The 51,779-nt window shown below is 46.2% G+C and overlaps 4 protein-coding genes and 1 pseudogene across 7 annotated transcripts; 2 read left to right on the top strand and 3 right to left on the bottom strand.

Annotated features, from left to right (window-relative positions):
* Positions 1–7,049: 7,049 nt before the first annotated feature.
* On the bottom strand, positions 7,050–13,406 carry Eif2b4 (eukaryotic translation initiation factor 2B subunit delta). 2 transcript variants are annotated; one of them, XM_090337271.1, is made up of 13 exons: positions 13,265–13,406; positions 12,850–12,893; positions 12,400–12,535; positions 12,028–12,234; positions 11,685–11,767; positions 11,407–11,498; positions 9,596–9,710; positions 9,325–9,401; positions 9,058–9,160; positions 8,691–8,818; positions 8,383–8,560; positions 7,377–7,557; positions 7,050–7,291 (listed from the first exon to the last, which is right to left on the bottom strand). In XM_090337271.1, the coding sequence occupies exons 1-13, from the start codon at positions 13,293–13,295 to the stop codon at positions 7,092–7,094; spliced, it is 1,575 nt and encodes a 524-aa protein (XP_090193397.1). In that variant the 5' UTR covers positions 13,296–13,406; the 3' UTR covers positions 7,050–7,091. The 2 variants fall into 2 exon arrangements, with proteins under 2 accessions (XP_090193397.1, XP_090193396.1); XM_090337270.1 differs by lacking the exon at positions 13,265–13,406 and having other exon boundaries at positions 12,850–13,018.
* Positions 13,407–13,500: 94 nt separating this feature from the next.
* On the top strand, positions 13,501–19,605 carry Snx17 (sorting nexin 17). Its single transcript, XM_090337275.1, has 15 exons — positions 13,501–13,774; positions 14,211–14,285; positions 15,429–15,546; positions 16,036–16,100; positions 16,707–16,817; positions 16,914–17,004; positions 17,162–17,249; positions 17,479–17,548; positions 17,812–17,904; positions 17,994–18,197; positions 18,325–18,450; positions 18,577–18,654; positions 18,787–18,861; positions 18,944–18,985; positions 19,089–19,605. Exons 1-15 carry the CDS (start codon positions 13,712–13,714, stop codon positions 19,200–19,202), a joined length of 1,413 nt encoding a protein of 470 aa, XP_090193401.1. The 5' UTR covers positions 13,501–13,711; the 3' UTR covers positions 19,203–19,605.
* Positions 19,606–19,698: 93 nt separating this feature from the next.
* Znf513 (zinc finger protein 513) lies at positions 19,699–23,486 on the bottom strand. 3 transcript variants are annotated; one of them, XM_090337274.1, is made up of 4 exons: positions 23,438–23,486; positions 22,730–22,894; positions 20,968–21,558; positions 19,699–20,871 (listed from the first exon to the last, which is right to left on the bottom strand). In XM_090337274.1, the coding sequence occupies exons 2-4, from the start codon at positions 22,752–22,754 to the stop codon at positions 20,045–20,047; spliced, it is 1,443 nt and encodes a 480-aa protein (XP_090193400.1). In that variant the 5' UTR covers positions 22,755–22,894; positions 23,438–23,486; the 3' UTR covers positions 19,699–20,044. The 3 variants fall into 3 exon arrangements, with proteins under 3 accessions (XP_090193400.1, XP_090193399.1, XP_090193398.1); XM_090337273.1 differs by lacking the exon at positions 23,438–23,486 and adding an exon at positions 23,147–23,398 and having other exon boundaries at positions 20,968–21,555; XM_090337272.1 differs by lacking the exon at positions 23,438–23,486 and adding an exon at positions 23,147–23,397.
* A 356-nt stretch (positions 23,487–23,842) lies between these two features.
* Positions 23,843–44,530, bottom strand: Ppm1g (protein phosphatase, Mg2+/Mn2+ dependent 1G). The gene is made up of 10 exons (XM_090337269.1): positions 44,244–44,530; positions 29,137–29,206; positions 28,692–28,777; positions 28,244–28,376; positions 27,206–27,621; positions 26,484–26,642; positions 25,830–26,064; positions 25,042–25,171; positions 24,744–24,846; positions 23,843–24,451 (listed from the first exon to the last, which is right to left on the bottom strand). Exons 1-10 carry the CDS (start codon positions 44,361–44,363, stop codon positions 24,248–24,250), a joined length of 1,656 nt encoding a protein of 551 aa, XP_090193395.1. The 5' UTR covers positions 44,364–44,530; the 3' UTR covers positions 23,843–24,247.
* On the top strand, positions 38,336–41,844 carry LOC150060963 (NADH dehydrogenase [ubiquinone] 1 beta subcomplex subunit 8, mitochondrial-like; annotated as a pseudogene).
* Positions 44,531–51,779: the final 7,249 nt, after the last annotated feature.

Below are 51,779 nucleotides of genomic sequence, written 5' to 3'. Positions count from 1 at the left end.
AGCACTAAAGATCAGGAGACTCTTATGTCCAGTTAATCACTAGAAAACAGAAAGTGGGGGCTGTGGCTCAAGGGGTAGGGCGGTAGCCTTGAGATGAACAGCTCGGGGACAGCACCCAGGTACAGAGCTCAAGCCTCATAACGAACAAAAAATAAATAAAATTAATCTCTTTAATGACTGCATTTATTTTTGTAAGGAGACATTCATATGTCTCAAAATTCTAAAGACACAAGAACATAAAGTGAAGACCTTCTTGAAACTATCAGCCATGCAGGCAATTAATTCACTTCTTGTTATTGGCCCAGCATATTTTAATTATTTATACTTACCTTTTCTCTTTCAATTCATTTTTTTTTTTTTTTTGCCTGTCCTGGGCTTGAGCTCAGGGCCTGAGCACTGTCCTTGGACTCTCTCAAGGCTAGAGCTCTACCACTTGAGCCTCAGCACCACTTCCAGCTTTTTTTTTTTTTTTGCTATGTATGTGGTACCGAGGAATCGAACCCGGGTCTTCGTGCATGGTAGGCAAGCACTTTAACCAGTAGGCCAAACTCCTGGCCCCTTTCTCTTTCAATTCAAACAGTAACAATGTGCATTCCTGTACCTTAAGATTCGAGATTGTAGCCGGGCATGGTGGCTCAAGTCTGTAATCCTAGCTACTCAGGAAGCTGAGATCTGAGGATAACTGTTCAAAGCCAGCCTGGCACAAGAAAGTCCATAAGACTTTTTTTTTTTTAATGGGTCATGGGGCTTGAACTCAAGAGTGGGTGAGCTCTTCAGCTTAGGCTGCCCTACCCTTGAGCCAAGCCCCCACTTTCATTTTCTAGAGGTTAATTGGAGATAAGAGTCTCAGGTCCTTTTGTGCCCGGGCTGGCTTTGAACCTTACTCCTCAGATCTCAGCCTCCTGAGTAGCTAGGATTACAGGTGTGAGCCACCACGCCCAGCTAAGACCTTGAGACTCTTATCTCCAATTAATTACTAGAAAAGGGGGAAGTGAGGCTGTGTGGCTCAGGAGTAGTGCCGTAGCCATGAGCCGAAGAGCTGTGGAACAGTGCCCAGGTCATCAGGACAAGCCCCATGACCCACAAAATAGATAGATAGATAGATAGATAGATAGATAGATAGATAGATAGATAGATAGATAGATAGAGATATATTGTTCCATTTGTGTGTTTAAAGGTTTCCTTAGGAGCCGGGAGTTTGGCCTAGTGGTAGAGTGCTTGCCTAGCATGCACGAATACCCGGGTTCGATTCCTCGGTACCACATACATAGAAAAAAACCGGAAGTGGTGCTGAGGCTCAAGTGGTAGAGCTCTAGCCTTGAGAAAGTCCAAGGACAGTGCTCAAGCCATGAGCCCAAGCCCAAGACTGGCAAAAAATAAAAAAATAAATAAAAACAAAGGCTTCCTGTCACTTTACTATTGTAGTAATGTAGTTTAATTAGTGCCTTACTGATATCAATGGCCATTAGTGCTTTCCAGTCTTTTGTTATTATAGTAATGCTGCTTATAGCAGTTTGTAGCCTTGTATCTAAGTTACTTCCACATGTGCTTACTATATTGGTAGGATGAAGTATTGCTGGATCAAAGTTTAAAGGCATTTGTAATTGTGATTAAAAAGCAATTTTTTTATACCAGTCTTGGGGCTTGAGCTCAGGGCCTGAACACTGTCCTTGGGCTTTCCTCAGGCAAGTGCTCTACCACTTGAGCCACAGCACCACTTCTGGCTTTTCTATATATGTGGTATTGAGGAATCGAACCCAGGTCCTCATGCATGCTAGGCAAGCACTCTACCACTAGGCCAAACTCCCAGCCCTGAAAAAAAAAAAGCAATGTTTTAACCAAGCCATGTCTCTGACTGTAATTGCTAACAGTTATTTTCCTAAAGCATAAAGCTGATCCTATTACCTAGTTTAATTCTGATGACTGAGGTAGACTCAATATGTGAAAGTTCCCGAGTTTATATTCATCTAAAAAAGGGAAATGCTATCAAGTGCATTGGTGCAGTCCTACCTAAATCCTAGCATTACAGGAATACGAGGCAGGTGGATCGGAAAGTTCCAGACCTTAAAAAAAAACTACTCATCAATTATTCATTGTAAACCACTGAGAGAAACTAATGACCCAATTTCTGAAAACTGTCAAATAAAAGGGGATAAGCCAGGCGCAGTGGCTCAGCCTGTTACCCTAGCTACTCAGGAGGCTCAAAGCCAGCCTAGGCACTAAAAAGTCCACGAGCCTCTTACCTCCAATTAATCACCAGAAAACCGGTAGTGATGCTGTGACTCAAGGGGTAGGGCAGTAGCTTTTTATTTCCCAGTTCTAGGCTTTAGGCTTGGGCTCAGGGCCTGAGCAATGTCCTTGGGTTTTCTCAAGGCTAGAGCTCTACCACTTGAGCCATAGCACCACTTCTGGCTTTTTTCTATGTATGTGGTACTAAGGAATTGAACCCAGGTCTTTGTATATGCAAGGCAAGCACTCTACCACTAGATCAAACTCCCAGCCCAGGGCAGTAGCTTTGAGCTAAAGAGCTCAGGGAGAGTGGGGTAGGGTGGTAGCGTTGAGCTGAATTGCTCAGGGACAGTGACCAGGCCCAGAGTTCTAGTCCCATGACTAAATAAGTAAATAAATAAACAGGGATAAAATGAAGCATTCATCCTGCCTTGCTAGTATAAAGTATAGTTCACCTCAACTGAGGTTGTTTTCTTTTTTTGGCTGATTGTGGGACTTTTAACTCACAGCCTTGAGCACTGTCTCTGAGCTTTTTCTTTTCTTCCTTTCTCATCAGTCCTGGAGCTAGAACTCAGGGCCTGAGCACTGTCCTTGGGCTTTCTCAATGCTAGTGCTCTACCCTTGAGCCACAGCACCACTTATGGCTTTTTCCATGCATGTGGAACCAAGAAATCAAATCCAGGGCTTCAAGTATGCTAGGCAAGCATTCTACCACCAGGCTACATGCGTGGCCGCTCTCTAAGCTTTTTCCATTCAAGGCCTAGTGCTCTACCATTTTGACTCACAGCACCACTTCTGGTTTTTCTAGTGGCTAACTGGAAATACGAGTCTCATGGACTTTCCTCTCTGGGCTGGCTTTGAACCGTGATCTTCAGATCTCAGCTTCCTGTGTAGTTTTTCTTTATAGAAAATTATTGGCTAATAAATGTGGAATGCCAGAATTAAGAAAAATCACTATTTGGCATCTTCTAATGAAATAATTCAAGGCAATAATCATCAGTAGATAAAACCATAAATGAAAGGTTTAGAGAGAACTTTAAAATGCTTAGAACCACATATCAATAAAAAAATGGAACAGGCTGGGAGTTTGGCACAGTGGTAAGCGTGTCTGCCTAACATGCACAAAGACCTGGTTTGATTCCTTGGTACCACATACATAGAAAAAGTCGGAAAAGTGATAGAGCAACAGGCCTTGAGAAAGGCCATGGACAGTGCTCATGTCCTGAGATCAAGCCCTGGGATTGGCAAAAAAAAAAAAAAAAGGAACAATCAGTCATTATTTGCCTCTTTATGTGAGGCAATATGAAACACATAGAAACACTTATGAAGTATCCCTACCCCAAAAGATAAATAGAAATTCAAGGAGCGGGGCCGGGAGTTTGGTCTAGTGGTTAAAGTGCTTGCCTAGCATGCATGAAGACCCGGGTTCGATTCCTCGGTACCACATACATAGAAAAAAGCCGGAAGTGGTGCTGAGGCTCACGTGGTAGAGCTCTAGCCTTGAGAAAGTCCAAGGACAGTGCTCAGGCCCTGAGCTCAAGCCCAGGACTGGCAAAAAAAAAAAAAAAAAGAAAAAGAAATGCAAGGAGCTCCAGTGGCTCAATCTATTAGTGTGAGGTACTTATACAGAAATGCAGGGCTTGGATGAATGAGTTAAACACTATATGAAAGCAAACTCAAATCCAGAATGTGAAATACTTTGTGAAAACCTGGCTTCTACAAGTCAGTGTCATGAAAAAAGGTAGGAGAAACTACTGTTTTTCCTTGAGTGTGGTAGGGATGGAAGCAGGAACTCAGGTGTACTAGGCAGGGGCTGTACCACTGAGCCATACTCCCAAATCTATTTTTTTTTCTCAGTCATAGAGTCATTGGGCTCTGTAGCTCAACGATAATGTTCTACCACTTGAGCCACAGTGCCACTTCTAGTTTTCTGTTGGTTAACTGGAGATAAGAGTCATAGACTTTCTTTCCCTAGCTAGCTTTGAACTGTAATCCTCAGATCTCAGCCTCCTAAGTAGCTAGAATTACAGGTGTAACCCACCACAGGTGTGACCCACCACAGGTGTGACCCACCAAAGCCTGGCCCTATTTCTTTTTTTTTTTTTGCCAGTCCTGGGCTTGAGCTCACGGCCTGAGCACTGTCCTTGGACTTTCTCAAGGCTAGAGCTCTACCACTTGAGCCTCAGCACCACTTCCGGCTTTTTTCTATATGTGGTACCGAGGAATCGAACCCGGGTCTTCATGCATGCTAGGCAAGCACTTTAACCACTAGGCCAAACTCCCGGGCCCCCCCAATTCCTTTTAAGAGCTAGAACAGACCCTGATTTTTTGTTTGTTTTTTTTCCTCAAGATTAGGGCCCTACCACTTGATCTACAGTACCACTTCTGGCTTTTTCTATGTATTTTCTAGGTACTGAGGAATTGAACCTGGGTCTTCGTGCATGATAAGCAAGCAATCTACCACTAGGCCAAACTCCCAGCCCTGAACAAACCCTGATGTTAAAATCAAATTTAGATATATCAAGGAAATTTGATTATTGATTGGAAAATATGAAGTACTTTAATAAATGTGATGATTTTATGTTAAATTTCCATATTATAAGATATACTGAAGTCTGCAGGAATGACTGTCTCAGATTTTCTGGGTTCAGTGCCAGTGGCTCACACCTATAATCCTAACTACTCAGGGGCTAAGATCTGAGTATGAAAGCTCAAAGCCAGCACAGGGAGGAAATCTGCAGTTAGCCAGCAAAAAAAGCTGGGTCAGAGTAGCATGGCTAAAGTGGCAGAGAGCTAGATATGAATGAAGAGATGAGAGTGTGAGGTTTTGAGTTCAAGTTCCGGTAATACAGGCACAAAATACATTTTGGCAAGAAAAAATAGATGATAGATGTGACAAACCTTGGTAACTGCTGCATCTAGTGATGGGAATTCTGTGTAAAACAAAGAAGGATAAAATGGGTGGCTTTCCATTTTGAAGATAAAAAGTGGTTATACTCTCACTATCTAGCCCAACCAGCCGTTAAGAGCTTTATCTATCTCTAAGGCCATCCTTTGTGTAGCTATTTCACCTGCTGCTCTGCCTTCTCATTCTTTCTTAGCTGGAAAAGTTCTTCTTTCAAAGAGTAAGTCAAATGTTACCAATGAAGTCCGCGCGCGCGCGTGTGTGTGTGTGTGTGTGTGTGTATGTTGTGTGTATGTTCTAGTCTTAGGGCCTGAACTCAGGGCTTGGGCTCTATCCCTGAGATATTTTAAGGCTAGTGCTCTACCACTTGATCCACAGATCCACTTCTGAATTTTTGGTGGTTAATTGGTGGTAAGCATCTCATGGACTCTACTGTCTCGAGCTGGCTTTGAACCACAATCCTCATCTCAGTCCCCTAAGTAACAAGGATTACAGGCATGAACCACCAGCATCCACCTTATATTGCTAGACCCAATAACACTATTCTTGGCTGTTCCCAAAGATTCTGTTCATACTAACACTATAGTTTTTCTCACACTGTAGTTTATCCATCTTATATGTAAGCGGCTATATATGATAAACATAAGCACCAGTAATACATGAATTTTAAAGACATCATTGCATATTATTATATAAGTAGAAGGTAGAAGGTTTCTACTTATATAGGTGAAATATGCCTGTAATCCTAGTACTCCAGAGGCATAGGCAGGAAAATCATGAGTTTGTAGCCAGCCTGGGCTCTAAGGGGACACTCTGTCTCAAAGAAAACCAAAAATACGAAGAAAAAGTCTGGATTTCAGAGTGCTTGTGATGCTGATTTAGCTGTGTCCTGCTGTTACCTTGGTCAAGTAGGTTAACCAATTTGTGTCATCTCCATTCTCTGTGAAATATCTATGTTAATCTAGCTGGGTAAGAATAAAAGGATCATAATGGCTTCTGACACACAAATAAGTACTCAATAAATATTAACTTCTGGCTAAGTTTAGGACCCTGTGATCCTAGGGATGAACCCATGGCCACTTGAGATCCTTCTTTTTTTGTGTGCCAGTTCTAGGCTTGAACTCAGGGCTTGGGCACTGTCCTTGGACACTTTTCACTCAAGGCTAGTGCTCTGCCTACTCTAGAGCCACAACACTACTTCCAGCTTTTTCTGTGTATGTAGTACTGAGGAATCAAACCCAGGGCTTCATGCATGCTAGGTGAGCACTCTACCTATAGGCCACACTCCCAGCCCACTCGAGATCCTTCTGCCTCTGCCTCCTGAGTGCTGGGATTATAGTTGTAAACCATGCCTCTATTTGTCCTTGCACCCTCCATTATACCTATGCAGAATCTGGCATCAGATGTTCAATATTAACAACTGGAGATCTAGTTGGCTCACACCTGTAATCATAGCTGCTCAGGAGGCTGGTATCTGAGGACTGCAATTCAAAGCCAGCCCACACAGGAATGCCTGTGAGACTCTTATCTCCAAGTAGCCATCAAAAAGTTAAAAGTTACTTATATAACTATAACCCCTTTGGACATCCAAATCTAAAAGGAAAAAAATGCCAGAAGTGGGCTGTGGCTCAAGTGGCAGAGCACTAACCTTGAACAATAAAGCTTAGGGATGGTGCTCAGGCCCTGAGTTCAAGCCCCAGGACTGGACAAACACAACAAACCCTGGAGATAAATGGGTTTTGATTTCTACACAAACCTTCACCTTGGCCCCAAAGGACTGGTCTGGAGCTAGTCCCCTGACACAATCTCCACAAAGGTCTGAGGTTTGAAGCAGATGATGAGGGGCATTGGGGAGTATGGATTCCTGATCTCAGTGGTGGCGAAGATGAAACAGATACAAAGGCGGCAGAGTTGCTGAGGGTAGCGTGTGGGTCATTTATTGATCCTTGCTTTCCACTCACTGGTCACTGCTCTTGACTCGTAAGACAACAGGCACCGAACTGCAAGGGATCATGCCCAGTTCTGTGATCACCAGATCCACAAGCTCTGGGGGAGTCACATCATAGACCAAATTCAACAACCGTAGTGACGGGTGGTTCTGCCAATTAGCCAGGGCCACATGTTCTCCCCGCTCACACTGCAGATCATCAGGGTCATCTGCAATGGGAGGCAGACCCATTATGTTCTTTTGAGAAAGAAAGTGATGTTTACCAACCCTCTCCCTCTTTTCTGTCCTGCTTACCTAGCTCATTGGAGACAAATGCATCTGTCTGCACACGCTCACAGAACTTGTATGTTTCACAGCAGACCAGGACAGGCACATTGTGTGCTCGAGCCACCAGTGCAAGCTGAGCTGTTCCTACCCGTGACATCACGGATCCATTGGCTAGAAGTGCATGAGCTCCCAACAGCACCTTAGATACCTGGTAGTTTTGGACAATGTAGAAAGGGAATTTTAAAAAGTAATGTTAAGGTCTGGGAATTTGGCTTAGTGATAGAGTACTTGTCTAGCATGCACGAAGCCCTGGGTTTGATTCCTTGGTACCACATATACAGAAAAAGCCAAAGTGGTGTTGTAGCTCAAGTGGCAGGGCGTTAGCCCTGAGTTCAAGCCCCAGGTCTGGTGTGGGGGGAAGTCATGAATCAGGACCTCTCTTCTGAGCAGGGCAGTAAATTTTTTTGCCAGTCCTGGGTTTGGGCTCAGGGCTTGAGCACTGTGCTTGGGTTTTCTCAAGGCTAGAGCTCTACCACTTGAGCCACAGCACCACTTCTGGCTTTTTCTATGTATGTGGTGGTACCAAGGAATTGAACCCTAGTCTGTGTGCATGCTAGGCAAGCACTCTACCACTAGGCCAAACTCCCAGCCCAGGACAGTAATTTTTAAGACAATTAACAAATCCTTATGGTTGCTCCTCTTAGAAAACACATGAGCTGTCGTTCAAGTAGCAGAATACCAGATCTTTGTGATAAGCTAAAGGACAGTGACCAGGCCATTGAACTAAAGGCCTAATACCAACACACACACACACACACACACACTCACACAACCCCACTTAAGAGCTGCTAGTACAATACATTCTCGAAATAACTAAACGTTGGCCTAACATGCCATAGAATCTTTTTCCTATTAAGTAAAAGCAGGGCCATATTCTACCCTTCTACATAACTGATCTCAAAGAAGGTAGGACTCTGTCTATATTACTTCACTCTTTGCCGCTCACAGTGGAGTCCCTTTTCTCTGTTCTCACCTCTGGGAGCACATAGGAGGCTGCAGAAATCAGCAGGTAAGAGGCAGGGACCCCAGCTCGGACTAGAGAATGGAGCATGTGCCTTCCCTCCAGCCTGGGTCGGCTGTCCACCACTACCACCCGAAACTGTCGGCCCTTTTTCCAAGCCTCTTGAAGAATTCGTGATACCAGAGATGAGCTAGCATGGATAGAGAGGAGACTTGGTTATAAAAGGCACTAACTGGGGGCCAGCCCATTTGTGAAGGCCAATGGATAATCCTTTCCATCATTCACCACCCAGGTTTTCTCCATTTTCATTTGAAGCATACCATCCATATACCAGGATTACATCTCCGTTACTGATCTTCTTGTAGGCAAAGCGTGAAATTGCCTGAGCTGCAAGCACAATCTTCTCTTGGACATACCGATCAATGGCTGATCCAAGTTCTGACTTGGCCTAAATGGAGTAAGATGTTTAGGGAACAGGAAACGGAACATTGCTTCCTCTGGTCATGCCAGATGCTTGGGCATATGTATAATGATGGGCTTGAAGGGGCATGGCACAAGTCAAGAGTGTCCAACCATTTCCCTACCCAGTGACTAGGGTAGAGTGGTATGTGTTGGTCTTCCTGAGAGTTATATATGTGTTGCTTAACCCTAACCATAGGTGCCTCTCCCATTCCTCAGCTGCTTCACCTCCTCTTCCCGCTTGGAGCTGCTCACACCAGTGATTTCCTTGTTAAGAAACTTGATGGCATTGCACATGCTTGCTGAGAGGGGGCGGCACTGAGTCAGGAAGCTGCAACAACAATACCTCATGTTTGTGCAAGGACTTCAAAAGTGGTCACATTTAACAAATTTTTCTTTAGACAGAAAATGGAACTGAACAGTGAAAAGAGTAGAAGGGCAAGAGAAAGTACCAGAAAAGGATTGGCTATGTGGGGGAGATTTGTTTGTATTTACCTGATGTAGGGTTTTAGTTTATTCACAAGATCCCTTGAGAGTTCCTCATTGGGAGGTGTTGTGTAATCTTGAATTACCTACAAAGGACCCAGGCTGATCAGCAAAATACTCCTCAATGAAGGTCTCTGAGCGGGGATTGGAGGAGGGGGACAAGCTTGACTAGGAGTGTTTCCGAGCCATCCCCACTTTGCCCCAGAGATTACCTTGGGTAAAAAGGCTGGACAGTATTGGGGGAAATGGGGTAGGGGATTAGAAAACAGACAGGGCATACCTGCTGCAAGGCACGAAGCAAGGCAATGCACCGGGCATTGGAGCCACTGACCAGGCCCTGGGAGTACTGTAGGCCGAGTCGCACCATGGCTGGGTGGATCACAGAGGATGGGATGCTGATGGGATGGCGGTGTCACATACTTGCAAGGGAACTTGAGCACCTACCGTTCCCTGCCCCTTGTGAAAAGGAACTTCCTTCACTAGCACAGGGTTCCCCAGTTCCCATACAGTGTCTTCTACCCACAGATCCCATCACAAATTTCCACATATTTACTTATTTGTTTATGGTGCTACTGGGATTTTTTTCACACTTAATAGGCTGACTGACATTCTATCTGAGTCATACCCCTAGGGCCCTTCACTTTTTTTTTCTTCTGCCCCAGGGGCTTGAACTCAATAACTCAGGTTTACTTGGCTTGCTTGCTCACAAAGGGAACCACACCCTAGCCTTGCTTTTTGTTAGTTAACTGGAGATTGAGGCTCATGGAGTTTTCTGCCTGAGATGGCTTTAAACTGTGATCTTATATGTTTCATCCTCCTGAACAGCTAAGATTTATGGATACACATCTGTTCGCCATTCATTTTTTGGGGGGTGGCGGTATAGGGGGGAATGGTCCTGGGGCTTGAACTCTGGGCCTGGGCACTGTCCCTAAGCTTCCCTTTGTCCCTTTGCTCAAGGTGAGTGCTATACCACTTGAGCCATTGCAATACTTCAGCTTTTTTGATTAGTTTATTGATGATAACAATCTCTCAGCCTTAGCTGGATGAGGTGGCTCACACTTGCAATCCTAACTACTTAGGAAGCTGAAATCTGAGGATGCTGGTTCAAAGCCAGCCAGGGCTCTAAAGTCTGTGAAACTCTTTTTTTTTTTTGCCAGTCCTGGGCTTGAGCTCAGGGCCTGAGCACTGGCCTTGGACTTTCTCAAGGCTAGAGCTCTACCACTTGAGCCTCAGCACCACTTCCGGCTTTTTTCTATGTATGTGGTACCAAGGAATCGAACCCGGGTCTTCATGCATGCTAGGCAAGCACTTTAACCACTAGGCCAAACTCTCGGCCTCTCTGTGAAATTCTTATCTCCATTTAACCACTAAAAAAACAAAAGTGACAGTATTGCTCAAAGGTTAGGGCAATAGCCTTGAGCTGAAGAGCTCAGCACCCAGGCTCAGAGTTCAAGCCCCAGGACCAACCACATAAAAAAAAAAAAAAAAAAATCTCATGGATTTTTCTTCTGCCCAGACTGGCAGGTCTCAGCATCCTGAGTAGTTAAGATTACAGGGATGAGTCACCGGCACTCGGATTCTCCATTCACGTGTTTTTTTGTTTTGTTTTGCTAGTCCTGAGGCTTGAGCCAGTGCTCAGGGCCTGAGCACTGTCCTTGAGTTTTTTCCTCAAGGCTAGTGCCCTGCCACTTGAGCCACAGTACCACTTCTGGCTTATTTCTATGTGTGTGGTACAGAGGAATTGAACCAGGGTCTTTATGCATGCTAGGCATGCTCTATAATACTAGGCCAAAGTCCCAGCCCCTCCATTCACTTTTTTTTTTTTTTTTTTTTGCCAGTCCTGGGCTTGAGCTCAGGGCCTGAGCACTGTCCTTGGACTTTCTCAAGGGCTCTACCGCTTGAACCTCAGCACCACTTCTGGCTTTTTTCTATGCATGTGGTACCGAGGAATTGAACCCAGGTCTTCGTGCATGCTAGGCAAGCACTCTACCACTAGGCCAAACTCCCAGCCCCAACCTCCATTCACTTTTAACACTGAGTTATTCAGCTGCTTCAGACTTTAAAGTTATGGCAATTTTCATAAGATCTTACCTCATATACTGTGTCAAAGAGTTTTGCCTGCTGTACTGGGGTAGGTGGGAGAAGAGACTGACTTTGGATCCATAATCCTTTCGGGTAGGAACCTTAACAAAATAGGGGAATAGGAACAGTGACCTAGAGTTTAAAATTTATAAAACAAAGCTGGAAAGGAAATGAATAGTAAGATTACTTTGACCCATATAATCATCCTTACTTTGCCCTGCACAATATTCCTCTCTCTAGCTCAATTTCCTAGGCTTTTTCTGGCCAAGTACAAATTCACTTCCTACCTGTTGTCGCTCTGTTTTTTTAACAAGTCTCCTCAGAAGTGTAGGCTCATCAACCTGAATGTGTTCAGGGAGACGCTTCACTCCTGAAAGACAGTGGTTATGTTTTCAAGCCACTGTGTATCTTAAAATGGACAATGTGCTCTTAGAGCATCAAGAAAAATTTGGTAGAGAAAACAGCCAGGGAACATAGAGTCAAACAAGGAATAGAGGTAAGGGTGGAATAGAAAAGTATTGAACTCTGGCTCCTGAAGTGCGAATGGGAAGCGAAAGTGATTTTAGTATATGGGAGGAAGCCTAATGGGCACAAGAATTAGCGGCAACAGAGGGTTTGAAATAAAAATACCTGCAGAGGTTTCTCCAGCTGTGCTGGGACAGGTCTGAGGAGGTGGTCCTCCCTGTTCCCCTTTTCTTGCCTGTTTCAGGGCCCGTTCTGCCTCCTGCTTGGCCCGACGCTCAGCACGAAGTTCAGCCTTACTCCGGCCAGCTGGAACCTTCTCCCCGTGAGTGGCCCCCAAATGACTGCCAGATACTGGCAGTTCTTTGGTTGGACCTAGCAAAGGCAGAGGGAAAAGGCGATCAAGGGCCAGGCAGGTGATATTGCAAAATCCACAGCTTCTCCTGCTTACTTTTCACTTGCTCAAATCAACTTTTTTCTGTCTCCCCTACCACAGCCCTCTACCGCTGGCACACTCCAGCTCCTTAAAGACCCCCTCACCTTGACAATGGGCTGCAGAAACAGCAGAGCCAGTTTCTGGTTCTGACCCCTTTTCCTCCTTCCTTTTCTTCTTCTGCTGTTTCTTTTCCTTTCGAAGCTGCAGCTTCTCTTCTTGGGTCATTTCCCTACCCCCTGCCTGAGACACGGACATAAGACACTGCATTTTCCTCAGCAGTTCCAAAGACGAATCAACACTATCGGATGCTTAGAAGATTCTCACGAGGTTAAGTCCCTAATCATCTTTATCTTCAAGTTAAGTGAGACAAGCCCACATCCCACAAAGGCAGAAGCTTCTCCTCCAGGGTCACACACCGCTAGGCTCTAAAATCTTCTGGCTTTACTGAGACATTCAATGAAAAAACGGTGGGGAGATGGAACAGAATGAAATTGATGCAGCACTCAGCACAGCACTTGACAGGCAATTTGGGAAGCTAGATCTCTCTCACTTACCCCAGGCCGCGGAGAAAGCTCCGCCTGCATCCCGGATCCCGAATCTGTATCAGAAAACAGGGCACAAAGTGACCCAGAGAGGCTCCGGGAGGACTTGGGGGCACTCATCCTCCTCGCGGCTGGCTGCTGGGTTGGCATGACCACAACTCTGCCACCAGACGCCAGCTGATCCGGGACCGCGTGGGGACGCACTGCGCGGCAGGATCAAAGGACGGGGGGGGAGGGGGCTCCCTTCTCACGGAAACAGCCGGCGCGCAGCGCGGGGCTGTGCCCGAGACTGTGGGAAGTGCAGTGCGGTGAGGCGCGGGAAAAGAAGGGACCATGGGGTCCACAGGAGCTCAGGCCCCACCGCCGGCCGGCTGGAGCACGTCGGGCTCACATACCACTTGGTGCGCCCGTCCCTTCCTTCACTCACCCTCGCGAACAGCCACAGCCACCGCAGCCATCGCTGTCCGTCCCAGGCTCCTCCCGCCGTGGTCACGGAGCCGACTCTGGAGCGACAGCGCCACCTGGGCCAGAGGCTCCGCCGCCCATGCTCACGGTGCGCAGTCGCAAGCGAACTACAACTTCCGGCGTGCACTGGGCTCCGCCCCGGACTACGGGTCGCCGTGAGGATCCTAAGAACTTTGAGTTCCCGTACTCGACTCGACTCCCATACTCCTCCTGCCCTTTCGACTACAGTTCCCGGCATGCCGGAGTAGCAGCTAGCAGAGCCTGCGTCCCTCCCCCTTCCCACCTCCTGTCCCAGGCCCCCAAAATGGCGAGTGAAGCTGCGGGGAGGCGCTGAGCGGCAGAGGCGAGCGTGCAGAGCCGCTACAGCCCTCAGTCTGCTGGAACCTGGCTGGGCTGAGCCACAGGGAACATGCACTTTTCCATTCCGGAGACAGAGTCCCGCAGCGGGGACAGCGGCGGCTCTGCCTACGTGGTGAGGAGCAGCCGGAGCTGGGCCGGGCCGGGGCGGGGATAACGGGCTACAGTCCGCGGAGCCGTCTCCGAGGCTAAGCCACCGTCCTTCGGGCCGGATCCTGGGGTCCTCGCTGGGAGCACATCTCATGTCAGTCTTTGTTCAGACCTGCCCCGGGTCTAAGTGGTAACTTGGCTCGGCCGGCCGCCTCCTCCGGGCTAGGCCGAGGCTGCCCGGGTGGGCGCCACTGCCCTCCCCGGGAAGGAGACTGCGGCACAAGCGGCCAGTTTTTCCTTAGAGTGGCCCCTCTGCTTTGGGACCTGACCTGGGGGAAACAGGCACCTCAGTAGATCTCAAGGCTAGACACAAGCCGAGCTCTCTTAGGTAACTTCCTACCCGGGCTCTGGGCCGGAGATGTCCCGTCTGCGACCCTGAAATGCCTGTTTTGTCCCCTCAGGCCTACAACATCCACGTGAATGGAGTCCTGCACTGTCGGGTGCGCTACAGCCAGCTTCTGGGGCTGCACGAGCAGGTGGGATTAGCATCTCTGGAAGCAGCTTCCAACCTTTTCCTACCCATAGGCTTCTCTCACTATTCCCTCTCGCAGAGTTCTCACTTTAATCACTGCTGGGAAGAGAATGTACTCTCTTATCTGACATTTCTTGACATTCTCTGAGCAGCCTTAACCCTGGCTCCTCCCTATGCTCAATTCTCCTTCCTGCTTTTCAAGTCCGTTTTAACTACTCTTTCAACCTTTGCCCCTGCATGAAAACAAAATCTCCTGTCTGCCAAAGCACAGCCTGTCATCTAGGCTGCTTTTTTTTTCCTGCTTCTACAAGCAATTCGCTGATTTCCTTTGGTTCATTTCAGTGTGTGTACTTATTCCCTTTGTCCTTATGTATTAGTTCTGTATTAGTTTCTGCCTTCCTCATCAGATGAACTCAGTAGATATTGCTTCTGATAGTTGTACAAATCTGCATAATTCTTATTTGGGCTTCAGGGTTTTTTTTGTGTGTGTGGGGGGGGGTCGTAGGGCTTGAACTTGACCTGGGCACTGTCCCTGAACTCTTCAACTCAAGACTAACACCCTCCCCCTGGGACCTGGGTGCTGTCCCTGAGCTCTTGACCTCAAGGCTACCTGGGCTTCAGTTTCTACAATTGGATTTTTCTTTTTTTTTTTTTGCCAGTCATGAGGCTTGAACTTGGGGCCTTAACACTGTCCTTGGACCTTTTTTCCTCAAGGCTAGTGGTCTGCCACTTGAGCCATAACACCACTTCCAGCTTTTTTCTATGAACATGGCACCGAGGAATCGAAGCTGGGTCTTCGTGCATGCTACACAAACACTACCACTAGGCCAACTCCCGGCCCTGTGACTAAAGATTTCTTGACCAGCAAAGTCCCTTCAACTTCAAGTTTCTAAGATACTTAATGATTTTTACTATTTGTATACATAAAGCCCTAGACTTCTGGTAAGGATTCCATGAAGTCTTGCTAGATAGAGGGACTACCTTGTATATACTAGTATGTAAGAGAAATATCTAGGATTGCTCCTTTGAGACTTTAACTGTGATTTTATGGGAAATAACCAGAGTAGATAGGGAAGCTCAAGATATAGTCTCAAATGTCTCATTTTTTTATCTTTATATGAACAGTTCTATCTCTTTCTCCACATAGCTCCGGAAGGAGTATGGGGCCAATGTGCTTCCTGCATTCCCTCCAAAGAAGCTTTTCTCTCTGACGCCTGCAGAGGTAGAACAAAGGAGAGAGCAGTTGGAGAAGTACATGCAAGCTGGTAAGTGGTTGGAGGAAATTTAGGTTATTTTGAGGACCATGGGAAGAGATTAAAAACAGCTGGCTGTACAGAAGGTCTTACATTAATTTCTAGGTCTGGGAATCCTCTGTTATTTAATTAGCAAAGTAACTAGTTTTCAAGGATTTGTAACTCTATACTATCAAAGAAACTTGGGCACTAACATCTATGGGAAATATTAGTATGACAGTAGTCAATTCAGATTGGTGGGGAGCTTACTTTGTATCTGATGTGCTTTAGATTAACATCACTGTTGTTTCCCTAGTTCTATAGACTGGACTCAACTAGCTGGCAGCCAAGGGTGGGGCAGGTGAAGAATTTATGCAAACAGTGAGTGAGGTGAGGCCAGCTGGGGGTTGTGGCAGGCCACCATCAGCCCAGGAAATGGGGTCGGGGGGAATCTTCTAAGAGGAGGACTGGGGGAAGCCAAAAGTAAGTTCCAAGTTACTAAACATTCTCTCATCCCCACAGTTCGGCAAGACCCATTGCTTGGGAGCAGTGAGACCTTCAACAGTTTCCTGCGTCGGGCCCAACAGGTAAGGCCTTGGCTACAACCCAGACTTGAGAAGAAACTGCTGGAGAGCGTGTTATTTTTAACGATGTGGTTACCAGTCTCTGTCTCTTTTTTTGGTGCCATTCCTATATCTTGAACTCAGAGCCCAAATGCTGACCCTTAGCAATTTAGCAATTTTTGCTCAAAGCTAGTGTTCTACCATTTGAACATGAACTTCACTTCTGATCTTTTTGGTTAATTGGAAATAGGAGTCTCATGAAGCTGGGTGCTGGTGGCTCATACCTGTAATCCTAGATACTCAGGAGGCTGAGATCTGAGGATCACAGTTCAAAGCCAGCTCAGGCATGAGCTCCAGTTAATCACCAGAAAGCAGGAAGTGGTGCTATAGTTCAAGAGGTAAACTAGCCTTGAGAGCTGAAGAACTCAGGGACACCACCCACAGACGTGAGCCTCTGGCATCATCCAGTTTTTTTTTTAATCTGTAACACTGAGGTCAAGGACAAAACATAGCCTATATTTGAGAGAGACTTACAAATAGAGTTTAGCTAGACCAGAGGTGGATTTTGATTAACAGAGGTAGGTCAGGTATTAACAAGCCAGTGTTGCCCATTCCCATTTGTTCACACAGGAGACACAGCAGGTCCCCACTGAGGAAGTCTCCTTGGAAGTGCTGCTCAGCAATGGGCAGAAAGTTCTGGTGAATGTGCTAACTTCAGATCAGACCGAAGATGTCCTGGAGGTGAGGCCTGTTTAGCACAGCCCTTCTGGCCCCAGGGCCCCAGCAAGGGGAAGACTGGGAGCAGCCAGCAGCATGAGCTATATTTCCTGTCTCCAGGCTGTGGCTGCAAAGTTGGATCTTCCAGATGACTTAATTGGATATTTTAGTCTCTTCCTTGTTCGAGTAAAAGAGGATGGAGCATTTTCCTGTGAGTTTCTCTGGACTTTACAGCTGTTACTATACTTTCACTAGTGAATTTGTCTCCCAGCTCCTCTTCAAATGGAACATTTCTTCGTTGGGGTGTTACTTTTTTAGTTTCTGTGTCTTCAAGTTTCATTACATTTTCCTTGTTTTTCCACCCGTAGTTGTACGGAAGTTGCAGGAGTTTGAGCTGCCTTATGTGTCTGTCACGAGTCTTCGGAGTCAAGAGTATAAGATTGTACTAAGGAAGAGGTCAGGGCTGGGCCTGAAAAGGGGGAGGATGCTAGGTCGGTTGGGCCACATATTAAGACAGAATAATCTGAAGTAGTGCTGGGTGTTTCTACCAGGCCTCCCACACTCCTCACTACCACCCTAGTCCAGTAGTCCCAGATTGCTCCTGTTTTGCCCCTTTTCATTCTGCTTCCTGCCTCACCCCAGCTTAGCCCCATTCATTACCCCTTTCCACCCCTTGGCCTCACAGTTATTGGGACTCTGCCTATGACGACGATGTCATGGAGAACCGGGTTGGCCTGAACCTGCTTTATGCTCAGGTGAGCTTGGAGCTGCCTCAAAACCCTTGCCCTGAAAATGACTCTGGTGTCCCACTGTATGTACCAAGAAAACACCTTTCATGTTTTGTTCCCAGTTCATGGGGAAATTCCTGTAATACTATCAGGACTGTCCCTGCAACCTAATAAGGGCAAATTCTCAATGCAGACGTCTTTTAAGTATGGGACTAGAGTCAGGCTGGACAAAGCTAACTGAAGAACTTTTAACTGGGAACTTCCACCTCCTACTCTTGTTTCTATTGTAGACGGTGTCAGATATCGAGCATGGGTGGATCTTGGTCACCAAAGAGCAGCATCGGCAGCTCAAATCTCTGCAAGAGAAGGTCTCCAAGAAAGAGGTGAACGTTTCCTTGCTGTCTCTAGGGGGTGGCCAGTTCTGTCTTGCCTCACTCCCCCCTCCTAACCACCAAACATGGACATTTTTCAGTTCCTGCGGCTGGCTCAAACCTTAAGGCACTATGGCTACCTGCGTTTTGATGCCTGTGTGGCTGACTTCCCAGAAAAGGACTGTCCTGTGGTGGTCAGTGCAGGCAACAGTGAGCTTAGCCTGCAGCTCCGCCTCCCTGGCCAGCAACTCCGTGAAGGCTCCTTCCGGGTCACTCGCATGCGATGCTGGCGGGTCACCTCCTCTGTGAGTCGGGAGTGGGGGCCTGAGGTAGGGGTATGGTAAGCCTTGAACTTTAGGCCCGAGCTGTGGATCAGGTCAGGAGGGGAGGTAAGTTAGAATGAGCTCAGCCTAAGTTCCCTTTCTCTCCCAGGTGCCATTGCCCAGCGGAGGCACAAGCAGTCCAGGCCGGGGCCGGGGGGAAGTGCGCCTGGAACTAGCTTTTGAATACCTCATGAGTAAAGACCGGCTACAGTGGGTCACCATCACCAGTCCGCAGGTGGGCTCCCACCCTCAGGGTTCCGTAGGGGAGGAGAGGACATCCAGGACTGCATGAGTGTGGGAGCCGTTTAGGGGGCTGTAACCGAAGGGACCACTGTAGCATACTGAGCTGTCTTATCCTCAGGCTATCATGATGAGCATCTGCTTGCAGTCCATGGTGGATGAACTGATGGTGAAGAAATCTGGCGGCAGTATCAGGAAGGTCAGCAGCAGGCAAGGCAGAACTGCTGAGCAGCCTTTTGTCCTAGGGATGAGGCTTCTTCAGCAGAAGGGGAGTAGCTGGGGTCCTGAAGGGAGTCATCTTGCCTTATCAGCACTTTATGTCTGTTCCCAGATGTTGCGTCGGAGGGTGGGGGGCACTCTGAGACGCTCAGACAGCCAGCAAGCAGTGAAATCCCCACCGCTGCTTGTAAGTATTACCCTCCGTTGCTACTCTAGTGCCCAGCCTTGCCTCATCTTCCCCAGTGTCTGACCCACCTCCTCTTTCCCAGGAGTCACCTGATGCCAGCCGGGAATCCATGGTCAAACTCTCAGTGAGTTCCCGGGTTGGGGAGGTTGATGTCTGTAGGGGCCTCCCATGCTTGAGCCCTCTGACCCTCACTCGGCTTGCCCCCCCCCCTTTTTTTTTTTTAACAGAGTAAGCTGAGTGCTGTGAGCTTACGTGGGATTGGCAGTCCCAGTACGGATGCCAGTGCCAGTGCTGTCCATGGCAATTTCGCCTTCGAGGGCATTGGAGATGAGGATCTGTAAACTGCACTGTTTGGATATCTCTCCTCTCAGCCAGAGGAAATTTACAGAAACTTGCCCTGTGCCTGTGCCCTTAAGATAGGGGAAGTCTTTTTCTTCCTCCTTTCTCTTCTCCCTTTTTCCTCTTGGCCAGGGGCCTCTAACCTATCTTTCCTTCCTCACTGGGCTGGCGACACAAAGGATTGCCACCTCTCCCCCACTCTTCTTCAGAGCTGGCCCTTGATGCCAAGTTAGCATTTAGTATTTTGCACAAAGTCCAAGGGACCATGGCTACCTGCTTTGGGAAGGAACCACAGCTACCCCCTGTGCTGCTTCTGACTTCTTGGGGCCACGGGCAAGGGGATGGGCAGAGGTCTGTGTATAGTCTGGCCCAGTTCCTCATTAAACTCTGCCTGACTGCTGTCTACCTCTCATTCCCTCTCACTGCCCATCATGGCATGGACTGCTGTGCTAAGGATAAGGCCTGACTTTTTGCCATTGCCAATCCAATAGACATGGCTTTGTTAGTGTTTCCTTTATTATAAAGCACTGAAATAAGTTAAATAAACAGGTGGGAGGCTGGGCAGTCCCCCAGCCACTTCATCCACAGCCCCTGGGAGCAGTGGAGGTGAACACAAGGCCCTTCTCTCTGCGCTCATGATGTGCATGAGCCATGGCAAGGCCCCCTTGGTCCATAAAGGCCCCTGCCTGTGAAGTTAGGGCTGGTCCGGATAGTGCCTAGGTTAGTCTGTGTGGAGCCCCTGGCCAGCGGGGGAAAAAGGAAAAGGTGGCTTTCTAGTCCATCTGTATAAAATGCAGGAAGAGCAGGGCTAATTCATAAGGCCCTTGGGAAGAAAGACTCTAGTTCAAGGTGAGTCTGTATGGAGAGCCCGGCTGCCAGTGGCACCCAGGGTTGTTGAACTCAGAGTGTCCAAAACGGAGGGTGGGCTGTGAGGTGGGGCCCAGCCCTCAGGAGCAGAGAGGCCAGGCCCTCCTGCCCCGCCATGGCCATGCACCTTCTGGTGACGCTTGTAGTTGTCCCAGTGGCCTGTGGTATATGCGCAGGTGGCACAGCGGAAGGGCTTCTCGCCTGTGTGTCGCAGCATGTGGCGTTTGAGGTTCATGCTCTGGTTGCAGCTGTAGTTGCAAAGGCTACACCGAAAAGGTTTGTCACCAGAGTGGATGCGACCGTGACGCTTGAGGTTGGCCAGGTTGCCACAGGCATAGGGGCAGAGGGGGCACTTGTAGGGCTTCTCTCCGGTATGGACACGCTGATGCCGTTTCAGATTATCCAGATGAGCCGAGGCATAAGGACAGCGGGCGCAGCGGAAGGGTTTCTCACCACTATGTGTCTTCATGTGTCGGGCCAGGTGGTTGGGATAGTGAGTGGCAAAGGGGCAGAGACTACAGGCAAAGCCCTTGTCACTGGGGCCTTGTGGCCCACCACTAGCACCCCCTCCAGCCTCTCCTCGCATGCAGCGCCCACACATGGCAGCTCCTAGCCGACTACCCTCGCCTTCCTCCAGCTCTTGTCCACAGCCCCGGCAAGTCCAAGGGAACAGCAACTCTGGTAGTGGTTCTGATCCAGTCCCACACAAGCCCTCCCCTTCACCCCGAAGCTGCCCACAGTCTGGCAGGAAACTGGTACCACCTGGTGGTACATGGAGGCTCAAGTCTGGAAGGAGCAGAGCATCTGTGGGAAGAAGGAAACCTGGGATGTTAAACCAACCAAGTATCTGCCTGGTGCCATCACCCATGTCCCTGGACTGTTAAGTCCTTGGTCCTTTACCTTCAGGTCGCCGGGGCACTGCCCCCTCCTGCTCTGTGGGACTTGGAGGCCGGGTTGGTCGTGGAGCACAGCAGCGGAAGCCACAGGTCGGGCAGGGAGGAGTGGGGGGCCCGGTGTGGGTGCGCTGATGCCGCCTCAGGTTGCCCAGGCTGCTGCAGGCAAAGGGGCAGTGGGGACAGCGGTAGGGCTTCTCGCCAGTGTGGGTGCGGGTATGTCGTGTCAAGTTGACGAGCTGGGCTGAGGCGTAGGGGCAGCGGCCACAGCGGAACGGCTTCTCCCCGCTGTGTGTCTGCATGTGCCGCTTGAGGTGGCTCGAGTAGTGGGACACGAAGGCGCAGAGGCGGCATGAGTACAGCAGCCGTGGGGGCAGCGGGGGCCCCCCACCCGGCCCTCCTGCCCCACAACACGGCCCCTCACCTGTCGGCCCCCCACACAGCTGGCAGGCTGGGCCTGGCCTCTCACCCCTGGCCTCCCCTGGACCCCTGGCTGGCTCCTCAACTTCACTCTCAGCACTTAGTGCTCGGCCGCCCCCAGACTCATCGTCGCTCAGCCCATACGGGAGCCCAGGCCTGGCCCCCACAGAGTCTCCTGCTGAGACAGAAATGAGAAGAAACATCAACATGGTTTAAGACTAGGATCTAAAAATCTCCATTTTTCAACAGCCCACCTTTCTCTTTGTTTTGATGATTTCTATTGTTCCTTCAAAGGAATCTAGGTCTCCTTTATGTCTTAAGAAAATTCAAAAAAAAAAACCTGCCCACCTCTGAGCCTGACAATCTAATAATGACAGATTTGAACTACATAGACCAGGTTCTATTGATTGAAAACATCAAGTATTCACAGTAGGTGATACCTGAATAATACTGCTATGAATTAACAGTGATTTAATTGTTGCCATATGGAAGTAAAAAATTAATAATGCAGAGGAACTTGAGGCCTTTTTCTAATCTCTACATTAGTATGGCCACTTCTGGTGCAATTCTGATTATAAAAAAATTAAACATCCCAAGATAGAGGCAATATATGAAAGAAAATGTGAACAATGAAAGTAATGCTGGCTGTGACTAACAGGCCTTATGTTAGAGTCCCTCTGTGGCTTTCAAAGACATCCATCAAAAGTAGGTGAGCAGCTGAGTTCTAGTGGCTCAAGCCTGTAATCCTAACTAGTTAGGAGGCTGAGGGGTGCTAAAGGGTGTTCAAAGCCAGCTCAGACAGGAAAGTCCGTGAGATACTTCAGAGTGCTAAGCTTTAGCAAAAAAGTTCAGGGACAGCACCCTAGGACTTTCGTGTGTGTGCACGCACACGAGCGTGCAAATTAAGGTCGAGTACTGCTAAAATCACAGGGAAGAATGAGGATGAGAGAAATTTAAGACCTTTCCATACAAAGGGAAGCTAAAAGTAGAAATATCTGATTTATACAGAAGGCTTTTCTGTGAACTTTTGAAGGTGCACATACCAGAATGGGCAAAGGACGGGAACAAGGTTATTGAAAGGGCATCTACTTTTTACCAGTTGCTTCATGTGATTCACCGAACCTTTTACTCACCATCGTTACACCAGGCCTAAACTTCATTATGGCAAAGCGATGGAGCTGATCTAATTAGTATGCAAATGAAGTACAGTGGGGGGGGGCATCCCTCTAAATCACTCCTAGGTTGTGGCAGCAAGCAGTTTTGTGACCATTAACAACTAAATCTGGCCTGGCTCCTACAGGGCTGGTCCTCTACGACCATTAATCCCCAACCAAGTCCCCCAAACTTACCTTCGGAGTCTCTCTCAAAGCCCATGAGCTGGTCGTTGCTGCCGTCACCCTCTTCCTCTTCCTCCTCCTCCTCCTCTTCCTCAAACTCCAGATCCTGGCCTAGTAGCAAGTCACTCTCCAACACCAGAGCCCCGGGTCCTTCGTCGAGGGAGTCTTCAGTCTCGGCTGAAGAGGGGAGGGGGCTTATGGATTCTCCCTTCCGAGCCGTGCCCATAATTCGCGTTCGGGAGCCAGCGGCCGTGGACCACACTTCCCGTGCCCGTTGACCCTCTCGGGTTCCCTTAGTACCTCGGTGGGAAGCTGACTAGTCCAGATCGCCCAACCCTTCCCTCAGGAGCTCCCCTCCACCCTGACCTGAGCCCACTCCACTGACCCCACCCCGTTCCTCCCCCCCATTAAGGCCCCATGACCCCTGACCTTTGACCCCCTCGCATTTCACGGGCTGCGGATGGCTTTGCTTCCTCCGGGGCATCGTGACCGGCTCCAGCCCGACGCGCCTCCGGCCCGTGGCCGCCCGGCCCCGCCCCTCCCAACTCGGCCCTCCCGCCCGCTTCGGCTTTCAGGATCCGCAGGCAGCCCCCATGCAGCGGCGCGGGCCCTGGGCAGCCCCAGGCCCTGGCCCCGGAGCCCAGCTCAGGCCGCTCCCGCCGCCGCCGCCGCTTCCATTCATGGAGCCCCCTACCCCCCCCTTCGGAGACCAGCTGGTACCTCCGTCCCCGCTTCCGCTTCCGCCGCCGCGCAGCCGCACGGGACGCGTAGTCCGCGGGAGGCAGAACCGCAAGCGCGGCCCCGACGTGACCAGGAAGTGATTGTGATGCTGGCCCAGGCGCCCAATCAGCGGCCGTACAAACCAGGCCAGCCAGCCGGCCAGCCAGGAAGTGCGCGCAGACCCCTTCCTGGAGGAACGAGGAAGTCACTCCCGACTGGGTGAGACTGACCCGGGCCTAGCAGGCCGGGCTCGCTCAGGCAGGCTGGAGTGCCGCCGGGCCGCTCCTGTGAGCACGCTGAACACACACGCACACACACACACAGAGAAGGGACTCGCCAGATGCTTCCCCGGCTACCAAATCCGGGGCCATAGCAGTAGAGAAAAAATGGACACCATGGGCACAATTAGGTTTTGGCCTTTAGTCTGAAAAAGTGTTGATTGAAAGTGTACAACAGAGTGGGTGCAAGCGGCTGGGGACCATGGAGCCGCTAATAAAAAAGAATGTTCTTAAATAAAGTGTTCACAGAGTAAAAACCAGAACCACCAGTCTTTTCCCTCCAACACAACAGAGCACAGGCACAGAACCCACTGGTGATGAGCCCAAAGGAGCAAGGAGGCTGGAGAGGACATCAGAGGCTCCAGGCTGCCCTGTGGAAGGAGAGCGGCCTCTTTGGAATGGGCTGTGGAAAGCCACCCAGCTCTCCCTGCACACCTCATACCCACTGCTAAGGCTAAAGGAAAAAGACAAAATTCAGTCTCAGGTCCGGGAGGGCTCAAAAAACAGTCCAGGTGGGCAGGGGTCTGGATGACTAGTCCCGCTTGGCTTTCTTCTTGTCACTGTTGCCATTTTCTTCAGCACCCTCATCAGAGAGTGACTCCTCGAGTTTCCGCTTGCCACTCTCTGGCTGGAGCTCTGCTGTGTTTCGAGGCTTGAAGCAAATGATGATGCAGGTCATGTTGTCACACCCTGTCCCATCCCCAGAAGTGTCTGGTGCCAGGCACTGATCCAGCAACTACAAAAAGGATGGGGCAACTCAGCCACAGAGTTTGAATACCTTCCTGGGAACTTACAATCCCACAAGAGGGCTAGCCCTGCTAAGACAGAGGGAAAGGAATGGGCAAGAGACTTCACAACACAGAGTGAATCTGTCATGCACAAGTTAAGTAAGGGATATGAGAGAAGGTAGAACTTTTTAGTCAAGGTTTGGTGTCTGGATCATTAATAAGCACTACTAGGCTCTTTTTTTAGCTCAAAAGAAAACACTTTGGCTATACAAACCAAATTCTTTTCTACCCATGACTCACCTCTTCCACAATGGATGACAATAACCGTAGCTCCCCATTTTCATCACGTTGGCTTATCTTTGATTGAATAAAGTCTACAACTTCCTGGCTACTCATCACATTCCTGGAATCAAAAAGATCAGACCGTTTTTAAGACTCAACAAGACAAGGTAAAGGTGGTGACCCAAATCAGTATCTACAAAAAAAAATCTCCTTAGTCTTAGGCTTGGTGGTTTTGATTCACTAAGCTGGCCTGAGCCAAAGAAAAGTAATGCTACAGAAAAGGGCATTTGAGGGTGCCCCCCGCCCCAGTGCTTACCAGATGCCATCACAGGCAATGACCATAAATTCATGGTCATCAGTCAGAGTCAGCACTTTGATGTCAGGAAGGGCAGAAATCATCTGTTCCTCAGGTGGCAGGTTCTTATTTCTCTTGTAGAAGTGGTCTCCTGCAGGAAAAGATGTGTCAAATAGTTCACTTCATACAGACTTGTGTTTGGGGCAAGTTAAACCTTACAATTCATTCCTTCATTCGTTCATTCATTCATTCATTCATTCCTTTGTTCTTTACTGAACTGGAATCATTCCTTTCTTAACAAAATTCCACCAGGCAGTGGAATCAAGAACTAGGTTTCAGGGCTGGGAGTTTGGTCTAGTGGTAGAGTGCTTGCCTAGTATGCACTAAGACCCAGGTTGGATTCTCATTACCACATACACAGAAAAAGATGCAAGTAGTGTAGTAGCTCAAGTGGTAGAGTGCTAGCCTTGAGAAAGCTCAAGGATAATGCTCAGGTCCTGAGTTCAAGCCCCAGAACTGGCAAAAAAAAAAAAAGAAAAGAAAAGAAAAGAGCTAGTTTTCAGCCCAGTTTCAGCTCAGCCCTGTCATTAGGTTGCTGAATTTGAAGTAACTCCTCTGTCCTTTTCATCATCCAGGAAATAGGAGGATAATAAAACCTACCTTAGCTGTGTCACAAAGATGTTTAAGAATAGAGTAAGAAGATATAAAGTTACTTAAAAAGATGCTGGAGCTGTGATGATTAAAGTAGCAACTAGGTTTTCTGGGACAGACAGCAAAAACCCAAGTTTCCCCAGTTCCTTGGCCCTTACCAATGGCCCTGGAGAGGTTGAGACCCCCGTTGACTCGTCCATCCATCGTGACCTTGCCACCAGCATTCTTGATGCGTGCTAGCTCCACTTCATCCTCTGGTTTGTGGTCATAGGACATGTCTAAAGCTTTGCCAGCCTCAGATACCACACAGCGAGAGTCTCCTGCGTTGGCTACAATCAACTGCTTCCCTCGTATCAGAGCCACCACTGCTGTTGTGCCACTGTCAGAACCAGGCTTAAGAAGAAGGAAAAGGAGCCTCGTGGGAGCTCCTGGACATGAGTGCCTACTTAGTGCACTCCTGTCCAGGCACCTATACACTAGAGAGCTTTAACAAACAGGAAGAACACAGATTTCATCTCTCCAGAGTATTATTCCTACCCTTCTTTTTAGTGTATTTGGGATTAAACCCAGGGTCACTTAAGCTATGGTCCCAGTTTTCCTCCTATAGATAATACTACCTTTGGATTACCTTTATAGGTTAAACCAATGCAAAAGATTTGCCAACTAGTTCCTCTTGCTGAACAAATCTACCTCACCACACTTATAGTACTAAGATATCAAAGGGGTCAATCTCTTAAAAATCAAAATCAGAGGATCCACATCTGTCTCTTGGCTTTTCCAGACTCATTGGTCCTCTCCTCTTCCCCACACACCTCCTCTTTGCCTTCCATCCCAGGCACCATCATTTCTTCTTCATCATCATCATCCTCTTCAGCCTCCTCGGTATCATCCTCATCTTCCTCATTCTCTGCCTCTTCACTGCTGTAGCCATCTTCTTCCTCCTCTTCCTCTTCCTCCTCCTCACTGCATTCCTGCCAGAAGGAGGATCCCAGGCTACTAAGACTGGATGACTCCCTGCTCCCATCCCCAAATCATACTTAGAGCACAAGAGTCCCTGACTGAACACATGTCCTCAAAACACTGAAAGATACAACTATATGACCATGACAATCTGGGGGGAAGGGAGAGGGCTGAAATGAACATAACTGACACTCTGAACCGGGCTTAGCAGTCACAACAAGAAGCTCCAAGGAAGGTCAAGGCTGTCAGCCCAAAGAATCTTCCAGGCATTGTGGCCAGAAGTAAAAAACTGTCCACAGCAGAAAACACCTAAAGTAACAGCAGCTACCTTCTAGTTCTTTTTCGAGGAGACTGACTCAGAAAGGCCAGAACTAGGATCTATCTGCTTCACTATCAACAAAGGAAGAGGACTAATAGTAGCTGTGATGGTGAAAATACTGCTCTCAAAAGGCTATAGTCGAATACAGTAGGTATTGGGGATGATGACAAAGTAGAAGGAGCTGAAAGCTACAGATGGCAACTAAACAGGCCCTCTCTGCAACTTTAGCATCTGCCTGCCCTCACAGGCCCTTACCTCACTGTCTTCCTCTTCCTCATCCGCCTCATCTGACTCATCCTCACTGTCCTCAAAGAACTTGGACTTAGCAACTCGAGGCAGCTTGTCGGAGGCTGAAGAGCAGGAAGGCCCAGCCTCACCAGTGGGAGTGCCAGGCTCTCCAATGGGGCCTGCCTCAATCCCACGTTCCGAGTTGGAGGAAAGACCTGTGTGGGCCTTGGCTGTAGGGCCATTTTCCTGTGAAGGAGTTTCCCTAGATGGGTCCTCAGGTTCTGCCTCCCCATTGAGGCCCTGGGACCCTGGTTCCTCGCCTGTCCCAGCTCCAGATTTGCTGTGGGGAGGGCCCTTTTGACAGTTCTGCCCGTAGCGTGTCAGCAGCTCTTCAATAGTCATGGTAGCCTCTTCATGCAGCAATGCAGCCTCCTCATTGTCCACTGCAGGGAAGAGGCTAAATCAGAGCCCCCATGCCAGACTCCTCACAGGATCAATCCCTCTCACTACCTCAACCTCCCCAGCAGCTTGGGTTCCAACTTTCCCACAACCTCCCACTCCTAAGGCTCCTCATTTAGCAAGTCTCAGAAGAACATCCTTCAGCTTCCTTCTCCTCTACAGACCTCTTTTGGTCTTTGTCTTTTGTCCCCTTAAGCCAAAGGAACACTAGTAACTATTTTACCCTCTCATCATTCAGTTGAAACTCCTTGCTTGAGGACCCAGGAAGCCCACACACAATGCCTTAGGATGAGGGTGGTCAACATCTAGCTGTTGGGGCTAATAACTGATGCAGGCTTGAAAGAAGGTCACATAAATAACAACAGGAAACAGGAAGACCCATTCAGAATGACAAAAGGTAATGTATGCAAAACTTTTTACAACTACACACTCCAAAAAGGTTAGTTTCCTCTCTCCTTTCCTAACTACATGCAGTGCAGAACGCCATCGGGTTCTTTAATGCGGGTTCTTTAATGTGAGGACTCCCCGGGGCCCTAGGAAGCCACTCGGTCTTAGAACTGATAATAAAATAGTGATTTCCTCTTGAACACAGGATGCCACACTCACCATCATCTTCATCAGCTACTTTTTCTTTATCATCCTCATCCTCAGTAGGTCTTCCTGCAATCTGTGCTAACTCTTTAATAACTTCCTCAGTGGTCAGTTTGGCATCGATAGCCAGGAAGGCATCTTCTAAAGCCTAAATATAAACAAAATGGTATAAGGCAAGTACAGGAAAAAGCACACTGGGTACGAAACAACTGCCTCTGTGTAATCTAAGCATTCTTGTGGGATGCATATTCAAGTGTGGTCAACCACACTAGATACATTCCAAGAGGTACAGTTCAAAGACCTGAGAATAAGGCAGATGTAAAAAAATCCAAGTGGGAATAGGCTGGTTTTAGGCACAGTGTTCTTTAAGAAATGCAATAAGTAAGTAGCAGCTTGAGGCAAAGAGAAAGGAAAAGCCAAGGGCTGGAAAAGGGGAAAAACCCACACAAGGGGAAAGACGGACCTTTTGGAGCTTGCCTTCCTTGTAGGCCTTCTGATCTTTGATGATATCCGGAAGATATTTGGCACAATACAAGGCAACTTCCTCTCCTAAAAGAAAAGTTAAGTCATCTAAAGCACTGTATCACACACATAAAAATGGATTTACCATCACTTTTCTTGGGAATAAATTATTACATCCCTATCTTCTCATACCTGTATTCTTAGTTTTTCAGTTAAACAAAACATAATACTAATGTAAGAAAAAGAATTTTATATGAAGACCTACACAAATTATTCACTAATATAATGCCTTACTGGAGAGAAAGAGATTGTCAGAGGAAAACACTTCTAAGCAGGAAATTATATACCTGGGCCAGAACATTGAAAGAAAGAACAAAGGACCTCCCTTCCCTCAACGTCTAGAATTAGGGTCCTCTAATGTTGCCAGTATGGTATGCTAAAGTTACCTCCATGTCCATCGTATACAGAAAACATGGCTGTCTCATTGTCCAGCTCAGGAATACAGTTGTGAGCATCCTATGAAAAAGAGCATAATCATCAATATCTCAAAGTCAAAGACCATTTCTCCTTATATATATCTTAAGGTAGACCTTTCCTGGCCGGCGTAACAGGGCCTAGAAATGAGAAAGCAAATGGATAATAAAATAAGAAAAGAAGTAACAGAGTAGGGGTATAGAAAGGTAAAGGAAGGCAAAGATCTAGGGAAGTGAACAGAAAGGAACAAAGAAGGGAGAATCAAAGCACTGTCTGTAATCTAGTGACCACTGTCTAGGAGAATCAGCCCAGATGACAGAAAACTTATTAGTTGTTTAGCTATTAACTCACTAGAGAAGTCATCATGACGCTCTGCAGAGGACTTACAAAAAAAATCTCCCCAATAAATAAGGCTATTGGTGCCAGGAAGACCTGCATCAATTCCTTGGTACCACACACACAGAAAAAGCTGGAAGTGGTGTTGTGGGTCAAGTGGTAGAGCTAGAACCTTCAGAAAGCCCAAGGACAGTGCTCAGGCCCTAAGTTCAAGCCCCAAGACTGGCAAAATAAACAAAGGCTATTAAGCTATAGCTGTGTTTAAGACTTATTAAATAGAAATTGTAACACTTCAAACTCTCAGCTTTCTCACCTTCTACCCTCATGTGAACTGAGATACCATTCAATCCCAATGGCACAGTATATCTGATAATTTTATACAATGGCCCAAAATACCAAATATACTAATGTTTTTCAGTGCAAGACTAAACAATCAAATTCTCCAAATCACAGAATTTGGGCACCTCAAATTAATATTGAGAATAAACCAAAGATCAAGCAAGACTATGAGCCCTAAAGTAAAATGTATAGCAGGTTACTTAGCTGCTTCCTGAACACAACCCAATTTTTCTTCAGGGGCTCTCTAAAGAATGGATATAATCAACTCTGTACTTTGGTTACTTATTATTATTATTATTTTTTTTTTTTTGCCAGTCCTGGGCTTGAGCTCAGGGCCTGAGCACTGTCCTTGGACTTTCTCAAGGCTAGAGCTCTACCACTTGAGCCTCAGCACCACTTCTGGCTTTTTTCTATGTATGTGGTACCGAGGAATCGAACCTGGGTCTTCATGCATGCTAGGCAAGCACTTTAACCACTAGGCCAAACTCCCGGCCCCTGGTTACTTACTTTTACATAAGCTATCTATCTATCTATTTTGGTGCTAGGTCCCAGGGCTTGAACTCAGGGCTCAGGTGTTGTCCCTGAGCTCCTTTTGTTCAAGGCTAGGACCCCATCACTTGAGTCAGCCACAGTGCTACTTCCCTGCCCGAGCTGTCTTCAAACAGTGATCCTCAGATCTCAGCCTCCTGAATAACTAAGATTACAAGGATGAATCACTGGTGAGAAAATCCTTCTGTTCTCCCTGAAATAACTGCCTTAATTAAAGTGAGGAAGAAAACAAAACAAAAGAGGTCCTTGTCTACAGGACAGTACCCCAGAAATTAAGGGACTGCCACAAATAGCATAGTTATGATGATCATCAACTTTATTGTCATTTAGCCTTATTTCTTGGACCTAGCTATCTGTTCCCTTGCTCTTCCTAATAATCTACCACCAGCCATGCAAGTTAGGCTCCCCTGTAACTTTCCTCTCTTCCTACCATTATATCAGTACCTTCTCACTTGCACTTATGATTATGTATTGCCCACGACCTTCTACCAGCAATCTCAAAGTTGAATCTTCCTAAGAATTTACTCACTCATCAAGTATTCTGGAAACCATTACATGCCTAGATGTGTTTTGGATGTTTGAGCTATATGTCAGTGAATGAGAGACCCATGAATCATAGAAAAACCTTTTACAACACTGGGTGTGGTGGCTCACACCTGTAATCCTAGCTACTCAGGATGAAATCTGAGGATCAAGGTTCAAAGCCGGCATGGGCATGGGCACTAAAGTCAGAACTCAGCCTAGGCATTGGCCCTGAACTCTTCAACTCAAGGCCATCATGGTACCCTTAAGCAAGCCGCACTTCTCTGTTTTCTAGAGGTTAATTGGAGATGAGTCTCAGGTCCTTTTGTGCCCGGACTGGCTTTGAACCTTGACCCTCAGATCTCAGCTTCCTGAGTAGCTAGGATTACAGGCGTGAGCCACTGAACTCCTGAGACTTATCTCCAATTAACCATTAGAAAACTGGAAGTGGCACTGTGGCTCACGGGGTAGGATGGTAGCCTTAAGCTGAAGAGCTCAGATATAGCTACCAGACCCAGAGCTCAAGCCCTATGACAAAGAAAGAAAAAGAGAAAGAGAGAGACAGAGAAAGAGAAAGAGAGAGAGAGGGACACAGACAGAGAGAGAGACAGACAGAGAGAGACAGAGAAAAGCCCTTTACATTCTAGAGGGAAAATATACACGACAAATTAGAAGTGCTACTGAAAAAGGAAAGAGTAGAAAAAAGTAAGCAGAAAAGCATTGAGAGAACTGATCTGGCATGGTATAGAGTATAGGTACAAAAACCTGTAACTCAGAAGTTACCACCTAACTCATGCCAAGTGTCTAATTAGGTTTAGCAAGAAAAACTGTGCCACTTTAATGTTGATTTTAATTCTACTGATTTTGTAGTTTGTGTTGTCAGCATGCAATTTAAGCTCAAGTTTGTTATATTTACAAATGTTAAATTCAAATAACAGTAAACTAGAATAATTATAATGAAACTCTTCAATCCCCAGCACTGGTGGGAGGAGAGTACAAAACACTGTACATAGTAAGCTGCTGAAGAGGGATCATAGGCAAACATTTGTGTTTTCGTACCATAATACTACAAGGACACAGAAAAAGCTAATAAATATGAGAAGGTATAAGGATATAGACAATGGGGACAATACTGAATAATGAGAATATTTAGCTTTTTCCAAAGTAACTGTTTTTTTTTTTGTTTGTTTGTTTGTTTTGCCAGTCCTGGGCTTGAGCTCAGGGCCTGAGCACTATCCTTGGGCTTTCTCAAGGATAGAGCTCTATCACTTGAGCCTCAGCACCACTTCAGGCTTTTTTCTATGTATGTGGAACCGAGGAATTGAACCCGGGTCTTCATGCGTGCTAGACAAGCACTTTAACCACTAGGCCAAACTCCCAGACCCAAAGTAAATGTTTTTAAATACTCAATTTATTACTAAAATAAAAAAAGCTGATCCAAGAATCCTTGGTTTTTTGTTTGTTTTCGGTCCTGGGGCTTGAACTTCAGCACTTGAGCACTGTCCTTGACTTTTCTCAAGGCTAGTGCTTTATCATTTGAGCCACAGGACCATTTCTAGAGTTTTTTCTATATATGTGATACTGAGGAATCGTAACTGGCTCATTGTGTACACTAGGCAAGCACTCTACTTCTAGGCCTAACTCCTAGCCTCAATTTTACCTTTTTAGTAGGAAAAGGAGAGATACTCCAACTGCTAGGTAAAATAAAGAGTTCACTTAGACTTTTTTTTTTATTTTGGAGTGGGTGGGTTGGTCATGAGGTTTGAACTCTGGGCGTTGTTGCTGAGCTCTTCAGCTCAAGGCTAGCACCTGAGCCATAGTACCACTTGCAATTTCCTAGTGGTTAACTAGAGATAGGAGTCCCATGGACTTTCCTGCCCAGGCTGGCTTTGAACATGATCCTCGGATCTCAGACTCCTGAAATAGCTAGGATTACAGGCATGACCCATCAGCACCTGGCTAACACTTAGCCTTTTTCTATCCCATAAAACTACCCTAGATCACACTATATCATATCTTTTGAAGCTATGCTGTTTTCAAACTATGTTCTTCAAATCTATGATTTTGAAGCAGATCTAGCCTAAGTAAGTATATGGTAACATACTCAGCTTCAGTAATCAAGTAAATGAATGTTAAAATAGGGAAAATAGGGGCCAGGAGTTTGGCCTAGTGGTTAAAGTGCTTGCCTAGCATGCATGAAGACCCGGGTTCAATTCCTTGGTACCACATACATAGAAAAAAGCCAGAAGTGGTGCTGAGGCTCAAGGGGTAGAGCTCTAGCCTTGAGAAAGTCCAAGGACAGTGCTCAGACCCTGAGCTCAAGCCCAGGACTGGCAAAAAATAAAATAAAATAAAATAAAATAAAATAGGGAAAATAGAAAATAAAGATGTGGCTCAGTATTAACTTTGAGCAAAAGTCAAAGAAGAGCACAAGGCCCTGAGTTCAAGCTCCAGTACCAGCAGCAAAACAGAAAGGAAATTAGGAAGTTAGGAGGGAAGGAAGGGACTGAGGGAAGGACAGAAGGAAGGAGGGAGGGAGCGGGGGAGGGAGAAGGAGGGAGGGAGGTAGGAAGGGAAATAAATATTCTTCTTACAAAATTAGAATGGGAAGCCAGGCACTGGTGATTCATGCCTGTAATCCCAGCTACTCCGGAGGCTGAGATCTGAGGATCAAGGTTCAAAGCCAGTATGGGCACAAAAGGATCTGAGACTCTTATCTCCAATTAACCACTAGAAAACCAGAAGTGGCGCCATGGCTCAAGGGGGAAGAGCTCAGGGATACCACCCAGAGTTCAAGCCCCACAACTGACCAAAAAACAATTTTTTTTAAAGTACATTCTCCTAACCTAAGCAACAGGAATAGAAATTATTGTAGTTTTCCTGGGGAGCTAGGCCAATATGTAAAAAAATTTTAATGTGATTTAGTAACCTGACTATTATATGCAAATAATTAGACAATACAAAAAGTATATATAAGGGATTTTTTTTTTTTTGGTACTGGGGATAGAACCCAGGACATTGCACTTGCTAGGCAAGTGCTTTGCCACTGAGCTACATCCCAGCCCATGTATAAGCATATGTATTATAGCATTATTTCATAAATTTAAAAAGTATAAGATTCCTCCAATGGAATCCATGCAGCTGTTTGAAATAATGACTATGAAGCCAGACATGCTGGTGCACATCTGTAATCCCAGCGCTTGGGAAGGCTAAAACAGGAGTGTTTCCCAGTACAAGGGTTGCCTGAGCTCCCAGTGAAAAACTGTCTCAAAAAACAAACAAGCAAGCTAGGTGTGGTGGAGCACATATATAATCCCAGTACTCATAAAACAGAGGCAGGAAGAACAAGAGCTCAAATCCAGCCTGGGATTTCCAGTGAGTGCCATAACAGCCTGAGCTACCTGGTGAAATATTGACTCTAAAAGACTACTCATACTAGCGTGTAAAGATCATATATCAAACATAGATATACAAGGGTAGGTGAGATTGGGGCCAGCCGCAGTGGCTCACATCTGTAATCCTAGCTATTCAGGAAGCTGAGATATGAGGCACTAAGCCAGCCTGGGCACTAAAAAGTCCATGAGACACTTGTTTCCAATTAATCACCAGAAAATGGGAAGTGGCAGTGTGGTTCAAGTGGTAGGGAAGTAACCTTGAGCTGAAGAGCTCAGGGACAAAGCCCAGGCTCAGAGTTCAAGTCCCACCACTGACCAAAAGAGAGAGAGAGAGAGAGAGAGAGAGAGAGAGAGAGAGAGAGAGAGAGAGAGAGAGAGAGAGGAGTCTATACATGTAGAACTCTGTCACAATTACTTTCTAAAATGTCTGATCTACAGTTGAATCTACAGGTACACCTCTTAGATACAGAGGTCTGAATACAGCATTATCACTAGCCAGCTACTATGTGATATGCAACCTTATATTCAGTAATATGGGTTAACACCTAACTTAGTCACATTATCACAGGACTTGTGAGGATGAGTCAAAACAGGTAAAAGCACTCTATATACTGGATTTTGCTGTCTAACTATATATTTTGCTCTGAAATTGAGGACCTGCCTTCATTTCTTCTCTATACTTTTTTCCCAAAGCAAAACGAGGGAAATATTCACTTATACCTTGAGAATTGATGTTTTAGTTCTTAGAAGTTTCTAATTTATCCTCTCTTCCACTTCTTAGTGAGATTTTGCATCTGTAGTATTACTTGGAACTGCTCTACTGAGACCTGAGAATCGAGGTTCAAAGGCAGCCCAGGAAGGAACCTCTCGTCTACTGAATCACAGAAAAGCCAAAAGTGGTAAAGCGCTAGCCTTGAGCAAAAAGGAGTTCAGGGACAGTGCCTACACTGAAGTCAAGCCTAGGACCAGCATATAAATTCTAGAAACTCATTCAATTTTGAATAACTCAGGATTCAGTTTTGCAAAACGAGAAGAGGTATAGAAATTAGTTATATCATGTGAACGTAATTAATGCTAAAGTGTGCTTTTATGTTTTTTGAATTGGGGGTAGTGGGATCTGAACTCAGGGCTTCATGCTTGCTAAGCAAGTACTGTACCACTTTGAGCCACACTATCAATACATTTTTAAATGGTTAAGATGTAAACTGCTACATGTATTTTTACCACTAAAACAAAACAAAAAGATCTGGGTTTGATTCCTCCATACCACATACACAGGAAAAGCCAGAAGTGGTACTATGACTCAAGTGGTACAGCGCTAGCCTTGAAAAAGCCCAAGGACAGTGCCCAGGCCCTGAGTTCAAGAGTAAGGACTAGCAAAAAAAGAAAGAAAATGAACTGCAAATTTGTGGGTGGGGATGGGAGGGGAAAACTAGGAAAGGGGATGGAAGAGGTGATATTGCCCAAAAAGAAATGTACTCCTGGGCTGGGACTGTGGCTTAGTGGCAGAGTGCTTGCCTAGCATGCATGAAGTCCAGTGTTTGATTCCTCAGTACCATGTAAACAGAAAAAGCTGGAAGTGGCATTGTGGCTCAAGTGGTACTAGCCTTGAGGAAAATAAACTCAGGACAGGAACTGAGTTCAAGCACAAAGACTGTCCAAAAAAAAAAAAAAAAAAGAGAGCTCTTTACCTGACTTACATAACTGTACCCTGTCTGCACATCAGCTTTATAACTTTTTTTTAAGCCACAAGTAGGCCTGTAGCTCAAGTGGTAGCATGCTATCATTGAGCACAAAGTGCAGAGCCCAGACCCTGAGTTAAAGCACCAGGAAAAGCACAAAAGAAAAAGAGACAAAGACAGAGACAGATAGGCTAATAGACTGAAGAAAAGAAACTATAAAATGTAGAAGAAAACTTCTTGTGACTTTCTTAATCAGTTTCCTAAATGTGACAGTAAAAGTATAAAAAAGAAAAAAGAGGCTGGGAGTTTGGCCCAGTGGTAGAGTGCTTGCCTAGCATGCACAAAGACCCAGGTTCGATTCCTTGGTACCACATGCATAGAAGAAGCTAGAAGTGGTGCTGTGGCTCAAGTGATGAAGTGCTGGCCTTGAGAAAGTTTAAGGACAGTCCCCAGGCCCTGAGTTCAAGCCCCAAAACTGGCAAAAGAAAAAAGAAAAAAAGAAAGAAAAGGGGGGGAGGAGTACAAGAGGCTAGACACTCCTCATTGTGGCTCATGCCTGTAATCCTATTCAGGAGGCTGAGATAGCAGTTCAAAGCCAGCCTGGGCACTAAAGACCTTAAGACTCTTATCTCCAATTAACCACCAGAGGACCGGAAGTATCGCTGTGGCTCAAGGGATAATACAGTAGCCTTGAGTTAAAGAGCTCAGGGACAGGGCGGGGAGTTTAGCCTAGTGGTAGAGTGCTTGCCTAGCATGCTCGAAGACCCAGGTTCAATTCCTTGGTACCATATACATAGAAAAAAAGCCAGAAGTGGTGCTGAGGCTCAAGTGGTAGAGCTCTAGCCTTGAGAAAGTCCAAGGACAGTGCTCAGGCCCTGAGTCCAAGTCCCAACTAGCAAAAAAAAAAAGAGCTCAGAGACAGCACCCAGGCTCAGAGTTCAAGTCCCACGACTGACCAAAAAAGAAAAACCTGTACATGAATGTTCATAATGTCATCACTCACAACAGACAATGTGGGAACCCAAATGTTTATCAAGTGACTAATAGATAATATTACACACACACACAGGAAATATTATTCAACCATAAAATAAGTACTGATTAAGCTGGGCGCAGGTGGCTCAAGCCTATAATCCTAGCTACTTTGGAGGCCGAGATCTGAGGATGGCAGTTCAAAGCCAGCCCGGGCACAAAAGGACTTGAGACTCTTATCTCTAACCTCTAGAAAAGGGGAAGTGGATCTTGGCTCAAGGGTAGGGCAGTAGCCTTGAGCTGAAGAGCTCAGGGACAGAACCCAGGCCTAGAGTTCAAGCCCTATGATCACCCCCACCCCCACCCCCTCCACCCTCTTCCACCCCCCCCCCCCCTGCCCATGGCCAAAAATGTCTAAGACTGTCTTCCTTCCTTTCTTTCGTGTATGTGTGGGGGAGGCCTGGGCCTGGGCATTGTCCCTGAGCTCTTCAGCTCAAGGCTCCTGCCCTACCTCTTGAGCCACAGGCCCACTTCCCATTTTTCTAGTGATTAATTAGAGATAAAAGTCTCAGGTCCTGGGGGAAAACAAGATGAGGGGTGGGGGAGGGGGGAAGGGAAATGGGGACCATGACATGTGAAAGGGTATCAATGTGTGGGAATTAAGGCACCATTTATCTGGCAAATATCATGTAACCCTTCTATTAATTACAATAAAAAATATATTAAAAAAAAGTCTCAGGTCCTTTTGTGCCCCCACTGGCTTTGAACCTTGATCCTCAAATCTCAGCCTCCAGAGTAGCTAGGATTATAGACATGAACCACCATACTCTACCAAGAGACTCTTACCTTCAGTTAACCACCAGAAACCTGAATCCTGAAAGGAGTACTATAGCTCAATTGGTAGGGTGCTAAGCCTTGAGCTGAAGCACTCGAAGACAATGCCCAGGCACAGAGTTCAAGCCCTATGATGGACCAAAAAAGCAAAGTACTGACTGATATCATGCTTATGGCTGCTTTAGTAGCACATATACTATAACTAACTGCAATACAGAGATTAGCAGGGCCTCTGTGCAAGGATGCAAACTACATCATATGTACTTCCCTTAAAGATTATAGTATTGTCTTTTTAACATGTATACTAATAAAGAGGCAAATGTAAATAAAAATATGTTTACCAAAGGCAGCTAGATAATAAGGGTAACATATCTTTATTCCATTTATTTTAAAGTATTCTGAGTAGGTAAATCCATAGAGGCAGAATATAAATTCATGGTTGTCAGAAGTTAGTGGAAGGAATATAAGTGACCGGTAAAGGATAGAGTTCTTTTGGGGGAGGCAAAAATGTTCTAAAATTGGTCATGGTCAAGCCAGGCACGATGACTCAAGCCTGTAATCCTAGCTACTCAGGAGGTTGAAATCTGAGAATCACGATTCAAAGCCAGTCCAGGTACTAAAGAATATTAGACTTTTATCTCCAATTAATCACTAGAAAAAGTGGGGCTATATGGATCCAGGGGTAGGGCAGGAGCCTTGAGCTAGAGCTCAGGGACAATGCCCTGGTCCATGGATAAGGTGGTAGCCTTGAGCTGAATTGCTCAGGGACAGCACCTAGGCCCAGAGTTCAAGCCCTATGACCCCTCCCCCAAAAAATAAAAAATTGGTCATGGTGATAACAGTACAATTATGTAAAGACACAAAAGAAATAATTAAATTGTATTTTCTAAATAAGTGAATTGTGGGGGGGGGTCCATCTTTCAACTAGATTTACGGAGACACAGAAAACTGCCCAGGAGTTTGGCCTACTGGTAGAGTGCTTGCCTAGAATGCATGAAGACCCAGGTTCGATTGCTGGGTTTGACATACACAGAAAAAGCCAGAAGTGGTGCTGTGGCTCAAGTGGCAGGATCCTAGCGTTGAGAAAAACCCCAGGAACAGTGTTCAGTGTTCTAGTCCTGAGCTCAAGGCCAGGCCTCGCAAAAAAAAAAAAAAAAAGAAAGAGGGAAGATGGCGGCGGCAGTGAGGGTAGGAGCGCTGGGAGTCAGCCCCGCATGGTGCAGTTAGGAGCACGGACAGGACAGCGGGGCCCCATCCAAAGACCCCCAAAGAATGCGCTACCGCTGCCAAGAAGTATATCCTATGTGTGCAAGACTACAAGCCTTACCAGGATGATGGCATGGGGCACGGTGAGTATCCCAAGCTCCCTGACCGCTCACAGCAGGAGAGGGACCCATGGTGTGCGTGGGACCACACAGACCTGAGAACAAACTGAGGTGAACCGTGACATTGGGACCTGGACATGTATATCAGGAGCTGAGTGGACATGACCCCCACACCTGTTTCTTGGGATCTCATGTATAGTATAAGCAGCTCTTTGGCCTCATGGCTTTCATGTTCTGGATTGGGGGTGTTTTTCCCAGCTACCAACCTGTGGGGCAGAAGCAGTATCCTTATAATAATCTGTACCTGGAACGAGACGGTGATACCACCAAAGAACCTGAACCTGTGCTTCACCATGGTTTCCTTGCCTTCTTTTATGTTTCAGCTTTTTTTTTTGCCAGTCCTGGGCTTGAGCTCAGGGCCTGAGCACTGTCCTTGGACTTTTTCTCAAGGCTAGAGCTCTACCACTTGAGCCTCAGCACCATTTCCGGCTTTTTTTTTCTATGTATGTGGTACCGAGGAATGGAACCCGGGTCTTCGTGCATGCTAGGCAAGCACTCTACCACTAGGCCAAACTCCAGGCCCTTCTGTGCTACACTATGATATCTGAGAAGGCTTCACAGGCTTTTGTGCCCTCAAACTAGGATTCTCTCATTCTTAAGAATTTGACCTTAATGAAATTCCTATTAAAACTCAAAAAAAAAAAAAAAAAAAAGTGAAAACTCACTGGAACCAATAGCATCTAATACCTTATTTTAAGTTGTAAAGATCTACCCATCAGGGCATATATGGCTCATGGTTGTAAGATCTCATGGCTGAGATCTGAGAATTGTGGTTTAAAGACAACCCAGACAGCAAAGTCCATGAAACTCTTACTCCAATTAAGCTCAGGGACAGTGCCTAGGCCCTGAGTTCAAGCCCAGGACTCACACAGAGTCATGAAAGTATTTTAAGAAATTCCTGTTCAGGGGATAGGAGTTTGGCCTAGTGGTAGAGTGCTTGCTCAGCATGAAAAAAAGACCTTGGTTTGATTCCTTGGTACCACAAAGAAAAAAGCTACAGGTGGTGCTGTAGCTCAAGTGATAGAGCTCTAGTCTTGAGAAAGCCCAAGGACAGTGCTCTGAGTACAAGCCCCAGGACTGGCAAAAAAAGAAAAAGAAAAAAAGAAAAAGAAATTCCTGTTCAGTACTATATTCTAGATGATCCTCTATGACCACTATCTCTGAATGGCAAACTAGCTTACATAAAGTTATGCTGTACATATTGATACTGCCTTTAATGAAAGAATTTAGATGGGTTGGGCCAGAAGTGTAGCCTAGTGGTCACCTAGTGCTCACCTAGCATGCACAAAGCCCTGGGTTCAATTCCTTGGTATCACATAGAAAAAGCAAGAAGTGGTGCTGTGGCTCAAGTGGCTGAGCGCTAGCCTTCAGCAAAAAGTGTCCAAGGACAGTGCCCAGCCCCTGAGTTCAAGCCAGAGAACTGACAAAAAAAAAAAAATCAAACTCAGATTACAGTTTCATATACCTGTGATTTTAGCTACTTGGGATATTGAGATTAGGAGGATTGAGGCTGGAGGTAAGTTCAGGCAGAAAGTGTCCTCCAGTTCACCTCTCAGTGAAGAACTGGATGAAGTGTCACATATCTGTCATTGCAACTACCAGGAAAACAATACAGGCATTTTGTTCAGGTATGCACTGTGGACAGGAAGTGAGACCCTACCTCAAAAACAACCAGCAAGGGTCAGGAGGAAAAGTTAGGTAGTGGTGGCTCACACCTGCAATCCTAGCTACTCAAAAGGCTGAGATCTGAGGATTGAGGTTCAAAGCCAGCCCAGGTACAATAGTCCAAGAGACTCTTACCTTCAATTAACCACCAGAAACCTGGAAGAGGCACTGTAGCTCTAATTGGTAGACCACTATCCTTGAGCTGAAAAGCTCAGGGCCAGCACGTAGGCCCAGAGTTCAAGCCCCACAACCAACAAAAACAAGTCAGGAGAGGTAGCTGAAGAGTATTTGAGCAACAATAGTGTCTGCAAACAAACAAAAACTTGTCCCTTAAGACTATATTATCAACTGAACTTGTCTTCAGACTAGACTCAGAATCTTTCTTATATATTTCTCAGTACCCCTCCCTCCATAAACCTACCTCTTAACCTCAGGCTCACAGCTCAACCAGCTGAGAAGATCTCATAAACCATGAAGAACATCAACTTGTATTCTGATTAACCCTCCTCAAAACAACCTGGGTTTCACAGCAAAAAAGACTGGAGAAAAAAGGCATAAAAGGGTATCTATTGACAGCTGCCATCCTTGCCTCAAGTGAAGAGATAAAACCGTTATCTCTAAGGCCGAATCTATAAATCAGTTAAACTTCTAACAATCTTCATCACATGTACTATATGATAACTTTATCAGAATTGAATCATTAAAACCTACCAAACAAGTAAAAAGATTTCATCAATTGGTGGAACTAAACTTTAAATATTAGGAATTACATGAATAAACCATATTTTGTTATTGTTGATTTGGGGTTATTTTCTGGGGGGGAAGGGTTGAACTCAGGGCTTCAGGCTTGATCAGCTAGTGCTCTTCCACCTAAGCCCTGTCTCCAGCCTGGCTCTTAGCTGGTTATTTTGGAGGTAAGAATCTAGCAGATTTCCCTATTCTGGCCAGCTATGAATTGCCATCCTCCAGATGTCAGCATCCTGAGTAGCCAATATGAGTAGAGCTATCAGAACCTAGTCATTTTATTTATTTTCTGTCATTTATCACTGAGCTACATCCTTAGCCTGAAAAGCTAAGATTCACTTAAAAGGCTAGAAGTCAGGGCCAGGAATCTGGCCTAGTGGTAGAGTGCTTGCCTAGCATGCACTCAAATCCAGGTTTGATTCCTCTGTATCACATACAAAGAAAAAACTGGAAATGGTGCTATGGCTCAAGTGGTAGAGATCTAGCCTTGTGAAAGCCCAAGGATGGAGCTCAGGCCCTGAGTTCAGTCCCCAGGACTGGCAAAAAAAAAAGTCCAGAAGTCAATTATGTTCTTACAATAACAAAGAAAGTTATACTTTGAGAAGAAACAAATCTAGAAGGAAGAAGTATCAATGAACTAGAATAGGATCAGAAAGAGTACATCAAAAGGATCTGATTAGGCCTATCAAACTCATCAAACAAGAGTCAATTTAAAAAGGCACATTAGGAAGACTTCAATATCTAAGTAGCTCTCAGGAGGAAAATTACAATGTTAGGACCAATCTAGCAAGATCATCTATCCATATCAAACAGAACCTGACCCCACACACAAACCAAAAAAGCCATTTTTAATTACCAGATGAGAAAGCAAAATGAAGGGAAATACCCAAGAGAAGAAGCCCAAAGCACAGTATCCTTGGGTAAAGGACTTGGAAACATAATATTCAAGCAACTCAGTTCATAAAGAAAGCTAGGATGAAAAGTTCCAACAAAATGGAAAAACCATTTCCATTCCACAGAAGTGGAAAATAAGGTATGAAAAACTTGAAGGAAAGGTCTGTGAGATGAGATATTCACAATGTCACTTTAACAGAAAGTGACATAGAAATGAAACTTACAGACTTCCTAACTCACCCAAAGCCAGCCTTATAGTAACTTTCCTTTTGAAGCTATATCCAGATGTTTCTAACAGATAAGTTGTTCCACCCAGTATACTGTGCATTGCTGGAAAATATAAACGTTGTGTTTCATTTGATGAAAACAGAGTTTAGTGAGTGTCTTGGTCAATAATTTGATTCTTTCCAACAAGATACAGGTGTCCTAAGCTTTCTAGGCCTCAAATTCCTAGCTGTAAAATATGAGCACAACTGGGAGAGAGTGAGGGAACCAGGGGTACCATTGTCCAAAAAGCAATGCATTTTTTTCCTGACTTATGTAACTGTAACCCCTCTGTATATCACCTTTGTAACAATATATATTTGTAAAAAAAAAAGGTATTTTTTTAAAATGTGAGCGCCAAGTTAGATGAGATGAACTACAGGATCCTCTCCATTCTAGAAATTTGGTTATCAAGTGATAGAGCCATTTTCAAAGGTTGGTCTGAGAACAAACGCTGTTATTCCACAGCTAACCACAGGGAGGAGTGAGGAATTTTAGAGAAAAAAAAAAAATTCCCCAGGACAGTACTTTGCTATTACCTGAAACCCCCTACAAGTGGATAAATGCTTAACCATAGACATAGAGCTTTTTTTCCTTAGCCCATCTGCTTAAACCTCACAACATTCTCAACAAAAAAAAACACATGTTATCCCCTTTTCTTTCCTTCCTACCAGTTTTCCTGTTCTTCTTTGGAGTTTCACATGTATTCAATAGTAGTCACTTTCATTTCTTCTATCCAAAGTAAAATTCTTAAAAAAAAAAAGTTCTCAAGTTGTGACGAAAAAATTGATGTAATGATTATGAAAATCAAGTAAACTACATTACAACAAGCAAACTACAATTACTAAGTTTTCGAGAGAGGAGAAATACCAAGTGAAATAAAACACTGATGCAATCTATATTTTCCAAAGGTCGCAAATGGCCCTTTGAGAGGGCACAGGAGTGACAACTCTTGGAGGTCAGGCAGGAGGACCCTCTGATGCTCAAGGACAGGCAAATAGGTGTCAGGAGTGGGAAAGAGACTTATTTGCTCCGGCTTCCTTTCACTGTCAAGTTTCACATCCAAAGAGGCCCCCTGCATCAGATGTGAAAAATAAAGTCATTGCTATCTCTTTGGTTCTTCCCCAACAAATAAACGGATAAATAGTCCCTCTGCCCATCTTCAGCCCGACCCGAACCCTCACACCACTTACGAGTCCGGAGGGCTGGATTGGCAGCAGGGGATGGCGCGAAGGCGACGGGAGAGGGCAGTCCGTGGAAGGTGCCTCTCCCCACATGGCAGAGCCCTCGCTGCCCCAGACCGTCCGCCCTGGGTCCCCCGATCCCCCGCTGCTCCCTCTCCGGCCCCGATCCCACCCTCGCTGCGGCCACCAGCCGCGGCCTCGGGCTCCCGACTCGACCCTTCCCCGGGGAGGACCCCAACCCCCGCACTCCACTCCCTTCCTCGGCCAGGCTCCCAACCGAGCGGCAGCCGGCTCCGGAGCCCCTGCCGTCTCACCTCCATGGAGACGCGCCAACCCTGCATGGCGGAGAAGCCGTAGGGGAGCGGGAGGCGCGGGGCCCCAACCCCGTCCCCGGAGCACTTCACCGTGTTGGGCTGGGAGAGGTAGGCACCCATGGCGGCAGCGGGTCAGCGGCCTCGGGAGCAAGCGAAGGGGGGGGGGAGGGCGCGACCCGAGCCGGCGCCGGCGCCGGAGCTCCCCGGGCGCGCGTGGCAGGAGCAGGCCCGGCTGCTGGACCGACGCAAGGTGCCGGTGAAAGGCGCGAGGCCGGGCCAGGAGGCGGTAACGGGACAGGAGCTCCGAGGGAGCGGAAGCGGAAACAGAGCCGCTCCAGACCCCGCCCGGCCCGCGCGCCACTCCGTAGCGCAGCGGGCGGTCATTTCCTTAGCAACTCGCCCCACCCGCGGGGACAACGGCCCGCCCAACTGTCCTCCCGCGAGACTTGGCGCGCCACGCCCACCAACGGACACGCCGCGCCTCGTGCCGCCCGGGCCTCGGAGGTCCCGGCGCCCGGGCCGCTCCCGTCGGCCGGGCTCCCGGCCCGTGGCCTCTCGGAGGTTTTTTTGAGTGGAACTTCCCGGGTGTCGATCGTTTCTGCGGGGTGGTCAGCCCCTGTGCACGCACACACACACAGGCACGCGTGTCACGAGCGGCCGGGGCTGTCTGAGGCCTGTCCGTGGACAAAAAAAAAAAAAAAAGGGAAATGAAGACTTAATTGGCGTTGATACAGTGTAGACACTGCGGTCATTGGAGCTGCTACAATGTGGAGGAACATTGTATCTGTGTGTGGTGCGGTTACCACGTGGAGAGGGCGGCGCGGTCCGCCGGGGGTGCGGGGCCCGGGACCGCGGCTCCCCGCCGGGAGGAGGAGCAGAAGGGAGGGCAGGAGGGTTGAGGAAGCTGCTGCCCTCGCGGGGAAAATGACGGACCGTCGTGCTGCTGTCGCCTAAGATGGCTGGTCGACTCTTTGTGTTCCGAGGGCACTGCAGAGAGGACCAGGGAGGGGCACGGACTGAAGAGCTCTGAGTCTGATGAGATGCGCTGACAGGAACAAATCCGGCAGATTTAATAGTCGATCGAGTTCAGGGGGGGTGGGAGGGAAAGGAGACGTCCTCATTTAAAATTCAGAGTTCATCGTGGCTTTTTCGTCTTGCTTCTCCTATAGCGTTGGGGTTTTTTATTTTTATTTTTTTGAGGGAGAGGAAGTGTGTGTGTGTGTGTGTGTGTGTGTGTGTGTGTGTGTGTGTGTACTGGAGTTAGAACTCAGCAATTTGCACTCTTGCTTTTCTTGGTATGGTTGGTGCTCTATCACTTGAGCCAAGTCTCCAGTCTTCAATATCCTAAATTATTATGAAACCACTTAATGAGCCTTATACACACATTATTTAATGTGGTTTAGAAGACCCTTCATACTTGAAAGGGATTTGAGTGTCTCTCTGTACCTCAGTGCTTCAGCGTTATGTCTGGGTTTCTCAGTTCAACCATAGAACCTCTCTCCCCATCCATCCATCTTACTTGTCCATCACTTCCACTGAGTAGTCTGTAACAGCCCTATACTAGTTTGGATATCCATGTGTCTTTCCTGATTGTGTCCTAGTGTACAGTTCTTTTCATGCTCAGTATTTAAATATTTCCTGGTTTCATAAATAGCACGAAGGTTTTGACCTTATCAAAGTTCGGTGTTGCCAATCACAGTCTTCAGCTTTTCCCCCCTAAGAATAGAATCTGAAATGGTGAAAAAGCATGAATTTTGCCATGTAAGGTATTTCACAAACTACATATTCCCTCTCAAGCTGACTTTCTCTTCTATAGGACAATATTTAATCTTCAAGTGCTAACATCTCAGTAAATGTTGAATTATTAACAAACGACTACCATTAAGTATCGAGGTACACATGCTAAAATTTAGAGTGGGAATCACATAAAACAAATAGATGGTGTGAAACAAATAGGCAAACAAATGTTAAAAAATGATGTAAGGGAAAATAGAGCACTGAGAGAATAACAGTATTACTGAGATACTAAGGGGCTGCATGGCGAAGCAGACAGACAAAATTATCCTATCTGTCCCCATCCCTCTTCCCTCCCAAATCAATGGAGTAGGGTCTGGGGTGTAGCCCAGTTGAAGGAAAGCTTACCAAGGTGTCACTTCCAAGGACAAGGACACAGGATTAAAAAAAAAAGTCACATACTTGAGAGGGGGACCTTGTGTTTATAGATTGATATCCTCAATAATTACCATTTAGTCTCTTTGGTATGAGCTGAAGCCAGGTGCTGGTGGCTCACGCCTTTAATCCTAGCTACTCAGGAGGCTGAAATCTGAGGACCACAGATCTAAGACAGCTCAGGCAGAAATGTCAATGAGATGCCTATCTCCAATTAAGACAGAAAACTGAAAGTGGTGCTGTGGATCAAAGTAGTACATTAGCCTTGAGCAAAAGAGCTGAAGGACAGAGCCCAGGCCCCAAGTTAAAGCCCTATGACTGACAAAATCATGCATCATAGAAACAGAAACAGCTCCCAAACATGTACTTGAGGATCTAGTCTGAATGAGGAAAGGGTCTCGATAATGTAGATCCTGTTCATTCAGCACTTAAGTATAATGAGGTTTTGTAGATCTTAAACACTTGGCACTTCTTACACAAATTCACAATATATCTGTCATTTTTGCCTTATTCACTAAGTTGTTTGGATTACTTTGAGGCCATTTCCTCAAGTTGGTCAAGCACCCAAGATAACTGTCAAATCATTAAATATATTGTCAGAGCTGGGAGCATGAGTAGTGGAGTGCTCGCCTAGCAAGTTTGATTCCTGGGTACACCATACACAGAAAAAGCTGAAAGTGGTGCTGTGACTCAAGTGGTAGAGAGAGCACTAGCCTTTAAAAAGACCGAAGACAGTGCCCAGGCCCTGAGTTCAAGCCCCAGGACTGGCTTGAGATGGGGCGGGGGGGAGATTCCTTTTATTTTCTCTTATGAACTGCTTTACTTTTGCCTCTCAGAGAAAAGAAGGGAAGGTTCACTGAGTGTCGGTGGCTCATATCTGTAATCCTAGCTACAACGGGCAAGAAGTGGAGCTGTGGCTCAAGTAGTAGAATGCTAGCTAGCCTTGAGCAAAAGAGCTCAGGATCAGCATCTAGGTCCTGAGTTCAAGCCTCAGAACAGACACCAATAATTTAAAAATAAAGGAAGAGAAAGTGCATTAAGCTGGGCATTATATATAGAGTGCATGCCACCCTGAAGTTCAATCCACAGTATAAAAGAGACAAAGAGAGGAAGCAAGAACAGAGAAAAGAAGAGGAGAGAAAAGGAGGAAGAAAGGAACATCATAAACTCCTGATATATATTTCAGGTCCATGGGAATTCATGGGACCCTACTGTAGACAATATTGCCTTAAAAGTGAAATACTCTATAATGCTGCACAAGTTCAATTGTATATATGAATGTACATCCAGATCACTCAAGTAAAAAGTGATAGTCCGTGTGATTTAAAATGTATCTTACATATTCATCACGTGAAGATTAAAAACTTTGTGTGCACACACATGTACCAATATTACCCTTGAACTCAGTGCCTTGCACTCTCTTGACCTTTGCACTGCCACTTAAGCTAAACCTCCACTTCCAGTTTCTGACTTTTGACTAGTTAATTGAAGAAAAGTCTCCTGAATTTGTCTGTCCAGGCTGGCTTTGAATGAGGATCTCAAATCTCAGCCTCCTGAGTAGCTAGAATTACAGATGTAAGCCATCAGCACTTAGCTTAAGGAAATTGCAGATTTGATAGTATATTCTTTCCTATTGATCCAAGAAGAAGAAAATAATCCCAGTGACAAGAAAGAATACACTACTTTGAAGTTATTTGGAAAGAGGAGGAAGAGCCCATTTCTTAGGTTTTGGGCTTAATCTACATCATCTTTCCATCTGTAATAATAATGTTGTATATTTTCAATTTCTGTATGTTATAATATTTTTACATCTTCACGGATCCTTTTATCTAAAAGACACTACCCTTCCCAGGGCTAGCCAGTCCTTGGAGAGTTGTGGAGTAAGACTTTATCTGTCAAGAATATTGCCTCCTGGGATAAAAGCATTATCCCTCCCCCCTAATCACCCTCGTCAACTGGGGACCACCTCAAAAGCGTCAGCCCAATACTACAAACTGTTCAGTCTTGCCTTTCCCTTGGAACCGCAATAAAGGCTCTGATCTATACTTTGCAGTTGCTGCTGTGATACTGTGAGTCTCCAGGACCTGTGAGTCCATAGACTTCATTTTCTTATTTCTGGCCTGTGTCTCCTCATGTAGTTACACCTGACTAAAAAGTATACAGAACAGCTGCTGTCAATATAAAACACAAATGTCTTGCGTTACCATTGCATTTTTTAAATTTTTTTTTATTTTTGCCAGTCCTGGGCTTGAGCTCAGGGCCTAAGCACAGTCCTTGGACTTTCTCAAGGCTAGAGCTCTACCACTTGAGCCTCAGCACCACTTCTGGCTTTTTTTTTCTATGTATGTGGTGCTGAGGAATCGAACCTGGGTCTTCGTGCATGCTAGGCAAGCACTCTACCAATAGGCCAAACTCCCGGCCCCACCATTGTATTTTTATACTTCTAGAAGGTGCGACATTAATGATCTTGACGATAGTTTATGTTTGTAACGGGCAGGCATTCCTGCAGGAATGCCTTGCAGGAAAAGAGATTTTTTTTCTTATAAATAGTATGAACTTTCATGTCTTTTAAAATGTGATTTGTTCCAGATGACCTGTGTATGTTTTTGTTCAAGTGTTCAACAAAGGGGTAGAAAAGCCCAGAAGCAACAGGATAGCTGGCAAAAGTGAGGGCAGTCTCCAGAGAGGATCTGGGGTGCACTTATTCCTTAAGGAGTCCTCCTGAATCTCTGAGTAAGAAAACTTTTGTCATATAGGCCACAAGATCACAGTAGCTAAGCCCGACATGTTACTCCAAGAGAACCATAAGGTGTTATTTAGAGAAATCCTGCTTCTAATGATCAGCTCTAGGGCAAAAAAGTCTTAAAGAGTTAGGTTCAGGGGCCGGGAGTTTGGCCTAGTGGTAGAGTGCTTGCCTACCATGCACGAAGACCCGGGTTCAATTCCTTGGTACCACATATGTAGCAAAAGGCCAGAAGCGGTGCTGTGGCTCAAGTGGTAGAGCCCTAGCCTTGAGAAAATCCAGGGACAGTGCTCAAGCCCTGAGCCCAGGACCGGCAAAAAAAACCCCCAAAAAAACAAAAAAAAGGTTCAGTAAGGAGAATGGCCTAGTGGCAGAATGTTTGTCTAGCATGCAGGAAGCCATGGGTTTGATTGCTTGGTACCACATACACAGAAAAAGTTGGAAGTGGTGCTGTGGCTCAAATGGTAGAGCACTAGCCTTGAGCAAAAAACTATATTTTGGGAGATGGGGTAGGGGGAGGGAAATAGGGACAAAAACATGAAAAGGGGTATCAATGTTTGTGAAGTAATGCTTCTACCTGATGAAAATAATGTAACCCTTCTATTAATTACAATAAAAATGTTGCAATATATATATATTGGTTTAATCATATGTTCCTTTTTCCTTTTTTAAAATCTTTTAGTTGTTTGGGGGATATAAAAATATATTTTGAGCTGGGTGCTGGGCTCACACCTGTAATCCTAGCTACTGAGGAGGCTGAGTTCTAAGGATTGCAGTTCAAAGCTAGCCCAGGCAGAAAAGTTCATGAGACTTTTCTCTCTAATTAACCGCCACAAAACTGAAGTGGAGCTCTTTAATACAAAAGCTCAAGGACAGTACTCAGCCCAGAGTTCAATTCCCATGACTGACCAAAAAAAAAAAAAAAAAAAGGATTTTTCTGGGGTAAATGTGTAGTTCAAATGGCAGTATGAGGCCCAGAATCTGAATCTGTGATCAAAAAAAGAAAAATCACCAAAGAAAATTTTTCTGGACTAGGAGTATGGCCTAGTGATAGAGAACTTGCCTAGCCCTGGGTTCAATTCCTCAGTACTACATTTGCAGAAAAAGCCAGGAGTGGTGCTGTGTCTCAAGTGGTAGAGCCCAGGCATCACTTCTGGTGTTCTGGTAGTCAATTGGAGCTGTGCTCAGCTCCCTCAACCAAGGAATCAAACCTGGTCTTCATGCATGCTAGGCAAGCAGACTACCACTAGGCCAAACTCCCGACCCTACTATTTTATTTTTATCCTTAAGGTTGTACAAGTGCCTCTATGATATGTTTCAATTGTATCTTAATCCATTTTCTCCTGTAGAAACTGACTGGGTAATGTGTGAAGAAAAGATTTTTTTCTTTCCTTCTTTCTTTTTTCCATTCCTGGGGCTTGAACTCAGGGCCTGAACACTGTTCTTGGGCTTTCTCAAGGCTAGAGCTCTACCACTTGCACCACTTCCAGCTTTTCCTATGTATGTGGTACTTAGGAATCAAACCTGGGTTGTCATGCATGATAGGCAAGCACTCTACCACTAGGCCAAATTCCTAGCCCCAGAAAAAATTTACTTCTTATAGGAATGGAGGCTGTGAAATTTAGGGTTGCCAGCTGCCTGTGGTGCTGTCTGCAGAGTCCTGAGACAGTGTAGGACATCATGTGGAAAGGAAGCTCATCCAAAACACAAGCCAGAAATGAGGATGCCATATCCAAATCACCTGGAAAATTCTTATATAGAAACCCTGGATATGTATACTTTAGAGTACCTCAGATAATTCATAACAATGGAGAGATGAAAAATTCTTAGTTTGAGGTCTTACACAGTTGTGAATAATTACCAAAAGAGTCTGTAGCATGCTTGAGGCCTGGGTTTGATCCTCAACAAGTTAGAAATCAGGGCTAAGGGGAGAAAGAGACAGAGAGAGGCAAAGGGCAGTTACATCTTAATTATGTCTTCAGTTTAAGATTCTATTGGGGGGCCGGGAGTTTGGCCCAGTGGTAGAGTGCTTGCCTAGCATGCACAAAGATCCAGATTTGATTCCTCGATACCACATTCATAGAAAAAAAAAAAAAAGAGCCTGAAATGGTTCTGTGGCTCAAGTGGTAGAGTGATAGACTTGAGAAAGCCCAATGACAGTGCTCAGTCCCTGAGTTCAAGCCCCAAGACCAGCAAAAAAAAAAAAAAAAGAAAGGAAAAAGGAAAAAGAAAAAGAAGCCAGGCGAGGTGGCTCCCACCTGTAATCCTAGTTACTCAGAGTGCTACTCTTGAGGAAAAAGCCCAAGGACAGTGCTCAGGCCCTGAGTTCAAGCCCCAGGATTGGTTTAAAAAAATAAAAAGATACTATTGCAAGGAAAGATCTACGGTTTTTCTTTTTTTAGATCTAAGACTTGCACTTCAAATCATAACAGATGCTTTTTTTTTTTTGCCAGTCCTGGGCTTGAGCTCAGGGCCTGAGCACTGTCCTTGGACTTTCTCAAGGCTAGAGTTCTACCACTTGAGCCTCAGCACCACTTCTAGCTTTTTGCTATGTATGTGGTACAGAGGAATCGAACCTGGGTCTTTGTGCATGCTAGACAAGCACTACCACTAGGCCAAACTCC

The sequence above is a fragment of the Megascapheus bottae genome, chromosome 7, assembly GCF_031878675.1.
Source record: "Megascapheus bottae isolate mThoBot1 chromosome 7, mThoBot2.hap1, whole genome shotgun sequence".
NCBI lineage: Eukaryota > Metazoa > Chordata > Mammalia > Rodentia > Geomyidae > Megascapheus > Megascapheus bottae.
Note: the sequence above shows the minus strand (reverse complement) of the source record. Positions and strands in the feature narration are given on the sequence as shown.

What these genes read in the sequence shown, in the direction of transcription:
- Ppm1g (XM_090337269.1), bottom strand. Translation starts at nt 44,363, where the DNA reads ATGGGTGCCTACCTCTCCCAGCCCAACACGGTGAAGTGCTCCGGGGAC. An exon ending in CAACCTCTCCAGGGCCATTG is followed by an intron (nt 25,172 to 25,829) that starts GTAAGGGCCAAG and finishes CTTTTCCTGCAG; the next exon opens with GAGACCACTTCTACAAGAGA. An exon ending in ATTGCCTGTGATGGCATCTG is followed by an intron (nt 24,847 to 25,041) that starts GTAAGCACTGGG and finishes TTTTGATTCCAG; the next exon opens with GAATGTGATGAGTAGCCAGG.
- Znf513 (XM_090337272.1), bottom strand. Translation starts at nt 23,201, where the DNA reads ATGCCCCGGAGGAAGCAAAGCCATCCGCAGCCCGTGAAATGCGAGGGG. An exon ending in GAAATGCGAGGGGGTCAAAG is followed by an intron (nt 22,895 to 23,146) that starts GTCAGGGGTCAT and finishes TCCCCTCTTCAG; the next exon opens with CCGAGACTGAAGACTCCCTC. An exon ending in AGTGCCCCGGCGACCTGAAG is followed by an intron (nt 20,872 to 20,967) that starts GTAAAGGACCAA and finishes TTCTTCCCACAG; the next exon opens with ATGCTCTGCTCCTTCCAGAC.
- Eif2b4 (XM_090337270.1), bottom strand. Translation starts at nt 12,987, where the DNA reads ATGCCAACCCAGCAGCCAGCCGCGAGGAGGATGAGTGCCCCCAAGTCC. An exon ending in AGCTGGAGAAACCTCTGCAG is followed by an intron (nt 11,768 to 12,027) that starts GTATTTTTATTT and finishes ACTGTCTTTCAG; the next exon opens with GAGTGAAGCGTCTCCCTGAA. An exon ending in TCTTTGACACAGTATATGAG is followed by an intron (nt 9,711 to 11,406) that starts GTAAGATCTTAT and finishes CCATCCCATCAG; the next exon opens with CATCCCATCCTCTGTGATCC.
- Snx17 (XM_090337275.1), top strand. Translation starts at nt 13,712, where the DNA reads ATGCACTTTTCCATTCCGGAGACAGAGTCCCGCAGCGGGGACAGCGGC. An exon ending in AAGATTGTACTAAGGAAGAG is followed by an intron (nt 17,250 to 17,478) that starts GTCAGGGCTGGG and finishes TTGGCCTCACAG; the next exon opens with TTATTGGGACTCTGCCTATG. An exon ending in AATCCATGGTCAAACTCTCA is followed by an intron (nt 18,986 to 19,088) that starts GTGAGTTCCCGG and finishes TTTTTTTAACAG; the next exon opens with AGTAAGCTGAGTGCTGTGAG.